The sequence below is a fragment of the Lepus europaeus genome, chromosome 6 (assembly GCF_033115175.1).
Source record: "Lepus europaeus isolate LE1 chromosome 6, mLepTim1.pri, whole genome shotgun sequence".
Lineage (NCBI taxonomy): Eukaryota > Metazoa > Chordata > Mammalia > Lagomorpha > Leporidae > Lepus > Lepus europaeus.
The window spans coordinates 112052-182253 of record NC_084832.1 but is presented as its reverse complement, the minus strand read 5'-3'; the positions used below and the strand labels follow the sequence as shown (position 1 = coordinate 182253).

The following is a 70202-nucleotide window of genomic DNA, read 5'->3' as shown; positions in this document are numbered from 1 at the left end:
GGCTACAGGCCTTGCTCTGCACAGGCCAGCAGGGTGCATAGAAGACTCACTGTGCCCCCCTGCCGGGCGAGGTCCTCAGCTGCCCAGCACTTTCTCCCTTTCTGAAAAGGCAGAAATAGAAACCATCAAGAACCAAGGGACAGCTGCCAACTTGCTGTCCCTGCACTGCAGTTGGGGCCACGTCTGAGTCTCAAAACCTGGAGACAGCCTTGTCATAGCCTGTGGTGTTGTGCTTTAGGTTCTTTGGCTCTTCCCGTCTGTGAGGGAGCAGGAGGGGGCAGGCCCAGGCCCTGGGACTCCTACGTGACAAATCCTCTTTGCTGGGAGCCAGGCTGGGGTGGATGCCTTGCCTGAAGTGCCTCCCAGCGTCCACACAGAGGTAGCAGATAGCAGTACACATTTCAGGGTAGGTTTCTTCCCTTTAGAAAGAAAACCAGAGCCAGGTGATTTCAGATATGTGGGCTTAGGAAAGGAAATAACTCAGCTTTCTAGGACCCAAATCCTCTGAGAATCCTGAGAAACCCTCAGTGCCACGCTTGCTCCACCCGCAGATCGGATGCCCACCGCCCATTCCTGGGACCTCTGAGGTCCTGCACAGCTGCAGTTCCATGGACCTGGCAGAAAAACTCACCCTGTCTAGAATAGCCCAGGTCCCTTTACCCTATCCTCAGCAGCTTTTGTCTGCTGAGGGTAGTGGCACTCTAGTTTAACTAACTTGAAAGTATCCCAACATTTTTTTAAGGTTTTAAAAGTTTTAGTTCTTTATCAGAAAGGTAGAGATAAAGAAAGAGGTAGCAGAGCTATCCCATTCAACAGTTCACTCCCCAAATGTCCCCAGCAGCCAGAGCTGGGCCAGGCCAAAGTCAGGAGTTAGGAACTCAACTCAGGTCTCCCACGTGGGTGGCAGGGACCCATCTATGCAAAGCATCAGCTGCTACCTGTCAGGGTGCATTTAGCAAAAAGTAGGAGTAGGAGTGGAGCTGGGACTCCATCCTGGGGACTCCGTTATGGGACATTGCTGTCTTAACCAGTGACTTAAGTGCTAGGCCAAACGCCCACTCCCAAAGTGAGAAAACTATTTTCACTGAATTAGGAAAGGATCTTATTAAAATCACTGCTGTCCTGAGCTCCTATGGAGCCCTCAGTAGCCTGGAATTATGCATCATTCTTGACAAGAGCCCAACCCGGTAACCCACCACATCCGTGAGAAAGAAAACAAAAATGAGACAGAGGAGCTACAGTAAATCCTTAAGTGAGCAGCTTCTGCTGGATTGTGCAATAGTGGGAGCACACGGTAGGCCTGCTCCAGGTCTCCCAGGCTTCTCCACTGCTTGGAACTAAACCCAGGGCCTTGTTTTCTAGTTGTAGATGGAGTGGGACCACCTCCTAGGACTCATGTTGGGACCAAATGAGTTAACTTGGAACTAAACCCAGGGCCTTGTTTTCTAGTTGTAGATGGAGTGGGACCACCTCCTAGGACTCATGTTGGGACCAAATGAGTTAACTTGGAACTAAACCCAGGGCCTTGTTTTCTAGTTGTAGATGGAGTGGGACCACCTCCTAGGACTCATGTTGGGACCAAATGAGTTAACTTGGAACTAAACCCAGGGCCTTGTTTTCTAGTTGTAGATGGAGTGGGACCACCTCCTAGGACTCATGTTGGGACCAAATGAGTTAACTTGGAACTAAACCCAGGGCCTTGTTTTCTAGTTGTAGATGGAGTGGGACCATCTCCTAGGACTCATGTTGGGACCAAATGAGTTAACCATGACAAGAGACTGTGTTGGCCCTGACTTGGCAAACAATAAATTTGAGTTTTTCCTTCACCTTATGCCTCTGCCACATGGAATCAGAGTCTTGGAGTTTGAGTGACATCCCGATCCACCATCTCAAGAATCAAGTGTGGATACAGTCATTCTCTTGGCCTTTTGGCTAAAATCAAATGTGAAGTGTGGATACGGGCTGCACCATGTGGTGGGAACCAGGTCCAAAGGCCACTTGATATGATTCCTTTCTTGTGAAATGCCCAGAACAGGCAAATCCATGCAGACAGAAAAAAGTAGGTTAGTGGTTGTCAGGGGCCTGGGAAAGGGAACTGGGAAGTGACTGCTAATGAGTGTGGGTTTTTAGGGGAGGTTAAAGAAAATGTTCTAAAATTAGACTGTGATAACTATTTCCCAACTCCCCATATGCCTAAACCACTGAAATACAAACTTTAAATGGGTGAAGTTTGCGGTGCAGAGTTATATCTCTGTAAAACTGTTTTTGAAAGGATTAATTCTAAACACTATGTCCCCGTGTGTTCTACTAAATTGATATTTTACTCTTCTTGCATGAGGAAAATGTTTCAAATATGTATTTTTGATCCAGCAGGAACAGAAACTGAAACTCAGAAAGAGCACATTCAAGCATGGATCCTAAACAACAAGTGAGAAAGCACAGGATTCGGGACAGATTGGAACAAGGCAGCCTGGTGAAGGTGGTGACAGAAACCAGGAACGACCACTCCGGGGCTCCCACTGTACTCCCATGGCACAGCCTCAGGCCATCAGCTTTGCCACCAGAACTGGGCTCCATGGGAACCAGGCTCTAGGCCGAGGTAGGGCAGCCCCTCCTCTTCCTCTCTTTGCTGTTGTGCAGCCAGGAGATGCTTGCAAGGCAGCTCTGAGACAGTGTGGACACTATGCTGGACTGCACAATGCTGCAAAACTTGTTTTCTCTGCTCCTTTGGCTGATAATTGAAAACAAACACACTGAGTGATGATGGGAATTAAATGATTTTTCAACACTTACTCTGTTACCATATTTTGAGCTATGGTGGATTTGCTTACAATTCCTAGGGATATTTGTGTAATTACCTTAAAAACTCTGTGACTGTTATTTTTTAAAAAGGATTTATGTAAAGGACAATAAATGGGAGGCAGGGAGAGAGTGAGTGAGAGTGCAATGGATCTTCCCTCTAGTGGTTCACTCCCCAAATGGCTTCAGCAGGCTAGGCCTGGGCCAGGCAAAAGCCAGGAGCCAAGAACTGCTTCCTGGTCTCCCATGTGGGTGGCAGAGGCACAAGTGCATCCTCTGATGCCTTCCCAGGCACATTAGCAGGAAGCTGGATGGGAAGCAGGGCAGCTGGGACTCAAACCAGCACTTTGATGTATGTTGGTGTTGTAAGCAGCAGCTTAACCTGCTGTGCCATGTTGGCCCCATATGATTGAATGCAGCTTTGACCCTAGTGCTCTCCCATTTCTGCTAGAAACCCCAATGTGGACACAACACTTTCATTAACAGTTTAGATTTGTGCCCAATTTGATAGAGAAGTGATCTCTCACCAACGACTGTGTCCTTGGTTTATAAGCCTTGAATCTGTACCTCCTTTCTAATGGTGGCAGCATCATGTCCAATTGTGCCGGTCTGTTCCCTGACTTGCTTCCTCACCCCTGGTCTTGGCCTGTGAGCTCTAAAGGAAGATTGGTTGTTATTTGGTTTCAGCACATTGTATTCTTTTTCTGTCTACCATTTTCCAGAGTCAACAGTTCATGAAGACTATCAAATGGCTCCACATGGTCAAAAAGGGACAAAATTTTCCCATACGGGGCAACTTCCACTCTTTTACCCTTGAACTCCCTTGTGGGTCAATTCTGTTATTTTGTCCTCTGTTGCTGCCAAATCAGTCAAGGGTGCCTCAAAAGGACACAAGTGGGTATGTACAGGTCCCTGTATGCCAAGGGGATGGAGTCCTAAGCTTGAGGAGATGTTCTAGAACTGCAGGCATCATTGGCTGGATGAAAGATCCAAGCTCTTCCAGGTTGAAATTCCACAATTCCTGACTCCCAAAGTCTTGAAGCCCAGAAGTTAGGCTCGCCAGCAGGGCAAGTAAGCACCAGTAAGGCAAAGTTGGAGCTGAGTCTGATAGAACGCTAAGGCACACACTGCAGCGTTACCGAAGTTTGTAACTAAGGACTCAGGTTTGAAACAGCAGGAGCGGGGGCTGCTGGTCTTAAATATGAGACGCGTGCTCACCCCTTGGCATCACACTGCTCAGATGCACTTGTCCTGTATCACATGATTCGAGCCACTCAGTGAGAACTCACTTTGCTGATTTCACCGCCAGAGCATCTTGGTGTTTAGCAAATAGGACATTCCAGTATAGGTATTTGTCTTCGCTCTTCACCTATAATGTCGGGAAACACTGTATATATAACAGATAATTCTTTAAGGGTGAAGGTAATTCCCACATAACACAAGTAGACTACAGGAAACCACAAAGAGAGGGGCACTCAAAACAGTGGCAAACGGAACAGCCTGGGCAGTTACTACCCAGTGGTCTGTAGGGTGCCCATCTGTAAGCCATCTGCAAGGACTGTATGGGTGCTCTTATCTTCATGATCTGGGCCTCCTGTCAACTTCCAGCTGTTTTCAGCCTGACCAAGCACATCCAGAGGGTAACTTCCACAAAGGTGAAATGCGCAGGGGGCCAGTCACCCCAGGGGCCTTAGAGAAAAGCCTAGTGACTGGGAGGAAACCGGGCCCCCTAGTGATGCTCTGCAGAACTGCAGCCCCTAACTAAGGGCCCTGCACTAGAGGATTTTCTCTAAGCTTGATGAGAAATTTAAGCAGCCCTCAACCTCAAGTCCCCTAATTAGCACTTTTTGCTAATTTTGCTAACGTATTTCTCCAAATACGTTCATCAAAATAATCATTTTTACATTTTTCTAAATGATAGGAAAGTAATCATTTGCAATACATAGTAAGTAACCCAGAATGCTGAGAATTATCAATAATTTATCCAGTCACCACTGCTACATGCACTAAATCAGCAATTCGTCATAGCTCTTACAAGCTGTTGTCCAGTAAGGTTCTCCAAATCATGAAATTCCATTTGGGAAAATGTGAGCTGTCCTGAGAATCTCAATGGGAATCATGTGTAGCAGCGAGGTAAGGTTGTTCCCCAAAACGCACACAGCGTTAACAAACCCCACGTCACTTCAGCTCGGCTCTCACGAGGGTGCGGCAAGCGAGCGGGCTGAGCCAGCGGCGCAGGTGCACAGCCCGGGCCGGGCCTCCCCCTGGTGTTTGCTTCCCGGCGGTCTGCATTCCTTGTGTTCGAAGGGCGGGATTTGGTCACAAAAGGAACTTGCAGCCCCCGAACAATTGTGCGCCTCCTCCCTCCGCCCTGGAGCTGACTGAGCGGCCCCGCGACCCCACCCCCTCCTGTCACCGGGGCAGGACCCAGGCTGTGCCGCTAACTCCTGCGGGTCCTTCTCCCGAGGGCAGGGCTGTGCCGCGCACAGATCAGCTTCTCCCCAGTCGTGAGCCCCAGCGTCCAGCGCCCCGCACACCGAGGAGTCGCCCCCGGACCTGAGGCGGCCCCACGCCAGGGATCGACGGCAAAGCGTTCCTTCTGCGCATGCCCAGGTCCTGCGCGGCGCTGACAGGTGCCCCTCCCGCCCGGGCTCCGACAAGATCCGACGGTTGTCAAAGCCTAACAGGGGCTTCCAAGAAAGGAACAGGCGAGGCATAGGTTTTTGAGCTTGGGCCGTTAGGGAGAGCCCAGGCAAAAGAGGGAAGTCTGTCCAGCGTGTGTGTGTTTTGGGGGTGTGTGATATGTGTGCTGTGTGTATCTGTGAAGGGCAGGTTTGTTCTGTGAGTTGTTTGAGGTGTGAGGGATGTGTGTGTGTGTTTATTGTAGGAGTTGGAGTCCCTAGCTTGCTAAATGCCGGTTCTGCTTCTGTACTCCGGCTGCTTGCTTGCCTGCTATGCTCCCCTGGAATTTATGACCTCCTGCCCCCCACCAGCTCCCCTGGGATTTATGGCCCGATGCTTCCCGCCAGTTTCTCCCGGTGCCATCTCCTTTGTGTGGCCTTCCCGCTGTTGCCATTGATTTATCAACAATGTTGCAGTGGATTCGTTTCTGAGAGGAGCAGCGTGGTGGGGGCAAGAGGCGCTGAGTCAGATGAAAACAGGCCTGAGGCGAGCAGCCCGCAGACTCGTTTATTTCAGTTGGCACAACAGCTTATATAGCCAAGACCAGCCAATCCAGTCAAGGGCGGTCTATGCCCCAACCAATCACAGCCTGTTGCCAGGCAGGCTCCGTTGCCAGGTGGGATTCAAAGCCATTCCTGAGTAACTGATACTGGCTTGCCAGCAGCCACCTTGGCATGGCCTTCTCATTCCACCACATCCTGCCACATAATGTACATAGTCTTTACATTTAAATGAACCAATGAACATGTTAGGTCCCAATATCTTGCCATATAGAGAATAAGAAGGTAACCTGTGCACGAGATGACTGCACCCTTTTAAGTGTGAGGCTATAAAAACCTCTCTTATGGAAATGAGGGGGCCTTTTGCCTGTGCACTGCTAAATGGCTGTGTGGGTAGGGGGTCCCAGCTGGTTGGTAACAAATAAACCTCTGCTTTTGCATCCGGGACTGTGCCTTGTGCACTATGAGGTGTGTGGCATGTGGTTGTGAGGTTTGTGTGTCTGTGAGGTGGGTCAAGTGTATGAGATGTGTCGTGTGGTGTGTGAGGTGTTTGTGAGACTGTGATACATGATGTGTCTGTGAATTGTGTTTTTGAAGTGTATTGTGTTTTTGAGGTGTACATGTGAGGTGTGTGCCAATGGATGTATGTGTGACATGTGTCATGTGTGTGAGGTGTGTCTGAAGTATGCTGAGTGTTTTTGAGCTGTGTTGTGTATCTAAGGTGTGAGGTGTGTCACATGTTGTGTGTATGTCTGATGTGTGTGTGTTTGTGGTATGCGTCTGAGGTGTATGTATGTCTGTGAGATGTGTCATGTGTGAGGTGTCTGAGGTTGTGTGGTGTGTGATGTGTGTGAGGTGTGTTTGTATTTTTGAGGTGGGTGTATATGAGGTGTATCATGTGTAAGGTGTGCTATTTGTATCTGTGTGCACCTAGAGGTATGTCTCGTGTGTGTGTGTGTGTGTGTGTGTGAAGTGTGTAGTGTATCTTCTGAGATATGTCCCAAAGGCTTCCCACAGCGGCCAGGACTGGGCCAGGCTGCAGCCAGGGTTCAGGAACTCCATCTGAGTTTCTCATAAATGTGGTGGGTCCCAAGGACTTGGGCCATAACCTGCTGCTTCCCAGGGAGCACGTTAGCAGGGAGCTGGACCAGAAGTAGAGCAGGCAGGATTCAAACTAGCACTCTGTCCAGTATGGGATGCATGCGTCCCAAGTGGCAGCTTAACATGCTCTGTCACAATGCCTGCCGTGGCAAATCATTCATTTCTTAATTCTTGTTTGAAAAGATTTATACTTATTTGAAAGGCAGAGTTATAGACAGGCAGAGGCAGAGAGAGAGAGAGAGAGAGAGGTCTTCCATCCATTGGTTCACTCTCCTAATGGCCACAACAGCTGGAGCTGACTGAGCCCATCTGAAGCCAGGAGCCAGGAGCTTCTTCTGGGTCTCTCATATGGGCGCAGGTACCAAGTACCCCACAGCACCAACCCCTCTCAATCCTTTTTGTGTTTTTGGGACTACAGATGGCATAAGCACCTTTGCATGCTCCATTGGCCAGAACTCATTCACCTAGTCCTGTGACAGGAATGTGAAAGTTGTCAGAATCAAGATGGTCAGTTGTGTCAACCCTGACAACAAGTAAAATAAAAGTAGGAGGTTGTCAAGGTTAGGTTCCTTTTTTTGTTTAAAGATTTATTTATTTATTTGAAAGTCAGGGTTACACAGAGAGAGGAGAGGCAGAGAGAGAGAGAGAGAGAGAGAGAGAGGTCCTCTATCTGCTGGTTCACTCCCCAGATGGCTGCAAAGGCTGGAGCTGTGCCCATTCGAAGCCAGGAGCTTCCTCTGGGTCTTCTATGCGGGTGCAGGGGCCCAAGGACTTGGGCCATCCTCTACTGCTTTCCCAGGCCATAGCAGAGAGCTGGACTGGAAGTGGAGCAGCCGGGGCTAGCACCGGTGCCCACATGGGATGCCGGCACTTCAGGCCAGGGCGTTAACCCGCTGCGCCACAGCGCCGGCCCCAAGGTTAGGTTCTTATGCATGATTGCCTGATGGTGGCTGTCACAAGAGACCATGCCAGAGACACAGCTTATACAGAGGCCACTACAACCTTAGGGGAAAAGTGCTTCTTCAAGGCCATCCTCCCAGCAACGCCTGTTCAACCTTGGACCAATGTTACTGTTGTAGGTGGGAAGGACAGGTTCTTCGAGTCTCAGACAATGAATTGAACGAGCCTCACTTTGAATTGCTCACGGGACAGCAAGTGTAGGCAACAAAGATTTATTATCGCAAGCAAAGCACTCTTCACAACGAAGCTGAAAGCAGGCCTCTGAGAACTCTAACAAAGACCTGGCTCAGAGCCTCCTCCCAGGGCCGCAAAGCAAAAGTACACTCCGTAAGACTGTAGGAGTGGCAGGCGCCATGGCTCAACAGGCTAATCCTCCACCTTGCGGCGCCGGCACACTGGGTTCTAGTCCCGGTCGGGGCACCGGATTCTGTCCCAGTTGCCCCTCTTCCAGGCCAGCTCTCTGCTGTGGCCAGGGAGTGCAGTGGAGGATGGCCCAAGTCCTTGGGCCCTGCACCCCATGGGAGACCAGGAGAAGCACCTGGTTCCTGCCATCGGATCAGGCGGCCATTGGAGGGTGAACCAACGGCAAAAGGAAGACCTTCCTCTCTGTCTCTCTCTCACTGTCCACTCTGCCTGTCAAAAAACAAAACAAAACAAACAAAAAAACACTGTAGGAGCAGCCTCTGAGAAAATGCAGGGCCCCAAGTTTCAGATGGACTGTCAGTTCATAGCCTATTTTCAGATAGGTGAGGAGTTGCCAGGGAGGCTCTGGCCAGATGCTTTGGGCGGAGGGATGTCAGAGACTCCAGCCGGAGGTCTTGGGTGGAGGGATGTTGTTGTCCTGGGCTGAGATATCTTTGGGAATTTGGTCAGGGGTTTTCTGACACAGTGACACATGTTTCTCAAGATTAGCCTTAGCTGTTCTCTCCTTGGGTTTGGCCTGGGTTGGTTATGCATGTAGGTAGGCTGTCTTTGAGCTAGCTGCTTTCCAAACTGGCACTTTCAAGCAAGTAAAACAGTTCTAGCAGTTTTCTTCGGAGTTTCCCTCTTGGTGTTCACCCCAGACCCTATTTCCTGCCTCATCACCCTGGTTATTAATCATAGTAGCCAAGGATTGTCTTTTGTTTCAAAGTATCTGATGTACTCTGCTTCTTGCCTCTAAGCATTTCCCCTTGAATACACCCAATTTGTTATAGTCCAGGTACCCCACTGCATTGCTCTGCATGGCTGTAGTGTCATAAAGAAGTGATGGCCTGGGAACATATGCTTTGAGCAGTTTTCCAGCAAGAAGTTGGACTTTCTCTGATCTATCTACATTTCATATGGTTTTTAAATAAAGGCAAGCCTAGGGTGACTGACTCAATAATGTAGTGGGAAGAAGAAGCGAGATGTGGAGTGAGGCACGCCATGGTCTGCTGGCCTACGGCTGAGGGCACATAGCCCCCCAGAGGCCAAGTGTAGCAACTGGGCCTTGTAAGGCTCCTTATCACAGAAAGAACATTTTCCTTGACATTTAGGTGTTTTTTATTCATCTCGAAAACAATATTCTGAACTCAGGATTTCTCAAATATTTCTGTGTTGACTCCTAGAGTAGTGGTCCTGGTTCCTTTATCCAGTTACTTTCCTTGTTCTTGAAATGTGGATTTTTCTTCTCTGCACATTACCTTCATGATTTGGTATGGAAAAGACTGCTTTTCTCTTGTTCCACCTCTCAAATCAATGCAGAACCCTGTGGCATGCAGATGTCCTGCTGACTTCCCCAGAAATAAAGAAGCAACTGATACAACTCTTCTGCTGCAGCTTGCCTAATTACAAAGAAATCATTTTACACACTGAAGGCTGATTTTTCTAAAAATTTATTTATTTGTTTGAAAGTCAGAGTTACACAGAGAGGGGAGGCAGAGAGAGAGAGAGAGAGAGAGAGAGAGAGAGAGGTTTTCCATTTGCTGGTTCACTCCCCAGTTGGCCTCAATGGCCAGAGCTGCATCAATCTGAAGCCAGGAACCAGGAGCTTTTTCTGGGTCTCCCATGTGGGTGCAGAGGCCCAAAGCTTGGGCCATCTTTTTTTTTTTTTTGACAGGCAGAATTAGACAGTGAGAGGGAGAGAAAGAAAGGCCTTCCTTTATCCGTTGGTTCACCCTCCAAATGGCTGCTACGGCTGGCACGCTGTGCCAATCTGAAGCTGGGAGCCAGGTGTTTCCTCCTAGTCTCCCACGCAGGTGGCAGGGCCCAAGCACCTGGGCCATCCTCCACTGCACTCCCGGGCCATAGCAGAGAACTGGACTGGAAGAGGAGCAGCTGGGTCTCGAACCAGTGCCCATATGGGATGCTGGTGCTTCAGGCCAGGGCGTTAACCCACTGCAACACAGCACCAGCCTATGAAGGCTGATATTTAATTTGAAACAGGTGCTTGGGTGGTGATACTTGCTTAAGGATGTGCCACATGTAGAAACAGAGAAAAATGGCCAACATCGTGAAAGTATGTGAAGGCAAAAAAGATCTCGTAAAGCTTCAAAGGAAATCCAAAACAAACAATAGGAACCTTTATGGGGAAATGGTAGGACCAAAACTTACTTATCAATAATAATGTTGAATGTAAATTATTGGGGCTGGTGCTGTGGCATAGCAGGTAAAGCCATTGCCTGTAGTGCTGGCATCCCATATAGGCGCCAGTTCAAGACCTGGCTGCTGCTCAACTTTCAATCCAGCTCTCTGCTCTGGCCTGGGAAAGCAGTAGAAGATGGCCCAAGTCCTTGGGCCTCTGCATCCACGTGGGAGACCCAGAAAAAGCTCCTGGCTCTTGGCTTCGAATCAATGCAGCTCCAGCTGTTGCGGCCATCTGGGGAGTGAACCATCGGATGGAAGACCCTCTCTCTCTCTCTGCCTCTCCTCTCTCTGTGTAACCCTGACTTTCAAATAAATAAAATAAATATTTAAAAAAATAGTAATGGGGGACTGCAAACCCCACTTTCATCAATGGACAGATCAACTAGATAGAAAATCAACAAAGAAACAAGAGAGCTAATCTATACTATTGGCCTTATATCTACAGAATATTTCATCCCACGGCTACAGAATACACACTCTTCTCATTGGTGCATGGAACTATATCCAGGATAGACCATATGCTAGGCCATAAAGCAAGTCTCAGCTTTCTTTTTAAAAAAATGAAATTATACCATATATCTTTTCTGACCACAATGGAATGAAGCTGGAAATTAACAACTTTAGACACTCTAGAAAATATGTAAACACATGGAAACTGAATGATATGCTCGTGAGTTAACAGTGAGTCATAGAAAAATAGGACAATAGACCAATATCCCTGATGAACATAGATGCAAAATCCTTAACAAAATACCAGCCAATTTAATCCAACAACATAAGAAAGATAATTCACCAGGTCCAAGTGGGATTTACTCCTGGTATGCAGGGATGGTTTAATATTTGCAAATCAACCAATGTGGTACTTCACATTGACAAACTGGAGAACAAAAACCATATGATTATCTCAATAGATGCAGAGAAAGCATTTGGTAAAATACAACACCCTTTCATGATGAAAAGCTTAGGCAAATTGGGTATAGAAGGAACATTCCTCAACACAGTCAAGGCAATTTATGGCAAATCCACAGTCAGCATCTTATTGAATGGGGAAAAGCTAGAAGCATTCCCAATAAGATCTGGAACCAGACAAAGATGCCCACTCTCACCAGTATTATTCAATATAGTCCCGGATGTTTTAGCCAGAGCCATTAGGCAAGAAAAGGAAAAGAATCAAAGAGGTACAAAATGGGAAAGAAGGAAATGAAATTATCCATATTTGCAGATGACATGATTCTATATACAGGGGAACCAAAAGAATCCACTAAGAGACTATTGGAACTCATAAGCAGATTTGGTAAAGTGGTAGGAAATAAATTCAACCTGCAAAACTCAATAGTCTTTGTATACACAGATAATGCCATGGCTGACAAAGAATTTCTAAGATTAGTCACATTCACAATAGTTACAGTAATTTAAATACCTTGGGATAAATTTAAACAAGGATGTGAAAAATCTCTATAATGAATATTATAAAACATTAAGGAAAGAGATTTTAAAAAAAACACAAAAAAGGGAGAAAAAATTCAATGTTCATGAATTGGAAGAATTAATATAATCAAAATGTCCATACTATCCAAAACAATTTACATATTAAATGGGATCCCAATCAAAACACCTAAGACATTCTCAGACGTGGAAAAAATGGCCCTAAAATTCATAAGAAGCACAAGAGACCTGAATAGTTAAAGCAATCTTAAGCAGTAAAAATAAAGCTAGACAGATCACAATAACAGATTTTAAGCCATGTTTCAGGGCAGTTATAATAAAAACAGCTTGGTACTGGCAGAATAATAGACACATCAACTAATGGAACAAAACAGAATCCCCATATCAATCCACAATCTACAACCAACTTATCTGACAAAGAAGTTAAAATCAATTCCTGGAGAAAGGACTGTCTCTTCAACAAATGGTGCTAGGAAGACTGGATCTCCACATGCAGAAGTTGAAATAAGACCCCAACTTTACAGCTTATACAAAAATCAACTCAAAATGGATCAGCGATCTAAATCTGCAACTTGATATCATCAAATCACTAGAAGAGAGCATTGGTGAAACACAACAAGACACTGGCTCTGGCAAAGACTTCTTGGATAAGACCCAGAAGCACGGGCAATAAAGGTAAAAATTGACAAACATCAAACAAAGAATCTTCTGCACAGCAAAGGAAACATGCAACCAAATGAAGAGGCAACTGACAGAATAGGATAAAATATTTGCAAATCCTATACCTGATAAAGCATTAATATCTGGGATATATAAGGAGTTCAAGAAACTCAACAACAACAAATCAACACTCCAAGTAAGAAATGGGATAAAGATATAAACAGGCGTATTTCAAAGGATGAAATGAAAGTGGCCAACAAACACGTGAAAAGAGGCTCAGGATCACCAGCTGTCAGGGAAACACACATGAAAACCACAATGAGATCCTGTAAGAATGGCTATCATTCAAAAATCAAAAAGTAACAAATGCTGGTGAGCATGTAGGGAAATTGGTGCCACAATGCACTGTTGGCAGGAAACCGTATAGAGATTTCTTAGAAATCTGAAAATAGATCATATGACCCCACCATTAAAATCCTGATTTGTGGTAACTAATACAGAGTCCAAAAATTATAACATATATCAGCAAAATTAACATTTTGGCATTTCATTATTGTTTATAGCCTTTGTCTATACTCTTGAGGAACACTCATTTTTTTTACTTACCTCCTGTTGAATTCTTTATTTATTGTAGGGATAAGCTTGTAATAATAGAGAACATTGAAAATATGTCCTTATAAAGATAAAAAGGAAAAGACAGGCCGGTGCTGCGGCTCACTAGGCTAATCCTCCACCTTGCGGCGCCGGCACACCGGGTTCTAGTCCCGGTCGGGGCACCGATCCTGTCCCGGTTGCCCCTCTTCCAGGCCAGCTCTCTGCTGTGGCCAGGGAGTGCAGTGGAGGATGGCCCAAGTCCTTGGGCCCTGCACCCCATGGGAGACCAGGAGAAGTACCTGGCTCCTGCCATCGGATCAGCGCAGTGCGCCGGCTGTAGCGCGCCAGCCGCGGCAGCCATTGGAGGGTGAACCAACGGCAAAAGGAAGACCTTTCTCTCTGTCTCTCTCTCACTGTCCACTCTGCCTGTCAAAAATAAAAAAAAATTAAAAAAAAAAAAGCAAAAGACAAGGAGGGAGGTTGGGAGTGAGGGAGGGATGGAGGGTATGGTAGGAAGTATTGAAGTAGGCAGGCATGCAGGTTAAAATTAATTAGGTTTGTGAGCTGGAAGACCATGCCTTCACCATGCCCCTGTGTGACTTCACCCCTACCTGATACCTTCGCCATGCCCCTGTGTGACTTCACCCCTAGCTGATACCTTCGCCATGCCTCTGTGTGACCTCATGCCCCTATCTGGTCACACCTGAGTGCCCACTGGCCAATCAGGTCTGGGACACAGTGTGTCCAGCCTCTTTTCCCTAGCCCTAGCCAGGAGGGGGCTGACTGTAGTGCTGTACCTCTAGGGTGTGTGGCCTTGGGGCCACCCGCCCTAGGCTTCCTGGCCTAGATGCTCCTCCATGTGGCTGATTCCTGGTACTCAGTATGAACCTAGATTTACCCCTCTCTCTTGCATAAAGCTCTCACTCTCCTATGCATCTTTCTCACTAAATAAAAGTTTAAAATGTATCATGCTGCCCTGTTTATTTATGCCAGTATTTAGAATTCTTCTCTAAATATTAGGCAAGAACCCTCTCGGGCTTATTAATATTGGAGATTTATTAATAAGTGTATGGTGATATCATATGGCACCCCAAGTTCCGGTAACATATGTGGCACCCCAGACTCGACCTCTGGGGAACTTTAAGGTGCCACATTTTCATACATATTTAGGGGGTCAATTCTGATATCACTATCACTATGCTCTTTTTTTTTTTTTTTTGACAGGCAGAGTTAGACAATGAAAGAGAGAGAGAGAAAAAGAAAGGTCTTCCTTCCATTGGTTCACCCCCCCAAATGGCCGCCATGGCTGGAGGAGCCAGGTACTTCCTCCTAGTCTCCCATGCGGGTGCAGGGGGGCCCAAGCACTTGGGCCCATCCTCCACTGCCTTCCTGGGCCACAGCAGAGAGCTGGATGGGAAACAGAGCAGCCAGAACTCCAACCATTGCCCTTATGGGATGCCGGCACTGCAGGCTGAGGATTAACCAAGTGAGAAACACTGCCGGCCCCCTAGGAATTTATATTTATAAAAGTTGCATTTACTTTAGAAAGTTAATATTTGGGGCCAGCACTGTGGCACAGTGGGCTAAGCCTCCGCCTGCAATGCCAGCATCCCATACGGGCACTGGTTCATGTCCTGGCTGCTCCTCTTCCAATCCAACTCTCTGAGGGATCCAGGTTGAGTTCTTGGCTCTTGGCAGGCATTTGGGGAGTGAACCAGGGGATGGAAGATCTCTCTGTTGTTACTGGAGAAATTAAGGTCTTGTCTTTGCACAAGAAAGAATTCAGGCATAAGACAGAGAGTAAGTGGAAAGCAAATAGCAAGGTTTGTTAGGGTAGTGACATCCGTAGGAACAGATGGGCACCTCTCCAGACAGAAACTGAGAGAGTGTCCAGTGGCTCAGACTGGGAGAGAGCGAGTTTACATGGTTGAATGGAGAGAATACACCTGGGCAGGCCAGGCGGGAGGCTCAGCAGAGAGGGAGAGGGCTGAGCGCTCAGTCTGGTTGAGGCCGGGGGTTTTTAAGGGGATCGGTCTTGCCTCCCCACCTCTGCTCCTGCTGGAACAAAGGACTTTTTGGATGTAAATATGAAAAATTCCTGAGTTATCCCCCTGAAGTTATCACACAGGAGGAAGCCTGGCTGGCTTTGCCCTGGTTAAAGGAAGGATGGACAGGACCCCCAGGAAGATGGGTAGGATGTTTGAAGTGCAGATACCAGGCTGCACCTGGAAGGTTACCAGGCAGAAGGGCGGGACCCCCACATGGAAGGTTATCGGGTAGAAGGGGCAAGGCAGGATGTTTCAAGTGCAGATACTGGGCTGCACCTGGAAGGTTATCGGGGTGACTTTGAGATGCACATATTTGACTTCCTATCTAACTGTCTCTCTGTTTTGCCTGAGGGCGGGCAGGGAAGCAGGAGCATTGAATCCCATTAGGATGGGGGTGGAGCCTGGCTCAGGTAGCTGGGCCATGCAGCCATCTGGCTAAGACTGCCCCCGTTTCCTAACACCTTCCATTGGTTCACTCCCCCTAATGGCCACTACGGCCGGCCGGCGCTGCACCAATCTGAAGCCAGGAGCCGGGTACTTCCTCCCGGTCTCCTATGTGGGTGCAGGGACCCAAGCACTTGGGCCATCCTCCGCTGCCCTCCCAGGCCACAGCAGAGAGCTGGCCTGGAAGAGGAGCAACCAGGACTAGTACCCGGTGCCCCAACTGGAACTAGAACTCGGGGTACCAGCGCCGCAGGCAGAGGATTAGCCAAGTGAGCCACGGCGCCGGCCAATAGCAAGGTTTATTAGGGAAGGGACATCCATAAGAACAGATGGGCACCTCCCCAGACAGAACCTGGGCGGGAGTGCCCAGTTGCTCAGACTGGGGGAGAGCGAGGTTACATGGTTGAGTGGAGAGTACACCTGGCCAGGTCTGGTGGGTGGCTCAGCAGAGAGGCAGAGGGCTGAGTGTGTAGTCTGGTTGAGGCCAGGTTTTTTTTTTTTTTTTTTTTTTTTTTTTTTTTTTGACAGGCAGAGTGGACAGTGAGAGAGAGAGAGAGACAGAGAGAAAGGTCTTCCTTTTTGCCGTTGGTTCACCCTCCAATGGCCGCCGCGGCCGGCGCGCTGCAGCCGGCGCACTGCGCTGATCCGATGGCAGGAGCCAGGTACTTCTCCTGGTCTCCCATGGGGTGCAGGGCCCAAGGACTTGGGCCATCCTCCACTGCACTCCCTGGCCACAGCAGAGAGCTGGCCTGGAAGAGGGGCAACTGGGACAGAATCTGGCGCCCCGACTGGGACTAGAACCCGGTGTGCCGGCGCCACAAGGCGGAGGATTAGGCACCGGCCAAGGCCAGGGGTTTTTAAGGGGATGGGTCTTTGTCTTCTCACATCTCCTCCTGAAACAAAAGACTTTATGGATGTAAATACTAAAAAACTCCTATCTGAGGAAGGATGGGCAGGACCCCCTGGAGGAGCAGGATATTCGAAATGCAGCTATCAGGCAGAAGGGGTGTGGACCCCCAACTGGCAGGTAGAGTAGGGCAGGATGGGCAGGATGCAGACACTGGGCTGCCCCTGAAACGTTTTTGGGATGACTTTGAGATGCATATGCTGGACCTAACTGTCTCCTTAGGCCTTTGTCACACACACATAAGCTCATATCTGACTTCCTACCTATCACTAGTAGGAATAGTTTAAGGATCTTTCTACCCGCTCCTTTTGTTATTTTTTATCTTACGCTGTGAGAGTCCTGAATCCACTCGATCCAAGACACCCCTCCATTATTCTTTCTTGGCGACAGGAAAACTAAAACACAGAGGTGCCGTGCACCTGGAGAGCCTCACCATTCCCACAAATTGTTCCAGCTACAAATTAGGGAGACATCCTGTGCTTCCCAGTCCCAATTAAAACCTTTATAGCTACAGCTATAAATCAGGCAGCCCCAGAGACTCCCCGTGTGAGGGACACCCTGTCTCATGTTATCTGGTGTCCTCTCTGCTGCTCCAGCCCGCATCCCACATCCCTCTGTTGGGCTTCTCCAACTCTTCTCCCTCCTCCCTTGACACAAGTTCTCTAGAAAGCCCCAGCATTACACGTGAGCCCGAGCTCCTCTCCCTCTGAGGCTGCTCCCCGCAGTGCTTCACCCTAATAAAACTCTTTCTTTGCTCAGCGTGGTCTTATTTTTGTTCGCAGCTCCCTCTACTAGAGCCTGAGATGAGCCTCTTGGGTTTTGCCAAAAGGCATCCGAAAGGGCCAACGCCCCTTCTGCGGATGGCAGCGAGCTCGCGCCGCCCCGGCGCCCCCTGCGCCCCTCGGCCGTGTCGATGACCCTCCCGTGGATTAGGCAAACCAGCCCGGCGCCCGGGCGCCTCGAGACGCCCACTGGCCGGGGAAGGAACTCGGGGCAACCGGAACGCCTCGGAACCAGAGGCGCCGCCGCCCGCACCGGAGGGAACGCTTTTGCGAGTGACTTCCGGGGCGGGCCTTCGGGAGCGGAAGTGCCGGGTGGCGGGGCGGGGGCCGCGCGGGATCCTGAGGGGCCCGGCTGGAGCCGGGTGAGCGGGCTCGCGAGCCTCGGAGCGGGCGCTTTCCGGGAGGCGGGGGCGGCGGCGGCGGCGGCGGGCGCCCGCTTGGCCTCACGCCCCGGCTCGCGGCCATGAACTTGGAGAGGCTGCGGAAGCGCGTCCGGCAGTACCTGGACCAGGTGGGTGGTGCGGCCGGGACCCGGGGCCTCGAGCGTGCCGGGCCTGGGGCCGCGGTGATGGCGGAGGGCAGAGGGAGGGGCCGGGCCGAGCGGGCTGCGTGGCCCCGGCCGGCGGGGGCCGGGCCCGGAGGGTGGTGTTAGGGCGGCTTTGCGGGGTGCTCCGTGAGCCTGGCCGGCCAGCAGAGCGTCGGCTGCAGTCGTGGTCGGGGTTCTTACTGAGCGAAGATGGCACACGCCTGCTGTCCCGAGTCAGCGCTTTTCAAACCTTGCTGCCCGCATCCGCGTCCCCCGCACGGCGGACGACAGCACGGCGTGCTGCGGCAGGAGGTGTCCAAGAATCTGCAGCCCCGGTTTTGTCCGCGATGCCGTGGAGATTGGCCAAAACGCTGGCGGGCAGTGCACTGGAAACGGAGCGAGGAGAAGGCGCGTTCCAGCGGAGTCCGGTCTGAGCGCTGCGTGATTCGGCCGGACGTTTGCAGTTGGAGAGCTGCCGTCTTGTTTACCATAAGTCCCTTGAATCAAACGGCAGATGTGTTCCAGCCGTTTTTTTCTTGGCCGTGGGATGTATCGAGGAGTAAGACAGGCCTGGTTCTGCCACCAGGGAGCCATCCCGTGGGTGTCCCTCTTCCGACCCCGGCAGCAGATGTCCGTGTTTCACGTGCAGGGAGCAGGCAGAGGTGGGAGAGGGACTGAGGAGTGAGGGCCAGGAGACTGCAGTGGCCATGTGACTCTGAGTGGCTCATTTCTGGCGGAGTTGCCGGAGGAGGGGACTTGCCCAGTGGTCAGTGAAGGTTTGTGTGTGTGTGAAATTTGAGTAGTACCCAGTTTACAGCTGTGTTGTATGAGGTGTTTGAGTGCAGGGTTTCATCTAGGAAATTTCATTTTGGGATTCACTAACCGCTTGTTGAAAGTGTTGCTATGTAGATATCAATACAAGAAGTACTAATGACTAGAGACTGAGCTGTTGCAACATAATCATTTAAACGATCTCCTGTTTTAGATACTTGCTGATACATTTTTGCAGTGTATGAGTATAAACACCCCGGGTGGGGGCTTGCTGCAGGGGTTTGAGAGGCACCTTGGGATGTCTGCATCCTATGTCAGAGCGCCTGGCCAGAGTCCCGGCTCTGCTTATGATCCAGTGTCCTGCTGATGTGCACCCTGGGAAGCAACAGGTGATGGCTGGAATGCGTGGTCCTTGCCACCCATGTGAGGGATCTGGGTTCAGTTCTTGGCTCATGGCAGGAATCTGGGGAGTTAACCAGGGGATGGAAGATCTCTCTCTGCCTTTTTTTTTTTTTTTTCTTTTAAGATGTATTTATTTATTTGAAAGTCACAGAGAGAGGGGATGAGAGATCAATCTTCCAGCCACAGGTTCACCACCCCCAGATGGCCATAATGGCCAGGGCTGGGCTAGGCCAAAGCCAGGAACTTGAGTTGGGTCTCCCACTTGGGTAGCAGAGGCCCAAACACTTGGGCCATCTTCTGCTGCTTTTCCCAGGCCATTAGCAGGGAGCTAATTGGAAGTGGAGCAATCAGGACTGTAACCAGCGCTCGTATGCGATGCTGGTGTCTCAGGAGTTGGCTTTACCAACTATACCACAACACCAGCCCCTCTCTGCTTTTCAAATGAAATAAAAATATAATTTAATACAAAGCCTTAATGAATTGTATATGCAAAAATTCTACAGTAATATTTTTATTGTGCCATTGAACTAAAACTCATGCTAGCTGAGCTGTAACACTGTGGTGTGACAGATGCCATGCTACATGTAACAGGCTGTTGTGTGGGTGTTGGTGTATGCTATAGGGTTCTACTAACTGTAGGTGTCTGTTTAAAGCTATTGAAGTGACAGCACACTCACCGCTTGCCTTTCCTTTTTTGTGCTCAGCAACAGTATCAGAGTGCTCTGTTTTGGGCAGATAAAGTAGCTTCCCTCTCTCATGGTAAGTGACAAACGCCAAGTTTTTTCTGTTTAACATTTTGAAATGTTTCTGTCTCGCCTTGCACCTCTGATGTCTTGTGTGACTTTCCCCGCAGAGGAGCCCCAGGACGTGTATTGGCTGGCTCAGTGCCTGTACCTGACCGCACAGTATCACAGAGCAGCCCATGCGCTCCGCTCTCGGAAACTGGACAAAGTGAGTGCAGAGTTATGTGAACTTAACACCTTGGATTAGTGTTTTAGGAGCATCTGCTATTTATGTCAAACTTGTTAAAAAGGGTTCAATATTTAGTTTCTCTTGAATGTGAAAAGATATTAGTTATATCTAACCATGGTCCCTCCATCTAGTCACTGAGTTCTGCAGATTCTGTGTTCTCTGCAGCTTTGTGTCTCTTTTCATCGCTTCACCACTGTTGCTAAACTCTCTCTGTCTTGTCTCTTTTCTCCACTAACATTTCCTCCCTTCCCACCTTCCCTGGGTCCAATTCACTTGTCAACTACAAGGATGGCCTGGGTCTGATTATGTCACCCATGGAGTCTTTCAGCAATTTCCTATTACCTACAGGATCAAGTCAGATGCCTTAGATGCCTGAGTCCTCCAGGATTTCTCTCTAGTCTGTGTTTAACTTGCTGCCGCCATCAGTGCAAGTGGCACAGACTCTGGTCTGTTCTGAGCTGCCTCCGGTTCCTTGGACCTGTAGCACCCAGTGCCTGGTTGCGCCCAGCTCGTCACCAACCCTTTCCCTGCCATGTCTCCTTGAGCTGCTTGGTGCTTTGTGTGTACTTCTGTTGTGGTGCTTATCCCGCTGTGCTGTTTTTGTCTCCCTGTTGTGTGTAACTGCTAAAGCAGACCCTCAGTCTGTTTTGAATCCTTGGTACTTAGTGAACAGAAGGCTAATGATCAGTATAGGTTTTAAAAGTACTGGGATATTTTTTTACACTGCAAGGAGAAATTATGAAACTAGCTCTCTATCCTTCCAGTTTTTTTTAAGTGAAGAGACATACTATTTTGACTACTTTTTGATGGTTTTCTTTCTTTCCTAGCTATATGAAGCATGTCGATACCTTGCAGCTAGATGCCATGTAAGTGTTCTCAGTTCCAGTTTTGTTCAATGAGACTTTGGTCATGCAGTGTTAGGCCTCCTGCATGTATATGGGAGAATTTTAATGGTAGTTTGTGGCAGGTTACTAAAGTATTTCATGAGCAAATAAATGTTCATTTCTTTTTCACTGTTTGCTGTAAAATACTGATTCTTCTTTTACTAAAAGCTGACATGCCTGAAGAAAATTCTATTTCAGACATTATAAAATCTGTGTATATAATACTTTGATTTCCCTTTAAAGCTGTAGAGTATGTGTGTGTGTTTGCTGTGAGAAGCCATGCTGATGAGTAGCGTTTCTGTTCTCTGTAGTATGCTGCAAAAGAGCACCAACAGGCTCTCGACATTCTTGATATGGAGGAGCCAATCAACAAAAGATTATTTGAAAAATACTTGAAGGATGAGAGTGGCTTGAAAGACTCCTCCAGTGACTGGGAGATGTCGCCATCCTCAGTAAGTGACAATATTTTCACTCTCATTGAAATCAGGAAGAACTCATCTTGCTGGCATCCTTGTGTAATGGTGCTTGCCAACTTACTTATGCACCTCAGAGCCCAGCAAGATGAGAACTTTCTGAGCTGTCATCTGGAAGCTGTAATTAGGTTCTCAGATGCACCTGAGGTGGTCTGGCCTGCTCGCTCCCTCTTCACGTCTGACAACGTACACCACTATCTGTAGGTGGGGCAGCCTTCCTCCTGGTTCTATGTTCTGTGTTTTGGACCCAAAGAAACCTTGATTGGCTCAGATTGTTTCTTTCCAGGAAATACTTTTTATTTCACGATTCTTTGTTCTGTTTTCCTCATATGTTCCAGTTTGCATACTTCCCAAGATCTCATACAGAGACTATAAAATATAACTTCATATCAGCCACAGTCAGATGACTAATACGAATTGTTACTTTTTTTCACAGTTTGCTGAGACATAATTCACACCCAGTGCAATTCATTCACTTAGAAATGTGCAGTTTGATGGTGTTTAGTATATTTAGCGTATTCACAGAAGTGGTCAGTTCTGGAACGTCTAGTATATTCGTAGAGTGGTACAGGCCTCGTGGTCAGTTCTGGACCGTCTAGTATGTTTACAGGGTGGTACGGGCCTTCCCTGCTCTGTTCTAGAACATTTAGTGTACTCACAGAGTGGTGCAGGCCTCATGGTCAGTTCTCAGAACATCTTTTATCCTGCAGGGACCCTGAATCCCTTGATTTTCACCCCAGTTCTTTGTATCAGACATGTGAGGAACTTGGTTCTCGTTTCCATCTTAGAGCATGAGGAATGTTACACATTCTAGGTTTTTTTCTCTACTGTCCCTCCCTCCCTCCCTTCCTTCCTTCTGTCTTTCTCTGATTACTCATCTACTCTATGTATTCAGAAGCAAGTTAATTTTTCTGCCAGGAAATGCTTTTATGAATGAGTTTGGTATTATTTTTGAACCTTTTAGCAATTATCTGCTAAGAAATGGGTAATTCATTTGTAACGTTGTTTATGTTGTAAAATTACTTTTTTTCAGTGTCTCAGAAGATACTGTCTAGGTCCAAGATTATCACAGTGTCAGTTGTTTTTAAAATGTCGATTGACAAATTCCTTTCAAATCCTTGGTGGTTCTCGCTGCCTCTCAGCTGCAGGTCTTGAGGTTCAGTTCTGGAAAGGGAGTCAGGTTCCCATGAATCTCTTGTAAGTGGTGGTGCTGAGTTGCTGTTGTGCATGTTCCTGTGTGTTGTTCCATGAGGGGTAGTAGCATCTGTAACCCCTAGAGGTCTGTAAGTTAGGTTGTGTTTCCCCCTCTTTACCAATGGGAACAGGAAACAGAAGCCATGAGAGGGTAGCTCACTTGTCAAAACTCATGAGTACGTGACATGGCTTTGATTTGAACTCATGTGTGTCCAGCTGCACCAAGCCACGCTCCTGGCTAGTGGGACCCCTGTGCTGTATTGCTGTCAGTTTTTCACAAACTAAGATCTTTTCACAGGGGAAAGAAAGTTTGCTGTCTTTCAATCCTTGATATATTTGGGGCAAAACAAGTGATGAACCCAGTAGCTGTGGCATGTGCAGGAAGACTTGTTGGGCTAAAGTGATTTGAACTCTAGGAAGAAAGACTAGAGAAGCTGTGTTTTGTGTTTTGTTTTCTCACATTCAAGTAATTCTTTTTTTTTTTTTGGACAGGTAGAGTTTTAGAGAGAGAGAGAAAGGTCTTCCTTCTGTTGGTTCACTCCCCAAATGGCCGCTACGGCCGGAGCTGCACCGATCCGAAGCCAGGAGCCAGGTGCTTCGTCCTGGTCTTCCATGAGGGTGCAGGGGCCCAACCACTTAGGCCATCCTCCACTGCCCTCCTGGGCCACAGCAGAGAGCTGGACTGGAAGAGGAGCAACCGGGACTAGAACCCGGCACCCATGTGGGATGCCGGCGCTGCAGGTGGAGAGCCATGGCGCCGGCCCTTCAAGTAATTCTTAACAGTGATTTAACAGTTGGGATGAACTAAATCTTGCAGATGAATTAAAGCTTCTTGCCATTCTAATAATAGATAATTTATAGTAAAAAATAAGTTTAGAAGCATTAATAACTTAGTATGTGACTTATATTTTCATCAGATAAAGAGTTCAATTTGTCTTTTACGAGGGAAGATCTATGATGCTCTGGATAACCGAACCTTAGCTACCTACAGCTACAAAGAAGCTTTGAAGCTCGACGTCTACTGTTTTGAGGCATTTGATCTTTTAACGTCACACCACATGTTAACAGCCCAAGAAGGTTCGGAAGCTCTGGTATTCTTATGTTTAGCACAGTTAATGCTGTTTTATTCTCTGAAATCTGGAGTCAAGAGCAGGTGTAAGCCGACCTGCTACATAATTTTCGCAGTGACTTCGTGTGAGAGCACATCGCCAGATGCAGTATTGCCTTTTGCTGTTGTAGGATTTATACGATGGAAGAGGCCATCTTTGTGGGAGTGATCTGGAGTAGTGCAGGTGGAGCTGAGGCTTCAGTATTGCATTCAGTGATCTCAGCCTGGCTGCATGGTCAGTCCCTGAGGAACAGAATACCAGGTCCCAACTCTAGACCAGCTCAGTCAGTCTCCAGAGGTGAGGCATCAGACGACCCTCATGTACCATAGCGGCTGAACACCACTGACCTGGTGTCAGTGCTGGTGCGAAGTGGGTGACAGAAGGAACAGAAAGTGGGGTTCAGACATCTCAGCCTAGTGCAGTGATTCTTGTCTAGTGCACTTTTTTTTTTTTTTTTGGACAGGCAGAGTGGACAGTGAGAGAGAGAGACAGAGAGAAAGGTCTTCCTTTGCCATTCGTTCACCCTCCAATGGCCGCCGTGGCCGGCGCACCGCGCTGATCTGAAGGCAGGAGCCAGGTACTTCTCCTGGTCTCCCATGGGGTGCAGGGCCCAAGCACTTGGGCCATCCTCCACTTCACTCCCTGGCCACAGCAGAGAGCTGGCCTGGAAGATGGACAACCGGGACAGAATCCGGCTCTCTGACTGGGACTAGAACCCGGTGTGCCAGCGCCTCAAGGTGGAGGATTAGCCTATTGAGCTGCAGTGCCGGCCTGCACTTTTTTTTTTTTTTTTTTTAAAGATTTATTCATTTAATTAAATTCAGAGTTAACACAGAGAAATAGAGAGGCAGAGACAGAGAGGTCTTCCATCCGCTGGTTCATTCCCCATTTGGCTGCAGTGGCTGGAGCTGTGCTGATCTGAAGCCAGCAGCCAGGAGCTTCCTCTAGTTCTCCCATGCAGCTGCAGGGGCCCAAGGACTTGGGCCATCTTCTACTGCTGTTCCAGGGCATAGCAGGGAGCTGGATCGGAATTGCAGCAGCTGGGTCTCGAATCGGTGCCCATATGGGATGCCGGCACTGCAGGTAGTGGCTTTATCTGCCATGCCACAGTGCCGGCCCTGTCCAGTACACTTTTGCCCTTGGGGACGTTGGCCTTGTCTGCAGATCTTGGTTGTCACCACAAGGGGGAAGGAATGAGAGGTGGGACGTTGCTGCTGGCATCTAGTGCCTGGAGGTCACAGGTTCTGCTGAATACTGTGCAGTGCAGGGATGTTCTCACAACAGACAGTGGAGCTAAGGTGGGGGAGGGGCCTCAGTCCGGCTGATGTCAGCAGCCACCTGCAGGCTTCCTGGCCCAGCTCTAGAAGAGGTGCCTCTGCCTTCGGGTGATTCACCTGGGTTTGGGAACATAGTGCCAGCTTTGTCTAGAACCTTCTAAGCTTATTTTCTTTGAAGGTTTATTTAGTAGGAACTATAGGAGAATATTTTTAACTGCTTTGTTTTTTTCTATGAATATTATGAGGACATTCTCTTTTTTTTCTTACCATTTATAAGAAAAAGAACTTCTTGACTCACTACCTCTTAACAAACTTTGTGCTGAAGAACAGGAATTGCTACGTTTTCTATTTGAGAACAAGTTAAAAAAGGTAAGGAAAAACACAAAATTAGTATTTACTTTATGTAAATGTCTTGTTTCTTCCACTAAATTTGGCCTCTTATTTTTAAAAATAAAAAATAATTAAGATACTTTGTAAGATTAGACCCAGATTATTTAAAATACATGATATGATTCCTAAAAAAAGCTCCCAAATAAAACTTTCTTCCTTCCAAGGACTCCTTGTACTAAAAGTTGAATTATCAAATCCGTGGGATGGTGTTGCATGTAAATAAGGATTTTTCTTGTGTTTCCTGAGCCCCTGCTTGGTGAGGTGCTTCTTGTCCTGGGACTGTGCAAGGACATTGAGAGGAGTCTTGATGACACTTGAAGTCTGTGAAGTTGTCAGAGACTCACGTTTGTCCTTGCTTGTGTAAATGTTTCAACCGCTTAGGCCAAACAGAGATTGAGTTTGTCTTTTGATTTGTTGTTGTTCATTGAGTTTATGTTTTGATTTCTCTGTTTCAGTATAATAAGCCGGGTGAAACTGTCATTCCCGAGTCTGTAGACGGCCTGCAGGAGAACCTGGATGTGGTGGTGTCTTTAGCCGAGAGACATTATTATAATTGTGACTTTAAGATGTGCTACAAGCTTACTTCTGTGTGCGTATATCCATCCGTTTTTGTATAGGGCCTTGGGGTTTAGCACATATTCAAGTAACTCACAGATGAGCTTTCTGTATACTCTGGGGCTAGGTGTGGGTCAAGGAGGTCACCTTTACTGTTTGCTGAGCACCAAATGGGGCACTGTCCTAAAAGAGCAACTGACAAGCACAGGACTGCCGATTGCAAGTGACTGTTCGCACTGGGAGGAGTGTCCGTCTTCCTCGCCCCAGTCTTAATAATTGTTGGCAAATGTGAAAGTACTATTTTGGCGCACAGCTTTTTATAAAATGTGCTCTTTATTCAAGTATAGGCTAATACAACCCTATAGGCACCGTGTGCTTGGTCTGGCACCTCACTTGCACAGCAATATTCCAGTCTGTGTAATTCACACTTATCCTTTAGCTAAATTACATATGCTAAATTTTGTGTACTTTTTGGGCTGTTTAAGATTTTTTTAAATCACAAAATGTATAATTGGCAAATACTTGTGATCCATTTAATACTTCATATTGTTTTTGATGCTTTTAAATAATTGGACTTTATTTTATGTAAGTGTGTTGATTTGTGGTAAACATATGTGATACTGTTTATTTTCATTCTTCCCAAATATACCAGAATTTTCTTTTCATTTACAAGCTAGCCATTGTCTTAGTCTGAAGATGGTGGAGTGAGGTGCAGTGCTGGGTGCTAGCACTGCTTCTGAGGTGCTGATGGGTTGCTTTAACTTTCAGAGTGATGGAGAAAGACCCTTTCCATGCAAACTGTTTGCCTGTACATATAGGGACACTGGTGGAACTGAATAAAGCGAATGGTAAGACTTCTTTCTTACTAAAACAGTTCTTCAGACAAAAAGTAATTTCTGTAACTCTTAAAATTTTGTGTTTCTGATCCTGGGTAGTTGAGATTGCAGGTAACAACACTACAGAGTTCTCCAGTAAAAGTAAGACGAGGGGAAAGAACTGTGTATCACAGTGACCTCTCACACAGTGGTTTAAATCTTTATCCCTATTTCCTTTTTTTTTTTTTTTTAAGATTTTATTAATTTATTCAAGAGGTAGTTAAAGACAGAGAGGGAGAGAGAGACAGAGAAAGGTCTTCCATCTGCTGGCTCATTCCCCAAATGGCCACAATGGCCAGAGCTGGGCCCCTCTTAAGCTAGGAGCCCGGAGCTTCTTCTGGGTCCCTCATGAGAGTGCAGATGCCCAAGCATTTGGGCCATCTTCCACTGCTTTCCCAGGCCATAGCAGAGAACTGGATCAGAAGAGGAGCAGCTGGGACATGAACCGTCGCCCATATGGGACGCCAGCATTGCATCGGAGGCTTAGCCTACTGTGCCACAGCACCAGCCCCCAATCCCTGCTTCCTTTTCTGAGATGTAACTTGTAGTTCCAGGTCTGTTAGGGTTAGAGTGTTTTTTTTCTTCTTTGTGTAAATTAAATAAGAAAACTGATGTGGCAAGAGGTAGTAAGTGTTAAAAATCAGAAGGGAACAGACGGTTGTGTTTTCTATATTTTTGCATTTCAGAAACAGTTGTGTTTGGACTGTATTTGACCTTCAGTGTTTCAAAACTGTATAGAGGGGGCCGGCTCTGTGGTATAGTAGGCTAAGCTTCCACCTGTGGCGCTGGAATCCCATATGGGTGCCAGTTCATGTCCCGGCTGCTCCACTTCTGATCCAGCTCTCTGCTATGACCTGGGAAAGTAGTAGAAGACAGCATAAGTACTTGGGCCCCCTCCCTCGTGGGAGACCCAGAGGAAGCTCCTGTCTCCTGGCTTTGGATTGGCTCAGCTCTGGCCATTGTGGCCACCTGGGGAGTAAACTGGTCACTTGGGGAGTGAACCGACAGATGGAAGACCTTTCTCTCTGTCTCTCCCTCTGTCTGTAACTCTCCCTCTCAAATAAGTAAGTAAGTAAATAAATAAATAAATAAATAAACCTTAAAAAAAAGAAAACAAAACTGAATAGAGAGCCTTGTCTGGAGAGGAAGCCCAGGCATCAAGCTTCCTGTGGTCTTTGGCTGCAGCACAGTGTGCCCCGAGTTGTGAGATGCTGAGGTTTACATATTTCTCAGAAGGAAGTAATCTGGCTGATCTGGTCAGCTGTGGAATTTGCTCAGGCACGTTGGTTGTGTGTGGTTGCAGTGGTGGCGTGGACAGTGTGGTGAAGTTCATTGTCAGGGCACCGTGGTGCCCATGCTGCCCACCCTGTGCCCCTCTGCACTCAGTCACTCATTAAGCGCTTGGTGGCTGCTGTGGGCCTGGCACCTGGTGAGGTGTTGGGGCTGTGTTTGCCTGGTGAGGTTTTTCTACTTCACTAGGTAAATGGATGAATCTGGCAGGAAAGAAGGTATGAAATTTTGCTGTGAGAACAGACTTTGTGTCATTGTGAACAGTTGGGACTAAGGGGAAAGTCCTATTTTAAATTGTATTTGATGTGAGTAATTATATTCTTTTTTTTTTCTTTTTCCCTAATACAGAGCTTTTCTATCTGTCTCATAAACTGGTGGATTTATATCCCAGTAATCCTGTAAGTAATGTAAATGTCTTTTCCAACAGTGTATTTTGTTACCTGAACTTTAATAAAATACTGAATTAGTATTTAGATAATAGCTAATTTTTAAATTTAAGCAAATAATGTTTTATTTAAAGTGTTGGACTAGAATCTCTTGGTGCTTAGGATACTTAGATATCAGCATTAACTTTTTTAGTTCATGAAGTTTTTTTTTTTATTTAACATTTTATTTATTTATTTGAGAGGTAGAGCTGCAGACAATGAGAGGGAGAGATAGAGAGAAAGGTATTCCAGCTGCTGGTTCACTCCCCGCTTGGCCGCAACTGCCATAGCAGAGCCGATTCAAAGCCAGGAGTCAGGAGCTTCTTCTGGGTCTCCCATGTGGGTATAGGGGCCCAAGGACTTGGGTCATCTGCTGCTTTCCCAGGCCATTACAGAGAGCTAGATTGGAAGAGGAGTAGCCAGGACTCAAACCAGTGCCCATGTGGGATGCTGGTGCTGCAGGCGGAGGATTAACCTGTGCCATAGTGCTGGCCCCGAAGGTGTTTTTTAATTAGACTGAAACAATAACTTTAAAACTAAAACCTTTGTGTTTTTCTTATTATAGAGATTATACATGCTTGTTATTTAAAAATACTTAGTATACAGAAACATAAAGTAGTGACTGTGCCAGTAATACTCCCACTCTTCAGAAGAAATGCTAATAATAATAAATAATATTATAACATAATATATATTATTATATTATCAATATAAATATATTATATTATTAATAAATAATACATAAATTAAATAAATAATAATAAATAAATAAAATGCTAATAATAGCTTTGGGGCAGCCATTCAGCCTGCATCTCATATTGGAGTACCTGGGTTGGATCCCTAGCTCTTGACCCCAGCTTCCTGCCAGTGTAGACCCTGGGAGACAGCAGGTGGTGGCTCAAGTGGTTGGGTTCCTGCCATTCACATTGGAGACCTGGATTAAGCTAGCCCCTGGCTTCAGCCTGACCCAGCCCTGACTGTTGCAGGAGTGAATCAGCAGATGGGAATGTGTGTGTGTACTTCACCTCTCAGATAATTTTTTAAAAATTGATGGCTTGTTCACATTGTATGTGTAAGATGATTCACTGAATTGCATGCTGTCTGAATCAGTGTCTTCCAAGCTGTCATGGGGAAATGTGGATGGGAATGGACTCAGAAGCTGTGTCCTTTACAACAGAGTTAGGAGTCAAGCTCTGAGTCAGATCTGCACCCTGTCACAGTGTGAAGTGTGCAGGAGAAGCCAGCTAGACACGAGCCATACTAGGGGGAGAGCCAGGAAGTGCTGAGGAGGGCCAGGGCTCCCGCTCGCTTTGAAATACCATGTCCCTTAGGAGCCCTGTCTTGGTGTTGAAGCCAGCGGGGGGATGGGGGCTAGTTGTGGAGTTCCTGTTGTGTTCTCATCTAGGACTGAATAGATAGACTGTCTGGGAATTTTCTGACCTGAACTGGAATAAAATAAATGACATCGGAACATCTAGTCTTTTGTGTGGTCTAAAGTGTTAGAAATACTTATTGAAAACTAAGTGTCTTTTGGTCACGGTAAATTTTGAACATTTTAGGTGTCTTGGTTTGCAGTGGGATGTTATTATCTCATGGTTGGTCATAAAAATGAACATGCCAGAAGATATCTCAGGTATGCAGTTATTGTCTTGCCCCCTGTCGTGAACCTGCAGGAAGCCATTTCTTGCTGCTGTGCTTTAAGTGCAGGGATTAGTGGTGAGGACTTGAGTGTGGGTGAGGAGTGAATATTTCTTCAGACTCAAGATGCCATGGCAGAAGATAAACTAAATCAGTTCTCCCGGAGCTCAGATGTTTTTAATACTATCAATGAGAACAAATATAAAATAGAGTAATATAGTTGCAGAGGTTGTTTTTCATTACAGAGATACTATTAGCCTTTTGTTTTTAAGACTTACCCTGTAAATAATTGTGAAATTACATGAAGCTTCACTTAACACCAGTGTCACTGGATGTGACTATAAAGCAGAATTCTCTACTACATGAACTCATTCCTATGTGGATCTGCTGAAGATGAAGCCGCACAGCCCAGTCAGGCTCTCCAAGCAGGGCCAGGTGATAGGGAAACTGTGTAATACGTGAAGAATTAGTTACAGACTGAATGTAGGGGATCCTGTGATTTCGTCTATGCAAAGTAGAAAGTGACCTCTAAGGGAGAATGGTCTTTGGGGTCAGACTTGAATTCTGATCCAAGTTTTGTGATCACCAACAATAATGCTTTGGCAAAGTTACTTTCTCTCTTCTCAAAAAGTAGGGGTGGAGGCCAACATCCCATATTGGAGCTCTGCTTCCAGTCCTGGCTGCTCCGCTTCTGATCCAGCTCCCTGGAAGGTAGCGGAGGATGCCCCAAATACTTTGGCCCTGCTATACACTTGGGAGACATGGATAGTGTTCTGGGCTCCTGGTTTCGACTTGGCCCAGCACTGGCTGTGGCAGCCATTTGGGGAGTGAACCAGTCTGTCTTGTCACTCTCCGTTTCAAATAAGTAAATATATATATTTTTTCATGGGAATATGTGTGTATATGTATATATAATTAACATACAAAATGTAACAGCTTTCATATAAACAATAATTCATTACAGGATACTATTATGGGAAAAAGCCATTTACAGTAACATCAATGAAGATAAAACATTTAGGAATAGCATTAACAAAATATATGCAAAACTTATATGAGTTGGGGCTGTTGTTGTGGCGTAGTGGGTAAGGCCACACCCTGCAATGCTGGCATGCTGTAAGGGCAGCGGTTTGAGACCGAGCTGCTCCACTGTTGATCCAGCTCTCTGCAGTGGCCTGGGAAAGCAGTAGAAGGTGGCCCAAGTCCTTGGGCCCCTGCAACCAAGTGGGAGACCCAAAAGAAGCTCCTGGCTCCTGGCTTTGAATCAGCGTGGCTCCAGCTGTTGCAACCATCTGGGTAATGAACCAGCGGATGGAAGACCTATCTCTCTCTGCCTCTCCTTTTCTCTCTGTGTAACTCTGACTTTCCAGTAACTAAATACATCTTTTAAAAAAAACTTATATGAGGAAAACTTTTTTAATAGAAAGCTTTGATTTAATAAGTATAAATTTCATAGGTACAACTTTTGGATTATAGTGTTTCTTCCCCCCATACCCACCTTCCCTCCCCGAAACCGCCTCACCTCTTACTCCCTCTCTCATCCCATTCTTCATTAAGTTTCATTTTTAATTATCTTTATATGCAGAAGATCAACTCTATGCTAAGTAAAGATTTCAACGGTTTATATATATATATATATATATATACATATATATATATTTTTTTTTTTTTTGACAGGCAGAGTGGACAGTGAGAGAGACAGGGAGAAAGGTCTTCCTTTACCGTTGGTTCACCCTCCAATGGCCGCTGTGGCCAGCGCACCGTGCTGATCCGAAGGCAGGAGCCAGGTGCTTCTCCTGGTCTCCCATGCGGGTGCAGGGCCCAAGGGCTTGGGCCATCCTCCACTGCACTCCTGGGCCAGAGCAGAGAGCTGGACTGGAAGAGGAGCAACCGGGACAGGACCGGCACCCTGACTGGGACTAGAACCCTGGGGTGCCGGCGCCGCAGGCGGAGGATTAGCCTATTGAGCCATGGCGCCGGCTGTTTTTATATATATTTTTAAAGATTTATTTGTTTATTTGAAAGAGTTACACAGAGAGGCAGAGAGATCTTCCATCCACTGGGTCACTTCCCAGTTGGCTGCAACGGCTGGAGCTGTGCCAATCTAGAGCCAGGAGCTTCCTCTGGGTCTCCCACCTGAGTGCAGGGGCCCAAGGTTTTGGGCCATCTTCTGCTGCTTTCCCAGGCCACAGCAGAGAACTGGATCAGAGTGGAGCAGCCAGGTCTTGAACTGGCGCCCATGTGGATTGCTAGCACTGCGGGTAGCAGTTTTACATGCTATGCCACAGCGCCAGCCCCGATAAATATATATATATATGTTTTATTTTTTATTTTATTTATTTATTTTTTGACAGGCAGAGTTAGACAATGAGAGAGAGAGAGAAAGGTCTTCCTTTTCCATTGGTTCACCCCCCAAATGGCCGCTATGGCCGGTGCGCTGCGCCGATCCAAAGCCAGGAGCCAGGTGCTTCCTCCTGGTCTCTCACGCGGGTACAGGGGCCCAAGCACTCAGGCCATCCTCCACTGCCTTCCCGGGCCACAGCAGAGAGCTGGACTGGAAGAGGAGAAACTGGAACAGAATCCAGCGCCCCAACTGGGACTAGAACCCGGGGTACCGGTGCCGCAGGTGGAGGATTAACCAAGTGAGCCGTGGCGCCGGCAAATATATATATGTATTTTTAAAAGAACTAAAAATGATGTGCTTCTGTCCCAGGATTTTTGGGAAATTGTTAAGATGGTTTGAAAGGCTTTTGCACTGGGAGGAAGATTGAGTTCTCTTTGTGTCCAGCATTTTAGGGAAGCTAAAGACTTTAGGAAGACTGTTGGTGCTGTGATCTCCCTGTATGTTTGCCTTGTTTTGTGATATGTTCTCTTTATTCCTTATTGTGAATTAGCCATTCCAGTGTGTCCCCTAATTGAAGACTGTACATAGTCCAGTGCATGTAACTAGGGCGAATCTCTCAGTACCATGTGTAGCCTATTATGCTCTTAGGCCTTGGTGTACTTATTTTAAAGTGAGTTATTAGCATGATGTCAGCATCTGAGGCATCTGATAATAGTGCCTGGTATAAAATAGGCCCTCAGTAAACGTTACCTCTACCACACTTGTTGAATAGTTCTTGTAACTTTTATATAGAATGCTGATGGGTTCAGCTATAGTACCTGGAAAGTTGTGGACTTCGCTTCTAAACGTTAGTCACTTTTTGCTTGTGCTATTAACCATTGTTTCAGTTCAAATGAGAGAGCACAGATGTTACATTAGAGTTTAATATGTGGACCGTTTTTATTTAATGTTACTAATAAACATCTTTGATGCCATCTACTTAGATAAAATTAATTGAAGAATAAATATGTTACTTAGATGAACTCTTGTTTCAGCAAAGCTACAACGCTTGAGAAGACCTACGGGCCGGCATGGATTGCCTATGGACATTCATTTGCTGTCGAGAGTGAACACGACCAGGCAATGGCTGCCTACTTCACAGCAGCACAGCTCATGAAAGGGTATGATTGCGCAGACTGGCTCAGTACTTTGGAGGGGTTTTCGTGTTAGCAAAATGAAATGGAATTTTTATTATTAATATTACTGCCACTTGGTTACTGAACTAAACAAAAACATTGTAGTCTCCTCTTACCAGTAGCTCGTGATTGTACAGTAGCTGTGAGACGGAGGGGGAAAGCAGCTGGTGTAGTGAATCTGCCTAGCATTTTATCTCATTGCAGCGAGGAAGTAAGAGATGAGGCCAAGAGAAGAGATGAGTGAAGAAGCTCCTCTTTACATTCTCCATCAGAGGAGAGTTATCAGCAGTCACTATGTCTTCTTTAATAGATGGGGCTTAGTGGTAGTGCAGGATTGTATTTGCCCATATTCTAGGTTTAAGTCAGTATTATAAAAACAGTACTGATGGTGATGTATGTTACTTTTGGGGGTTTAGCTATCATTCTCATTCATTCTTTTTGGATCTGCCATTGGTTACATCTTGCAGAGTTCTTTGTGTGGACCACTTGTGCTGACTGAGGGCTACCCCTGTATGGAGAGGTAGTGGTGTGCAGGTCCAGAGGGCTGACTTGGCGTCAGGCTGCCTGGACTCACTTCCTGATTCTTCGACACAGCACCATGTGATCTTGGGCAAATTGCTTACCCTCTTGAAAAATAGGAATAACAAAACAATGTATTATTGTGGAGTAATTGAGATAATGCTGGTGAAAGACTTTAAGCAATATCTTTTTTTTTAAATTTATTTGACAGGCAGAGTTAGACAGTGAGAGAGAGAGACAGAGAGAAAGGTCTTCCTTTTCCGTTGGTTCACCCCCAAAATGGCTGCTAAGGCCGGCACACTGCGCCAATCCAAAGCCAGAAACCAGGTGCCTCCTCCTGGTCTCCCATGCGGGTGCAGGGGCCCAAGCACTTGGGCCCATCCTCCACTGCCTTCCCGGGCCACAGCAGAGAGCTGGACTGGAAGAGGAGCAACCGGGACTAGAACCTGGCGCCCATATGGGATGCGTGCGCCGTGGGCGGATGATTAACCAAGTGAGCCACTGCGCTGGCCCTTTGAGCAATATCTTACACATAGAGAGTACTCAGTCAGAGTTAGCTGCCTGTGCTTGTAGTGTTCAGTGCTAGGATCATGTGTTAATATTGGCTTTCTTGATGTTAGATTTGATTTACCTTTTCAGACCATCAGACTTTTTGACAGTAAGTTCTGCATCCAAATAACCCAGATTTTAAGTATAAGGGGGTTGAGTTTGGTAAGCATGATTTCTTTTTCTTTTTTTTTTAATAAAGATTTATTTATTAATTTGAAAGTCAGAGTTACAGAGAGAGAGAAAAGGAGAGGCAGAGAGAGATAGATCTACCATCCGCTGGTTCACTCCCTAGATGACCGCAACGGCTGGAGCTGTGCCAATCTGAAGCCAGGAGTCAGGAGTTTCTCCTGGGTGTCCCACTTGGTTGCAGGGGCCCAAGGACTTTGGCTATCTTCTACTGCTTTCACAGGCCATAGCAGAGAGCTGGATTAGAAGTGGAGCAGCTGGGACTTGAACCAGCGCCTATAAGGGATGCCAGCACTGCAGCTGGAGGCTTTACCTGCTACGCCACAGCGTCAGCCCCAAGCATGATTTCATGTTCTCACTAGTCACCCATGAAAGCACCGTGAGGGATTCAGCTCTCTGATCATTGGCTTGAGCTGCCCTGGCCAACACCACAGCAGCAGTTTTCCCCATTCTCTGGAGGCTGGTACTCCGAGATGAAGGCGCTGGCCCGTCGGGTTCCTAGTGAGGGCTCTTTTCTGACTTGCAGATAGCAACTTTCTTGCTAATGTTAGTGTTGTTGAGACTTTCATTTCCTTGTTGGTCATCTGTCTAGTAATTCTATCCACTTTTGGAAGTGAGCTATGAAATCTTCAACTCATAATTATTGATTATTATTATTGTTGTTTATAAAAATTTTACTCATTTATTTGAAAGGCAGAGTTACAGAGAGAGCAAGATGGTCCATCTGCTGTTTTACCCCTAAATGGCTGCAGTGGCCAGAGTTGGATCAGTCTGAAGCCAGGAGCTTTTTTGGGTCTCCCACATGGGTGCAAGGGCCCAAACACTTGGGCCATCTTGTGCTGCTTTCCCAGGTGCATTAGCAGGGAGCTGGATCAGAAGTGGAATAGCCATGATGAGAACCAGCGCCCATATGGGATGCCACTACCAAATGCGGTGGCTTTACCCACTACATCCCAGTGCTGGCCCCTCCAACTCTTATTGAATTGTTATTTCTCCCTAAAATTCTCACAGTTTTTTTCTTATGTGTTCTGAGTCCCTGCTGTTAGGTACATATATGTTTATAATTGTAACTTCTTGATGGATTGAGCCTTTTTTTTTTAAATATTGTAATGTCCTTTATTGTATCTAGTAATAGTTTTTGTCCTGAAGTCTATTTTATCTCACATCAGTGTAGTTGTATCAGCTCTCCTTTGGTGCTGTTTGTATGGTGTTATTTTTTTCCATCCTTATATTTTTTTTTTTAAAGATTTCTTTATTTATTGGAGAGAGAGAGAGAGGTCTTCTATCCACTGGTTCACTCCTCAGATGGCCAGAACGGTCAGCTATTAGACCAGGCCAATGCCAGGAGCTTCAGTGGCTCTCCCACAGGAGTGGCAGGAGCCCAAACACTTGCACCATCTTCTGCTTTTTCCAGGGCATTAGCAGGAAGCTGGATTGGAGGTGGAGCATCCAGGACATGAATTGGTACACATATGGAATGTTGGTATCATAGGTGGTGGCTTAACCTGCTATACCACAACGCTGGCCACCGTCTTTATAATTTTAACTTCTTTGTGTCTTTGAATCTAAAGATGTCCCTTGGAGACTACATATAGTTAAGTCATGTTTCTTTATCCATTCTGCCAATCTCTGCCATTTGATTGGAGTCTTTATTTCTTTATGTTTAATATACAGTCGTAGGATGCATGTCTGCCATTTTGTTCTGTTTTCTATGTATCAGTTTGTGCCTCTGTTTCTGATTCCTACCTTTTTTTGTGTTAAATATCTTATAATGTACCATTTTAATTGTTTTTCCTTATGCTACATATTTTCATTTTTTGAGTTCCTTTTTTTTTTTTTTTTTAGATTTATTTATATATTTTGAAAGTCAGCTTAGAGAGAGCGAGAGAGATCTTCCATCTGCTTGTTCACTCCCCAGATGGTCATAACAGCCAGTGCTGGGCCAGGCTGAAGCCTGGAGCCAGGAGCTTCTTCCTGGTCTCCTACGTGGGTGGTAGGGGCCCAAGGAGTTGGACCATCATTTACTGCTGGAAAGGCCATTAACAGGGAGCTGGATTTTAATTGGAGCAGCTGGGACTCAAACTGGTGCCCATATTAGGGGATGCCTGTGTCAAAGACGGTGGCTTTACATGCTGTGCTACAGTGTTGGCCCCTTTTGAGTTACTTTCTTAGTGGTTATTCTGGGGATTATAATTAACTTTGTAAAATAATCTAGTTTGGATTAATACCAACTTATTTCCTTTCTTTCCCTTAATTTCAATAGTTATCAAAACCTTACTAAAATTTAGCTGTTTTCTCCCACCTCTCTGCTATTGTCATATGAGTTAATCTCTTGTATATTATAAACCCATCAACACAGTTTTGTAATTACTTTATTCAGTTGTGTGTTTGTTTGTTTGTTTTTCTTTTTGACAGGCAGAGTGGACAGTGAGAGAGAGAGACAGAGAGAAAGGTCTTCCTTTTTGCCGTTGGTTCACCCTCCAATGGCCGCTGCGGCCAGCGCGTCTCGCTGATCTGAAGCCAGGAGCCAGGTGCTTCTCCTGGTCTCCCATGCGGGTGCAGGGCTCAAGGACCTCGGCCATCCTCCACTGCCTTTCTGGGCCATAGCAGAGAGCTGGCCTGGAAAAGGGGCAACTGGGATAGAATCTGGTGCCCCAACCGGGACTAGAACCCGGTGTGCCGGCGCCACAAGGCAGAGGATTAGCCTGTTAAGCCACAGCGCCGGCCTTCAGTTGTGTTTTAAATCAGACACAAGAAAAGAGTTGTAAACAAAAATAGATTTATACTGTATTCTGCTCCTATTTACTGGTAACTTTTACTAGATTGTTTTTTCTCTTCACATAGATTCAAGCTATTCACTTGTATCTTTTCGTTCTAGCTAAAGGACTCCCTTCAGTATATCTTGTTGGGGAAGTCTTGGGGATGGATTCTCTCAGTTACGTGATTTTGTGACTGTCACTGATTTCTCTCTATCTTCAAATCTGCACTTCAGTCCTTTCAATGAATTTTTGTTTTCCGTTATTGTGCTTTTCAACATCTAAATTGCTGTTGGGTTCTTTTTTTATAATTTCTCTTTATTGCTATTCCCTGATTGGCAAGGAGACTGTTCTCATACTTTATTTTTGTATTCATAATTTCCTCTAGTTCACTGAATATTTAAATATTAAATATTTGGTATGTCCAACATCTGGCCTCTAGGACAGTTTCTGTTGGATGTTTCTTCTTTATTTGCATGTAGTAACATAGTGTGGCAGTTTTGGAGATCAGATTTCCTCATCCCGCCCCAGGACTTCTCATTGTGCTGCTTGTTTAGGTACTTCCCAGAGTGAAATCTGTAGTTTGTACCCTCTGTTCTGAAGCCAGTGAAGTCACTGTCACTTGGTTGTTTTGTTGTGTATCTTGAACCATAGAGCTTCCATTCTTGGCTGAAGGACACTGCCTGTGTTGGGGCACACCTTTAGCACTCTGAGAGTGACAACTCGGCCTTAGCCCTCACTTCCTTCTTGCGCAGAGCCTCAAGGTCAGGCAGGGATGAGAGATGGAGGCTTTCTCCATTCTCTCCTGTGCACATGTGTAGCTGTCTGTATCCTCAGGAGTGTCTTCCAGGTACCTGTGGAGATCTTATTCCCCAGATTCCCTTAAAGGTACTTGCCCAAATCTTAAATAATTGCTGCTGATTGTTTTCAGCAAGTGGCCCCAGGATGGAGCTTTTATCATCAAGTTCACTCAGAGTCAAATAAAGGCAAGCTGGGAATGGGCCTTTTGGGAAGGAGCTGTCAGGTCCTGTGGCACGTGAGGGGCGGCTCCAGTGGTTCATAGCTTCTGTGTTTGTGAGGCTGCTGGCTATCAAGGCTAGCGTGAGGCCGGTGTTGGGGAGATGGGAACAGGACAAGGAAAGCTCAATAAAGGCTACTGTGTTTACCAGAATCCATATTTTCCTCAATGTATGCCCCTGGCCAGCTTCTGAGTTTCTGAAGAAGTAGAATTGGCAGTTTCTGCCACTTTTTTTTTTTTTTTAAGATTTATTTTATTTACTTGAAAGGCAGAGTGACGGAGAGATATTCTCTCCACTGGTTCATTCCCCAAGTGGCCATCACAGCTGGGGCTGGACCAGGTGAAACCAGAAGCCAGGAATTCCACTGGGGTCTCCCATGTGAGTGGCAGCGGTCCAAGTACTTGGACCATCTGCTGCCTTCCCAGGTGTATTAGCAGGGAGCTGGATGGCAAGTGGAGCAGCCAGGACTTGAACTAGCTTTCAGATAGTGGGTGCTGGTGTTGGGGCTGTGACTTCAACCCACTGTGTCACAACATTGGTCTCAGGGCCAGCACTGTGGCATAGCAGGTAAAGTTGCCACCTGTCGCGCCGGCATCCCATCTGGGCGCCAGTTGGAGTCCCGGCTGCTCTACTTCCCATCCAGCTCTCTGCTATGGCCTTGGAAGGCAGTGGGGGATGGCCTAAGTCCTTGGGCCCCTGCACTCGCGTGGGAGACCTGGAGGAAGCTCCTGGCTTCGGATCAGTGCAGCTCCAGCTGTTGCGGCCAACTGGGGAGTAAATTAGCAGATGGAAGATGTCTCTCTCTGTGCCTCTCCCTCTCTCTGTGTAACTCTGACTTTCAAATAAATAAATAAACAAATATTTAAAACAAGACAAAACACTGGTTTCATTGCTGCTATTCTTGTTGCTTTTGTGGATGTAGATTTGTGACCATTTGAAAATACTGCCTGCAGGTGAATCTAAAGGACTCTTCCTGACCTTTCTGTAGCTAAGCTTAATGGGAGTCTTGACTCGGTTTATAACCAAAGCACATATAAACCAGTCAGTATCTTGGGTGTTTCGGGTCATCTTTAAAGAAAGGTCCTCATACTGCGTTTGCTTTAATGCAGTCACTGATCTGGTAGTGTGAACAGATGAAAATTGAATTAATAAATAGCACTGACCCTGTGTCTAGAATCTCTCAGATGGGAAAACGGCACTCATTCATACACCTGTGTCGTTCAGAACTCCAGTGTAGAGCTGTTCCTCCTGGAATTCACAGCGAGCAGAGCCGTTTAGGTCAGAAGTCGTAAGGACTTCATCAAGGGAAGTAGAACTGAACAGCGTATCAAAGGATGCTAAGTGTTCCTGAGGCTCGTGTGACTGGAGCCCGGAGGGAGTGGCCCCACAGGCTGCTCCTCTGCTTTAGAGACTGTTTTCTACTTCAGAAAAAAGAAAAAAGGCAAATAGTTTGCTGATCAAATCCAGGAAGTTAGTCTAAAAGCTCTATAGATTGGTTAGCTCATGTATTAAATGCCAGTACATTTTAGAAGGAAAGTAAATCTTGTTTAAGATTTATTTATTTATTTATTTGAAAGTCAGATAACAGAGAGAGAGGCAGAGAGAGAGAGAGAGGGGTGTTCCATCCACTGATTCATTCCCCAATTGGCCGCAACGGCTGGAGCTGCACTGATCCAAAACCAGGAGCCAGGAGCTTCCTCCAGGTCTCCCACGTGGGTGCAGGGGCCCAAGGATTTGGGCTGTCTTCCACTGCTTTCCCAGGCTATAGCAGAGAGCTGAATTGGAAGTGGAGAAGCTGGGACTCTGAACCGGTGCCTATATGGAATGCTGGCACTGCAGGTGGCGGCTTTATCTGCTATGCCACAGTTTTGGCCCCTGGAAGGAAAGTAAATCTGTATTTTGGGTTAATGTTTGAAATATTTTACAGATAGGATTTGAGGTTGACAAGTTAATTTCTGCTGAATTACACAGTTTTTGTTGTTGAATGTGTGACATTTTCCACTACTTTTAGGTGTCATTTGCCAATGCTGTATATTGGATTAGAATATGGTTTGACAAATAACTCAAAACTGGCTGAAAGGTTCTTTGGCCAAGCTCTGAGCATCGCACCAGAAGACCCCTTTGTTATGCATGAGGTTGGAGTGGTTGCATTTCAGAATGGAGAGTAAGTTCTTTACCCTTCTGCTTGTTCTGTGGTCCTAAAGCATCAGGCTAGGAGCTCGACTGACCAGAGCAACTCTACAGCAGGTGTTTATTTTTAAATGCACGAATATAGAAGACAGAGCTAGACACTTTACCAAAGAAAATTAAAATTGTTTTCTTGGATTTCCTTAAAAATTCTCGATCTGGGCTGGGGTTTCCCTGTGATGTGGGTGCTGCAGGTTCCATGGCCTGACTCAGTGGTTAGAGTCACTGCTGCCCCAGTGCATGGAAGAGCTGTCTGTCCACTGGGAGTTGGAAACTCACTTGAGAGTCCCCAGAGTGTTTTCTGTTTAGTCACCTGGAAATCAGAGTTCCCAGGTCAATGTGAACCTCGATATTTACAGAATAAGTGAATTTCATACTCTGAGAAAAACACCCTTTGTGTTAGATTATGCATTATTCAGTATTGTTTGTGAAGTTGAGTTTTCTAGGTACTTTGCAGCCTTTATGGTATCTTACAGCCAGTACTGTGTGTGCTGTCTATTTTTGAGAACTAGCCCTGCACTGACCCTTAATTTATAATCCACACAACTGGGACCTGAGGTGTTGTATAGTGGATGTGAACATTCTCTCTTCACTCAGAATGTAAACAGGTGCGATTTTTAATGCTCTGTTCAGTGCCACAGTGCCACACTTTTCACATTCTTGTGATTTTTATGGGCTACCTCGCTGTTTAAAATAACCACTGAGCCACGTGCTGCTTGCTGTTTGGTGTTCTCCAGCACAAGGAATTGTGTTATGCCTAATGTGTGTTAGGTAGGCCTCATTCAGGCATGTGTGATTGTACTATTGGCTGTGAATTCAGTATTAATGAATCAGTAGGTATCTTAAATCAAGGATCTGTAAACAGAAACACAAATAAGACAGGGTTGCTCCTGAATCACTTTATGAAAATTTTATAACCAGGACTGTGCAGGAACCTAAATGTGTTTCCCCTGGGAGCAGTGGTTCTGCATTGCTAGGTCAGCATTCACAGTGACCTCATAGACATAAATACCATAGATGTCTCCTATGTCTTGAATTCATGTTATGTTAATTCAAAGTTAATCATTTACATGTCTTTAATGTTAGTAATTCTCAACAGTTTTACCCCATTTCATTTTAGTACTACTAGAGATACTTGAATTTTTCTGAACTGTTTATACTTGCTAATTTTGAATAACTGGCAACCTTTTTTCCCCTCTGTTTTAGATGGAAAACAGCAGAAAAATGGTTTCTTGATGCTTTGGAAAAAATTAAAGCAATTGGGAATGAGGTATCTATCTGGTATTTGCGAGTGCACACCATGAGCGTGCACGCTGTTCAGTCTGTAGCCTAGGTCAGAACCCAGCAGTTGCGTGAGTTGTCAGGTATTATGCCGCAGAGGGGGGAGATGAGTGAATTTCTGCTCAGAGGAAGGTGCTCAGGCTTTGACACATGGAAGCGTCCGAATATCTAAGGGGCTTCAAAAAGATTGTGGGAAAATGGAATTAAAAGGTGCTTGTTTTGATGCAAAAAATTTTGAAATTCATTTGTAGTGGTTTCTTTTTCTTTTTCTTTTTTTTTTTTTTAGATTTATTTATTTGAGAGGTAGAGTTACAGACAGAGGGAGAGACAGAAAGGTTTTCCATCCACTGGGTCACTCCCAGAATGGCCGCAATGGCCAGAGCTAGGCCATCCAAAACCAGGAGCCAGGAGCTTCTTCCAGGTCTCTCATGTGGCTGCAGGGGCCCACACACGTGGGCCACCTTTTTGCTGCTTTCCCAGGCCATAGCTGAGGTAGATCAGAAGTGGAGCAACCAGGATACAAACTGGCACCCATATGGGGTGCTAGCGCCACAGCCAGAGGCTTAGCCTACTATGCATTGGCGCTGGCCACCATGCGAAGTATTTCCATAACATATAACATGCATTTTCCGTGAGCTTTTTGAAGACCCCTCTTAGGTGATTTTGAAATTGGAGGGCACTGTGGCGTCTAATGTGAGATTTCTGTAGAACCTCAGAGCCTTGGCTGTGCCCGAGGGCCGATTCAGTATGATTGCAGGTACTCCCTCTGCAGCCGTGGGAGTGGGGCAGGTGTTGTTGAGACTCGCACTCATGCACTGAGAGTATATTGCACTGACAGTGTAGGTAGGCCTTTTAATGTTTGAAGCACTTGACTAGGTTCTGTCTCATAAAAAATGTGCCCTGTGAATTAGTGTTCCAACTATCAGAGATGTAGATCCACTGGTACTATTTTTAGATAGTAACGATTTTAGAGAGCATGAATCCCTGTAGGTAAGTGTTTGCGGCTCTCCTGAGTGTCAGTTCCATTATTCTCTCGTCTCTGTCTGTCCTGTTTTTCCCTGTACTGTTTGTACACCTGTCCCCTGCACAACTCTGTGGGTTCCCTACAGGTGGCAATTCCCTGTCCCCATAGCTGCATTTATGTAGGAAACTTGTGTTTCTGTATGTTCACGCAAGAATGTATAGGAAGCAGGTGTTTCTTCAGCTGATCTTGGCTGGATCTGGATAACCCCATGGGGCTGCCACTCACTCGCTGGCCAGTGGTCTAATAGCATGGGCATCACCTGGAAGCTTTGGAGAGGTGCAGAATTGTAGTCTGTTCAATCAAAATGCCAGGTTTAGCAGTGCCCCAGGTGATGCTTGTGTGCAGGAAATATGAAAGCTGTGTTGATAAACCACACATAAATTTGGAAACTTTGACATCTTACAGAAGTTTAAAGTAATGGTTGATGAAGTGGTTAGTGGAGATAGTGTTTTTGACTTTATTTATAAAATACAGCACGCATCAGAGTAGCTGAAGAAGACAGTTCTGCCTGAGGGTCCTTTTTTTTTTTTTTTAAAGATTAATTTATTTATTTGAAAGTCAGAGTTATACACAGAGGGAGAGGCAGGGAGGGAGGCGGGTCTTCCATCTACTGGTTCACTCCCCAATTGGCCGCAACTGGCAGAGCTGAGCTGATCCAAAGCCAGGAGCCAGGAGCTTGCTCCCAGTCTCCCACACAGGTGTAGGGGACCAAGACTTGGAACATCTTCTGCTCTCTCAGGTCATAGCAGAGAGCTGGATCGTAAGTGAAGCAGCCAGGTCTCGAACCGGCACCCATTATGGGATGCCGGCACTGCAGGTGGCGGCTCTACCTGCCATGCCATGGTGCCAGCCCTGTCCGAGGATCTTTAAGGGTTTGTTTCTCATCTCCACAGGCTGCTGCTCTCTCAGGGCTAGCATCAGTATTAGAAGGTGTAGCTGAGTCTGCTCATTCATTTGGTAGATGCATAGTGAATGCGCGTCAGCCATGCTCGGGGTGGGCTGTGGCTTGGCTGCAGTTGGGAACCCGTGTGATACTTCCTGCCCTTGGACCCATTGGGGAATTCAAGTGAGTAACAGGCAGTCACAACTGAGTAAAGAGAGGTGCCTGCAGAGAAGTCCTTTTACCCAGGCATGAGGGCAGTCAGGAAGCCTTTACCATCCACCTCAGTCCTGAAGGTGTAGAGGTGGAGGCCAGGCAGAATTGAGAGAAAAAGTTATTTCAAGTATAGGAGCTGGCGTATGCAAAGAGTGGAGTTAGTGTAGTATGGCCTGAAATTTGAGTTTACAGAGTGCCAAATGCCAAAAAAAAAAGGGGGGGTCAGGAAGGTAAGTGGGGGTCATTAAGGGCTGTGAAATGATGTTAAAGGTTTGCACCATAACTCTGAGGAGAGTGGGGAACAGAACAGGCTTAAGAAAGGCAGTGTAGACCGGCACCACAGCTCAGTAGGCTAATCCTCTGCCTTGTGGTGCCGGCACACCGGGTTCTAGTTCTGGTTGGGGCACCGGATTCTATCCCGGTTGCCCCTCTTCCAGGCCAGCTCTCTGCTGTGGCCCAGGAGTGCAGTGAAGGATGGCCCAAGTGCTTGGGCCTTGCACCCCATGGGAGACCAGGAGAAGTACCTGGCTCCTGGCTTCAGATCAGCGTGGTACGCCGGCCGCAGCGGCCATTGGAGGGTGAACCAACGGCAAAAGGAAGACCTTTCTCTCTGTCTTTCTCTCTCACTGTCCACTCTGCCTGTCAAAAAAAAAAAAAAAAAAAAAAAGGCTCAGGTGCTCTGGCCAGCGCCGCAGCTCACTAGGCTAATCCTCCACCTGCGGCGCCGGCACTCCGGGTTCTAGTCCCGGTTGGGGCGCCGGATTCTGTCCCGGTTGCTCCTCTTCCAGGCCAGCTCTCTGCTGTGGCAGGAGTGCAGTGGAGGATGGCCCAAGTGCTTGGGCCCTGCACCCGCATGGGAGACCAGGATAAGCACCTGGCTCCTGGTTTCGGATCAGCACAGTGCACCGGCCTTAGTGGCCATTTGAGGGGTGAACCAACGAAAGGAAGACCTTTCTCTTCTCTCTCTCTCATTGTCTAACTCTGCCTGTCCAAAAAAAAAAAATAGGCAGTGTATTCAGACTTGTATGACAGGTCCAGATAAAACGCTCGTTAACGAGGAAGGTGACAGGTGGGTGTTGGTGCAGTAGGTAAGACACCTCTTGGGACATCCACCTCCCAGAACCAAGAGTCTAGGTTTGAGTCCTGGTTCCACTTCCCATCCATCCTCCTACTTATGTGCACCCTGGGAGACAGGGTGATGGCTAAAGTACGTGGGTCACTGCTGCTTATATGAGAGACCTGGCTTTAGTTCTGGACACCTGCATTGGCCTGGCCCAGCCTTGGCCATTGTGGGCATTTTGATAGGAGCTCTTTGTGTGTCTGTTTTATCTGTCTCTCCTTTTCAAATAGCAATGAAAAATAAATAAAAATTAATGGGGAAAGTGAGGGTCATGTGGGTTTGGAGTTTGCCCAGCAGGTGGAATGAATAAGTCTTGGTGTGGATGGAAAGGTCAGTGGTGGCCTGGTGGTCACTGACTGACTGCTGGGGTAAGGTCAGAGAGCAGGGAGCAGGAAAGACAGGTTGCTGGGGCACACTGAATCTAAAGTGATTGTCGCCTCTCTGGGTAACCCTGTTGCGTCAGCAGATGGCTTTCAGCCACTATAGACTGCAGGTGCATGATGGGAACTTGCTCAGCATGGATGTGTTCTTTAAGAAAATCGTGGAGTTCTCAGGAAGTCTCCTTTGGGAGGAAAGAAAGATGACAAAACAGCAAATACTCTTGCTTGTTGCTGTGGTTGAGGCACAGCCCAGGAGACAGCCAGCTTGCAGAGAGAGGAAGTGACTAGTACCAATGTCCGTAACACATGGCTTGATGTGTTTTAGGTGACTGTTGACAAATGGGAACCTTTGTTGAACAACTTGGGACATGTCTGCAGAAAACTGAAGTAAGTGAAGCAGACCATTTTCAGAAATAGACATGGTGACCAGAAGTTCACTTAATTTTGAGTAACCTTTTCACTGTTTCATGAGACCTCCAGCTGCACCAAAAACAATGTTTTCATTATTTACCTCTTGATATAATTTTATTTTAGGGATATATTAAGGATTATAGTAACTTTATATATTGAATTTTTAGTGTTGAAAATTGAGAAGAATTAGGACAGTGGGATCTAATTAAAACTGTTCATGCTTTTTTCCACTGGAGATCTTGTGTTGGGTTTCACAAATGAAAGTGGTAGAAAGTGGGTTCTTTTGTTAAGCAAGTCTGAGAAGCTCTAGGTTGCTGAAAGTCTAATGAGTTCTTTCATTACTGAGTCTTTATATTATGAGCTGTAGTATTTCCTGCACTTTAATTAAACATTAAACTCTTTTTTCACAAAAAATTTTGTAGGGCAAGTATTTCAAAGAACCTTGGGGAACATGTTCTAAGTAAATATTAGACCTAAGTTAAAATTCTTTGATGACTTTTAGCCACCCTGGTGTGGGGATTTTCCATCACATTGAAAGTGAGGGTGTAGTAAGGCACAGGCTCGAACTCGGGGATTTGGTTCTGATTGCAGCATCACCAGACATCCAAAGGATGCTGAGGTCCACCCAGGTATCCCTCAGCCACTGAGGGAGCATGCCAGGAAAGTGCATAGTGAGGGGTGCTGGTGCTGAGATACGTGGACGTGGGTGTGAGCCAGTGGCCAGTGCAGTCACTCATATAAGAGAGTGTCTTCTGGGTTTACATAGGGGAGTGCTCAGTTATGGGGATGCAGTCCTTTTGCTGTACAAGTAAATGTTCCCTGTCTTCACCCTCCTTGTCTTCTCTTGACAGGAAGTACGCAGAGGCTCTGGATTACCACCGGCAAGCCTTGGTGCTGATTCCTCAGAATGCGTCCACCTATTCTGCCATTGGATACATCCACAGTTTGATGGGCAACTTTGAAAATGCTGTGGACTATTTCCACACCGTATGTCTTGTTTGTGCTTAACTGTACTTCTAGTTAATATTGGTCACTTCTTTCTTTGAAAAGATCTTTCGTATTTACAAATTTTTTCAGATAGCCTTGCATCTTATTCTTTTCTCCATAGAAAAAGCACATGTGTGTTGTCCAGTGTGCATCAGATTAGCCACAAGCATGAGGCTCTTGCTCCGTGTGCAGTGATGCACACACCAGTCAGTGGATCTGTTCTCTGGTGTAGGCAGGGAAAGAAATCCTTGGTCACAGTGAGAGCCCTGAAAACTACCAGGCTTCCTGGATGATCCCTAAATTAATTCCCTTAGCTTACCTTACTAGGCGAACAAAACAGGATGGGGTTCATCACAAGGAAAGAATCCTTAACCTGCATACTTCATCAGACCTAAGGCACCATTAATAAGCAAAGTAAACACAAAGAAAAAAATGCTCTCAATTAAACCTTAAAATAAATTTTTCCTGTCACTTACCTTTTGTTCCTAGAGAAAGGACTCTTTTGGACATATCTAGTTAGAGATTTTCATCAGGGATCACTGTGGTATATACATAAGGAAGACAATGATGTAAATGATTACATCTTGCAACCCAAGTGTCCTTGGTTTCCAGAATAGTGGCCTGGTGCAGGTGTGCCCCTCTGCAGTCTGTATCCTCTGTCCCCTCACACCTGCTTTGCAAAGGTCTACAAACCTCTCATCCTGCTGGTGTCAACAGAAGACTTTAGAAAACACCCACAATTTGCGTGTTGTCTTGTTGGTTTTCTGGATACACAGGCAGGACACCACCGTAAAGAGAAACCAACAGTTGTGAGGCATCGCAGGTTCAGAGAAGATGTGGTCTTTGAATCGAGGAATCAGTGGTATTTGGAGAAAAAGATAAGATATGAAAAAATGCAATATTTCAGAAATAATTGATGAGTAGATAGATTTGTAACTGTTTTTCAAGGATAAGTTAGAGATTTTCAGGCCAAGTAAAGTCCCAGAGGTACTCTGGGATAATCAGAAATACAGGGCTTATCAGAAGTCTGGACTAAGTAAACTTTCTAGTCTTGTAGGATCTTGCAGGTACTTCTGTTGGAATGTTTTATAACTTATCTCTCTGCTGTGACTTAATCAGTACAGAAGTCTCAAGAGGGGACACTCTGGAGATGAGTTTTTTAACCTTTTACTGCAGCTAGATTTCAATCATAAGAAAATAGAATTGCATGAGGGACTTCATGACCCCATCACCCAACATCACCAGTCATCAGCCTTGCAGCTGTCTCCCTTATGACAACCCCATATACCTATCCCCTGCTCCTTGGATTATTATTATTTTTTGGTAAGATTTATTTATTTGAAAGGCAGAGAGAGGGAAGGAGGGAGGGAGGGAGGGAGGGGTTGGTCTTCCATCCACTGGTTCACTCCAAATGGCTGCAGTGGCAAGTGTTGGGCCAATCCAAAGCCAGTATTGAGGAATTTCTTTTGGGTCTCCTACATGGGTACAGGGGCCCAAGCACTTGAACCACCTTCCACTTCTTTCCTAGGCCTTAGGGTGCAAGGGCCTAAGCACATGGGCCATCTTCCACTGCTTTCCTAGGCCAGAAGCAGAGACTTAGATCAGAAGTGGAGTAGCTGGGACTCGAACCAGCATCCATATGAGGTGGCAGCTTTACCTACTATACCACAGCGCTGGCCCCTTGGATTATTTTTTAAAATTTTATTATTTATTTTTTTAAAGATTTATTTATTTATTTGAAAGAGTTACACGGAGAGAGAGAGAGAGGTCTTCCATCCGATGGCTCACTCCCCAACTGGCCGCAATGGCTGGAGCTGTGCTGATCCAAAGCCAGGAGCCAGGAGCTTCTTCCAGGTCTTCCATGTGGCTTCAGGGGCCCAAGGACTTGGGCCATCTTCTACTGCTTTCCCAGGCCACAGCAGAGAGCTGGATTGGAAGTGGAGCAGCCGGCCCTTGAACTGGCGCCCATATGGGATGCTGGCACTTCAGGCCAGGGCGTTAACCCACTGTGCCACAGCGCCGACTCCTTAAATTATTTATTTATTTTCATTTTATTTGAAAGGCCAGCACAGAGAGACAAACAGGAGCAATCAGCCTGCTGGTTTACTCCCTCAATGCCCACACAGCCAAAGCTGGGCCAGGCCAAAGCTGGGATCCAGGAACTCAGTCCAAGTGTTCCACATAGGTGACAGGACCCAAGTATGAGGCATCAGCTACTGCCTCGTGGGGTTTGTATCAACAGGAAGCTAGAATCAGAAGCAGAGCTGTTAACTCAAACCAGGCACTCGTTTATGGATGTGGGCAAGCAGTGTTTTAACCACTGTTCCAAATGCCTACTCTCTTGGAATATTTTTAAGTCAGTAAATAGAGAAACTTTTAAACTACAATAAGGAAGTTATCTTTTAGTAACCATACTGAATCTTTTTGGCAGGCCCTCGGTCTTAGGCGAGATGACACATTTTCTGTTACAATGCTTGGTCATTGCATTGAGATGTACATTGGTGACTCCGAAGCTTATATCGGTAAGATCCTGATCATTCTTACTGGCATTGTGTTCCATTTCTAGGTGGTTGTGTATCTCTGTTTAGGTTTCTCAGAGTCTCATTTAAGAGTCTTAAGTTTATCTTGAACTATTTTAGATACATTAATATAAAAAAAGACTACTTTATTGGAATAATGATGTAGGAATTAGTGACTGATGAAGGAGTACTTGCTATGTGCCAGATACTGTCACAATATATGTAAAGCACTGTGTTATAGTAGTGTCAGTCAGATTGCATAATGGAAAAAGAGATCCTAGAGACATGAAAAGGCAGCTACTCTGACCTCACTGTTTCATGGTGAGGGACAGCAGAATATTTATTTTTAAGATTTTTTATTTATTATTTGAAAGGCAGAGTTATAGAGAGGCAGAGGCAGAGAAGACAGAGTAAAAGGTTTTCCATCCACTGGTTCACTCCCCAAATGGCTGCAGCAACTGGAGCTGGGCCGATCTGGAGCCAGGAGCCAGGAGCCTCCTCCAGGTCTCAAACACAGTTGCAGGGGCCCAAGCGCTTGGGCTGTCTTCCGCTGTTTTCCCAGGCCATAACAGAGAGCTGGATCAGAAGAGGAGCAGCCGGGACTAGAACTGCCATCCATATGGGGTGCTGGCGCTGTTGGCAGAGGATTAACCTACTGTGGTACAGCACTGGCCGTGGGACAATAGAACATTAATCTTCACATTTCAGTGGTGGGTTAAGATGACTTTTGATTCACACAGCAGTGATAGATCCTTCTTTGCATTATGCGTCTACGGATAAACAAGTGACAGGTAAATGTGGGCAGATTTGCCATCTCCTGGCACTCATTTGGCTACAGTCATCACGAGGTTAGGCACTTGGAGTTTAAATCTTGACAGCTGGATTTTGGGATAGCCCAAGATTTCATTAGCAGGACATAAAAACCTAAGAGGAACAACAGTTGATAAATTTGGCTTCAGTAAAATTAAAAAGTTTGATTTTTTAAAAAAGATTTTATTTATTTATTTGAAAGAGTTACACAGAGAGAGGAGAGGTGAGAGAGAGAGGTCTTCCATCCGATGGTTCACTCCCCAACTGGCCACAACGGCCAGAGCTGTGCTGATCCAAAGCCAGGAGCCATGAGCTTCCTCCGAGTCTCCCATGCGGGTGCAAGGGCCCAAGGAGTTGGGCCATCTTCTGTTGCTTTCCCAGGCCATAGCAGAGAGCTGGATTGGAAGTGGAGCTGCCAGGTCTCAGAGTGGCGCCCATTTGGGATGCCGGCACTTCAGGCCAAGGTGTTAACCCTCTGCACCACAGCGCCAGCCCCCCAAAAACTTTAATTTTTCAGAATCACCGTTAACCCATTATGTCCCATTGCCCAATCATAGGACACCTGTGGATTTTAAATGAAGTAATAAATATACCAAGTATGGTAACTTCAAAACAAATATTTTTTGAAGTAGTCACAGAATTGAAAACTTGGGACTCAGGGGGTTAAGAGAGCAAAAGATATGCCATAGTTGGGGATAAGCGACTTACAGTATATTGACTCATCAAAGAACTCTTGTCTGGCATGCATCCGGCAAGTCAGTAAGACAGAAATAGTCAAAAGGTGTATTAAAAATGGGCATCATAATTCCAGGTAGTCATTGTGCAGCTCAGCAGGCCCTGCATCATAACTTGTCAGGGGAATGGGATTAAAACTCTAGTGAGATACTATGTACCACCAGAAATACCACTGCACACCCCCCAGAGTGCCTGAAAGTTTGAAATACTGACAATGTCTAGTGTTGGTGATGATGTGGAACAACCAGCTGGAGCTGTCATGGGTTGGTGATTATTGGGGGTTAAGTTTACCATACGCACCAAAGCTGAGCCAGTTATATCGGTTGTCTGTTGCTGCCTTACAAATATTCATCCCCAGTGACACACCAGTTCTACAGCTTTGTGTGTGAGTCCATTGGCTGTTTTGTTTTCTGGTCTTGCCTAGGTTCACTCATGCCTAGGTTCATCTACTGTTCAGTAGATGGTTGTCTGGGTTGATGATCTAAGATAGCTTTGCTTACTGGTGGGGGACCTCAGCTTGCACAGCTGGGCCTCTCTGTGGCTTTGATTTCACATGGAGTTCAAGCTTCAGGACCTCTTGATGGTTGGAAGTTGAGCACCATCACTTCCATCCGATTCTGTTTGTCAGAACAAGTCTCATAACTAAGCTCAGAGTCAGCATGGGGAGGGGCTGTCCAAGGGCAAGGGTGCTGGGAGTGGGGTTCACTGGCAGTGTCAGGACAGTGACTGACTCCACAGAGCTTACACATCGTTTGAGGGTGTTGGGTAGGGTGTTGGGTTGGCCCTGTGGAACCTATGTACTGAACATCGGGGGTGCTGCGTAGTGACCGACATTGAGCTGGAATGTCAGGAATCAGCCCTGCAGAAGCAGGAGCCTCTGTTGGCCAGGTTATTCCTTGCCTTACTCATGACAGCACTAGCTGGAAGTGATACCTGTGTCCACCAGCACAACACAGAGACAGGTTGTGGCTTCATGCAAATGAGACATGACTGAATCATGTAGTAACATGAGTGAACTACAGATTTTGGCAAAAAAAGTATATACTGATTACTTCCATTTATGAGAATATTAGTAATAAGCAAAAGTAATTGGAGGTGACAGAAAATGCATAGTGATTATTGCTTCAAACAGGGGCATGAGGTTTGTAGCGCTGGGAGTGTTCATGTCCCTGCCTGAAGTGGTCAGCTGTGAGCTCTTTCACGCTGTCTGCTTGGGATTGCATAGTTCAGAGAGAAAAGCACCTGAGCTTCCTCACCCTGAACAGCCTGGGTTAAAACCTCAACTCGGCCATTCAGGGGCCCCTGTGACTCAGGAGCAGGTCTGAGGCTTAGTGTCCTCATTTGTTTGGGGAAGAGTTGTGAGACTTAAATGCGAAAGCTAGTTAAGGGTTGGAGATAACAATGATGAAGAAATAGACATTTTGCAGCCCTCGTAGGGGTGATGGCCTTGGAGAGATGTTCAAGGTGCTTTATCCTGACTGTTACTTTTAGTCTGCCTGTCACTGTCGGCTAAATACCTATTACTGAATGCTAGTAATTGGAACTGTGTGAAATTGTCATTTTGTGTACTCGGATCTGTTCAAAAATATATTATTCTTAAGGGTTTTTGAAATATGGAAAATGTATTTCCTTTCATTGTGGATTCTACCTGTATAACCTAGTACCTGCACCCAACACTTATGCCTGTTCCTGTGAAGCAGTTGAGAAAAAAAGTTGCCCACAGAGGCCGGCCATGTTGAAGGGGCCTTGGCGAGGGGGTACCTTGCAGCTACTTGTGCAAGTGTTCCGACATCTCCCTTAGACATGGGGGGACAATAAAAGAAGAAAAAGACTGGAACCTTTTTTCCTTCTGATCTGTCCTTGTGCTCTTGGAAGTGCACTTTGGCTTAAAGAACAGGTACAGGATTATGTAATGATGGCAATGACATATATGATAGAATTTCTAATTGTGTTTCTTTTTAGGAGCAGACATTAAAGACAAATTAAAATGTTATGACTTTGATGTGCATACAATGAAGACACTAAAAAACATTATTTCACCTCCGTGGGATTTCAGGGAATTTGAAGTAGAAAAACAGACTGCAGAAGACACGGGGCTTGCACCACTGGACACCTCCAGGAAGACTCCAGATTCCAGACCTTCCTTGGAAACCTTTGAAATTGAGATGAATGAGAGTGACATGATGTTAGAAACATCCATGTCAGACCACAGCGCGTGATCCCAGCAGTGGTCCTGGACCTGTTGTCCTGGTGTGTAGGTCAGTATTTCCTTCCACCCTTGCCGCGGTTAAGTGTTTCCCACTTCCTAACGTGAATCCAAACTGCATCTCTATATTCAGGGACAGAGACCCGCCCAGGAGAATGGAGAGCACGCCTTTGCAACAGATGTTTTCTGATTCTCTGAACCTACAAAATAGTTATACGTAGTGGAATAAAGAAGGTAAACCATCTGTTATGTCTTTTTCTTTTTCAATAAACTTTTGTACGGATTTTAGATTTATAGACAAGTTGTAAAGATAGTACAGGGAACTTGCGTGTGTGTCTCCCCTCAGTCTCTACGTTATTATCACCTTAGATTGCGACATGTTTTTGCATCAAAATAAACTTATCTTTTAATTCTGTTTTCCACAAGTTTTTTGAAGTATGCTTGTATTTATTTATTTTGTGACTTAAATTATTTCCACTTGAGCCACTGGGAGCTCTTTCAGCTTTGCTTCCTATCCCTGTGATACAACCCATCCATTGGTTTTTTTTCTTTCTTCTTTATTGTGGGAAAATACAGGTTGCATAAACTGTGGGCTTCAGTTAATGATAATGCGTCAGTTTTGGTTCAGGGGAGGTTGTTAATCACAGGATGCTGAGGGGAAGGAAAGGAGGAAATGAGAACACTGTTTTCTGTCCGGTGTCCCAGTAAATCCAAACTGCTCCAAGAACCGAGTCTATTAATGGAAGATGCATGAATACACAGATACATACCACATCACTTGCTGCTTTAAAGGATGCAACTTAAGCAACATTGATGATGTTCACGTGTACGCCAAAAGTTTCCGTCTGTCCAAACAGAAACAGGATCTGTTAAGCGGCCCTGGTAAATATCGAATCTACATTGTCTTCTAGTCTAGATGTTTTATTTTTTAAGATTTATGTATTTGAAAGGCAAGTTGAGACAGATAGGGAGAGAGATCTTTTCATCCACTGGTTCATTCTTCAAATGACTGCAACAGCCAGGACTGGGCCAGGTCCAAAGCCAGGAGCCGAGAACTTGACGTGGATCTCTTTTATGGGTGGAGGGCCCTAAGTACTTGAGCAACCATCCACTGCCTCCTTAGATGTATTCTCAGGAAATTGGGTCAGAAGCAGAGTAGTTGGGACTCAAAACTGGCACTCTGATGTGGGATGCAGGTTTCATAAGCAGCACCTACTGTACCACAACACCTGCCCCTGCAGAATTTTCCACAAGTGGAAATCTTTTCTGAATGTCTTTTTTTCAAAAGCATTTTGGGGCCGGAGTTGTGGCATAGCAGGTAAAGCCTCCCTCTGCCTGCAATGCGAGTATCCTGTATGATAGCCAGTTCAAGTCCTGGCTGTTCTGCTTCTGATCCAACTTCTGCTAATGTGCCTGGGAAAGCAGCAGATGGCCTGAGTACTTGGGTCCCTGCACCAATGTGGGAGACCGAGAAGAAGCTCCTGGCTTGCGGCCATTTGGAGGAGTGAACCAGCAGATGGAAGGTCCCACTCCGACCCCTGTAAATCTGCCTTTCAAATAAAATGAGTCTTTTAAAAAAAAAGATGCTTTGTCCAAATGTTTCTCAGAACCTTCTGAAAACGAGGTTAGGATGAGAGCATAGCAGTCCAGAAACTCCTGAGCTGGAGTCTGTGCTGCCCAAGGCGAGGGAGGGCCAGAACATCTTCCCACAGACCTCCCAGGTGCTGCCCAGCAGGTGTTGTGTGCAGGGCCTGGCTCTAGTTTCCCTTGGCTTGCCTAGAGATTTAGGTGTCCACTCAGGGCCCAGGCCTTGAGAACTGCAAGAATGGACTAGAGGCCCAGGTGGCTGTGCAGCCAGGTCAGCTCTGCCAGCAGGTGTCAGTGGAATAAAAGGTGCTGGAAGGGGTCACGCCCTTGGCACTGGCTCAGGCTACCCATATAGAAAGTCTGGTATTGAGGCATCCTGTGGTTCTCCCTGCAACCTAGTGGCTGCTGGGGCATTCTGGGAGCGTCCCAGCAAGGATAGCACTAGCCTGGCATTCCTGCTCTGGCTCTCTGGAGAGCAGGTAGACGGGGGTTCTTGTCTAGTGGGGATGAAGTAGTGTTTGTTGGTGGTTTAGATTTGCATTCACTGGGCCAGGCAGGGTTAAGCTGCTGCCCATGACACTGGTGCCCTGTTATCTGAGTACCGCTTGGAGTCCCAGCTGTTCCACTTCCTATTCAGTTCCCCACTATGTAAAAGCAGCAGCAAATGTGCTTGGGCCCCTCACACCCACATGGGAGATTCAGATGGAGTTCCAAGCTCTTCAGCCCCTAGCTGTTGAAGCTGTTTGGGGAGTGAACCAGTGGGTAGAAGATCTCTGTCTCCTCCCTTTCTGTCACTCTGTCTTTCAAATAAATACTGAAATCTTTTAACAAAAATAGATTTGCATTCAACTAATGAACAGTGATGTAGAGCCTCTTATTGGCCATTTCTGTATAGTTTGGAAATATCTATTCATTTTAAATTGGGTTTCTCTGTTGTAGTTTTTTTTTTTTTTTAAAGATTTTTGCTAGTAACCCCTTTTTAAGTATATGATTTGTGCATAGTTCCCCCCATATCTGTGGAATGCTTTCTTTCCCCCCTGATTTGCAAGAGACAGACTCTGCTTCCCCAAATGGCTACAATAGCCTGAAGCTGGACCAGCCTGAATCCAGGAGCTGGAAAATATCCACATCTTATATGCAGCTATCAGGGTCACCTTCTGCCTTCCAGGGTATGCATTAGCAGGAAACGAGTCAGGAGTAGAGCCAGGGCTCAGTCCAGGCACTCTAGTGTAGGATATAGATGTTTGAGCATTGTGCCAGGTGCCCTCCTGTCCCCCTTCTTTCCTTTTTTTTTTTTTTTTTTTTAATATTTACTGACTGAAAAGCAGGGTGACAGGCACAGGGTAAAGGGGAGAGAGAGAGACACACACACAGCTTCCATTCACTGGTTTACTCCCTAAATACCTACAACACTTGGGTCTGGGTCAGGTCATAGTCCAAAGCCAGGAATTCCATCCAGGTCATGCACTGGGTGGCAGGGTCACAAGTGCCTGGGCCTTCATCCACTGTCTCCCAAATGATCAGGAGGCTGAGGCTCAACCCTGTGCTCCAGTGTGGGATATGGGGATCCCAAGCTGCAGCTTACAAAGCCGCCCCCTTTTTTTCTTGACGTGCCTAAAAGTTTATCAATGTAGGTTTTTTAGAAAAGCCAGCTTTTGGTTTTCTGTGTTTTTCATTTTGATTCATTTATCTCTAATTTTATTTTCTTCCTTCTGCTAGTTTTGGGTTCAGTTTGCCATTCTTTTTCTAGTTTCTTGTGGTTTACCGTTAGTTTATTAAATTGTGATGCTTTCATGACAGGCTTTTCCAACTGTTCATTTCCCTCTGAGTGCTCTTATCCCTACAGCCCATAAGTTTCTGTGTGTTGTGGTTTTATTTTAATTTTTATCAAGGTATTTTCTGATTTCCCTTGAGATTTCTTCTGAGACCCTTTGGGTATTTAATTTCCATGTAATTGGGAGTTTCCCATTTTTCCTTCTTGTGTTGATTTCTAGTTTTATTCCATTTTGGTCAGAAGGAATTCTTCATGTGATTTCAGTCTTTCCAGATGTATCCAGAGTTGAGGCATGGTTTGTGTTCAGCTTGAATGGTGTTCCTTGTCCACTTAGGGAGACTGTGTGTTCTTTCTCTGGGTTTAGTCTGTGACTCTTGGGTCAAATTAGTTTGTAGGAATGATGGGGTCCTCTTTTTCCTTGTTGGTCTTCCTAGTTACTCTGTTACTGAAAGTGAAATATTGAAGTCTTGGACTATTATTGTAGACGAGTTACTCTGTTATTAACAGTGGGATGTTGACGTCTTGGACTGTAGTGTAGAACTGTCTGTTTTTTGCTTCATTTCTGTCAGTGCTTACTTCAGATATTTTGGGGTTCTTTTGTTAGGGGTGTATATTTTTATAAATTGTTGTCTTCTTGATGTGTCAGTATCTTTATTGGCATATAATGTGTCGTGTCAGTCATCATTTGTGCTGTTTTTTTTTTTTGACAGGCAGAGTGGACAGGGGGAGAGAGAGAGACAGAGAGGAAGGTCTTCCTTTTTGCCATTGTTTCACCCTCCAATGGCCGCTGCAGCAGGCGCGTCTCGCTGATCTGAAGCTAGGAGCCAGGTGCTTCTCCTGGTCTCCCATGCGGGTGCAGGGCCCAAGTACTTGGGCCATCCTCCACTGCCTTCCCGGGCCATAGCAGAGAGCTGGCCTGGAAGAGGGGCAACTGGGACTAGAACCCGGTGTGCCGGCGCCACAAGGCGGAGGATTAACCTGTTAAGCCACGGCGCCGGCCCATTTGTGCTGTTTTAATATTTTTGGTAAATGTTGACTTAAAGCCTATCTGATATTAGTCCCCTCAGTTCTTTTTATTATGATATACATGTTTTTTTTCCTATCATTTTCTTTTTTCTTTCTTTTTTTTTTTTTTTTTTTTTTTTTTTTGACAGGCAGAGTGGACAGTGAGAGAGAGACAGAGAGAAAGGTCTTCCTTTTGCCGTTGGTTCACCCTCCAATGGCCTCCACGGTAGGCGCGCTACAGCCAGCGCACTGCGCTGATCCGATGGCAGGAGCCGGGTGCTTATCCTGGTCTCCCGTGGGGTGCAGGGCCCAAGGACTTGGGCCATCCTCCACTGCACTCCCTGGCCACAGCAGAGAGCTGGCCTGGAAGAGGGGCAACCGGGACAGAATCCGGCTCTCCGACCGGGACTAGAACCCGGAGTGCCGGCGCCGCAAGGTGGAGGATTAGCCTAGTGAGCCGCGGCGCCGGCCCTTTCCTATCATTTTCCTTTCACCTTCTTTATGTTCTATCGGAAGTCCATGTATCTAGACTGCATATGATGGGTCATATGTTTCTTATTGAATCTGCCTTTTAATTAGAGAGTTCAGCCCATTTGCATTTGAAGGAATCACTGATAAAGAAGAGCTTCTGCCGTTTAGCTCTTTGTTTTCTTGTGTCTTACATGGCTTTGATTCCTTAGTTCCTCTATTACGTTTTATTTGACTTGATTTTTTATTATTGTACCATTTTGATTTTTTTCTGCATATATTTTTTCTTAGTGGTTATCTTAAATTTCTAGTATTTCCAGCCTTGTTTTGGTGGCATAACCTGTGCTCCTATATACCTTCCTTGAATATGTTATTGTCTACATGTTATGTTCCTATTATGGGTTTGTAATTACTGCTTTATGCATTTATCTTATAAATCACATAGACAAAAGAGAAGGTAAGCTGAAAGTACAGTAATACTGGCTTTTCCAGCGCTCTTTGGGGGTCTGTGAGTTACTGTCCAGCACCATTTCCTTTCAGCCACAAGGACTTCCTATTTTTTTTTAAAGATAGATTTATTTATTTGAAAGTCAGAGTTACACAGAGAAGGAGAGGCAGAGAGAGAGAGAGAGAGAGAGGGAGGTAGGTAGGTAGGTAGGTCGGTCTTCCATCTGCTGGTTCACTCCCCAGTTGGCCACAATGAGTGGAGCTTTGCCGATCTGAAGTCAGGAGCCAGGAGCTTCTTCGGGTCTCCCACACGGGTGCAGGGGCCCAAAGACTTAGGCCATCTTCTGCTGCTTTCCCAGGCCATAGCAGAGAGCTGGATTGGAAGTGGAGCCACTGGGTCTTGAATTGGCACCCAAATGGGATGTGGCACAGCAGGTAGTGGCTTAACCCGCCATGGCACTGGCCACAAGGACTTCTTCTTGTAGTGAAGGTCCACCAGTAACAAACCCCCTTAACTTCTGTTAATGTGAGGATGTCTTAATTTTTCCTTGGGTCTTGCAGGTTCGTTTTATCAGAGAGCATTCTTGGTTGACCTTGTTTTCCTTTAACGGTTTAAATATGTCATCTCACTGTGAGAAATCAGCTTAACCAAACTCATCATTCCTTGTATGTGACAGTTACTTCCCTTGTTGCTTTCAAGGTTCTCACTTAGGCTTTGGCAGTGGCCTTGGCCCGTTTAACCACAACACATCTCAAAATTGATCTCTGAGTTTATCCTGCTTGGAAATTGTTGAGATTCTGACATTTGTGTCTTTCATCATGAATCAGAAGTGGAGCAGCCAGGACTTGAACCAGAACCCATATGGGATGCTGGCACTGCAGGTGATGGCTTTACCCGCTATGCCACAGCATTGGCCCCCAGAACTTTTTTATCATGAGCTATCTGAAATGTGTTCTACATATTTCTAACTCCCTAAGCAAAATAATCTTAGCTTTTCCTGAAGATCCCCACATTCTAACTCTGCTGTATCCCTTGGAAAGACACAAATGAGGAGTGCAAGCACCGATGTGTCCAGGGCCAGCATTCAGACCCCAGTCTCTCCCACTTGGTGAGTGTCAGTTACTGCAGCGGCACTTAAGCAAGAATGTACCTTGAGACCGTAATTTGCCCAGTGTTTTTCATATTCAGGCTAGTCTGTCTGAGTTTGTATCTCTTCTGTCAGCATCTCTATACCTCCTTTCTTTTTGGCTGAGATTAGAAAATCAAATGCCTGAACTTCAATTATTTATTTTTTTTTAAAGGTTTTATCTATTTATTTGAGAGTTACAGACGGTGAGAGAGAGACAGGGAGAGATAGAGAGAAAGGTCTTCCATCTGATGGTTCACTCCCCAAATGGTCGCAATGGCCGGAGCTGAGCCGATCCGAAGCAGGAGCCAGGTGCCTCATCCCAGGGGCCCAAGCACCTGGGCCATCCTCCACTGCTTTCCCAGGCCACAGCAGAGAGCTGGATGGGAGCAGCCGTGACCAGAACCAGCGCCCACATGGGACACCGGCGCCACAGGTGGAGGATTAACCTACTGCATCATGGCACTGGCCCCGTGAACTTCAATTATTTTAATTTTATTTTATTTAAGATTTATTTATTTATTTGAAAGTCAGAATTAGAGAGAGAGAGAGAGGTGTCTTCCATCTGTTGGTTCACTCCCCAGTTGGCCGCAATGGCCGGAGCTGTGCCGATCCGAAGCCAGGAGCCAGGCGCTTCCTCCTGGTCTCCCATGTGGGTGCAGGCACCCAAGGACTTGGGCCATCTTCCACTGCTTTCCCAGGCCATAGCAGAGAGCTGGATCGGAAGTGGAGCAGCCGGGTCTTGAACCGGTGCCCATATGGGATGCTGGTACTTCAGGCCAGGGCATTAACCCGCTGCGCCGCAGCACTGGGCCCAAACTTTAATTATTTTTAAGGTAACTAAAATCAAAGTAGTTATTCATGAAGTTCTGTGTTTTTTCACACTTTTTTTGCGTGCCAGAGCAAAAACATTTTTTCATTTAGTTTCCTCATTGATCATCTATTAGGATTCTTTAGTTTTCTGGATAAATGAATTCTGATAAGAGAGCCATTATTGTATTGATGGTTCTTTTTAAAAAATGTTATTTTTATTTGAAAGGCAGAGACACATAGACCTTTCATCTGTAGGTTTACCCGCTAAATAAGTAACAGCTAGGCTGGGCCGGGCCAAAGCCAGGCCGGAGCTCCAATACTTCACCATCACTTACTGCCTCTCAAAGTGCATGTTAGTGGGAAGTTGGAATCAGGAGTAGAGCCAGGACTCACACCCAGCCACTCTGAAATGTGATATGGGCATCCCTAATAGTGTTTTAGCCACTGAGCCAAACACCTGGCCCATGACATTGCTTTAAGACCCTTGATGAAACTGTGGCCCAGCTCAGCAGCAGTGTCAGCACTGTGTTTAGGCCTCAAAGAGTGAAGAAAAGGCCCTGTGTCTTTGTGCTGCCAAGTATTGTGTCTTTTACTGCCCAATTCTGCAGTGTCTCAAAGTGATACAGTTCTAACAGGTGCCCTTCTTGCCACCCGGCATCCCCTATGGGCATTGGTTCGAGTCCCGGCTGCTCCTCTTCTGATCCAGCTCCCTGCTACTGTGCCTGGGAAAGCAGTGGTGGATGATACAAGTGCTTGGGCACCTGCACCCACGTGGGATAACTGGAAGAAGCTCCTGGCTCCTGGCTTTGGCCTGGCCCAGCCTTAGCTGATGTGGCCATTTTGGGAGTGAACCAACAGTTGGAAGAGCCCTCTCTCTCTCTGTTCCTTTCTCTCTCTAACTGTGCCTTTCAAATAAACAAATATTAAAAACAAAAAGTTCTACTAAGCAAAGTTGACTACCATATCCACTGTGTGGCTTTTGGAGATACCACTGCTTTCTTTTCTTGGCTACAAGGTTCTGTGTACACATGAAACAGCATTTAAACTTGTTAGGTAATATGTACAAAGTTAGATTCTCTGTTGTCGCAAGCGCAGTAATGGCACTGAGGCAGTGTTGGTTTCAATAAGGATTTTATTATGCAGTGGGGAAGTCACACTTCTAACTCACACAACACACTGGGGAAACTGACCACCCAAGGTTCCCAAAGTACCTACAGTGCTCCTCACGACGTCTTAGCCGTGAGGGTGGGTTCTCACAGCATCTGCACAGGTGGTCTTGAAGGGCGAGTAGAGTCTTGGCTTCAGCCAAGCAAGCCCTGTTGTTGGGCGGTCAGGCGAGCTCAGGGCTGGCTGGGAGAACTCTGCAGGAAGGTCTGTGTGTGGTGGGTCATCCTGGAGCTTTGTGCTCTGCCCTCAGGACAGTCTGTTCTGGGTCTGGACCTCTTTGGTCTGCAGTCTGAGCACACTTGGCAGTCAGCGTGTGCTGAGGACGTCCCAAGGAGGCTGTGCGTGGTTCTTATCCAGTCCATGCAGATTCCTTGCAGTCAGCTTAGCTCTTGCGTATTTCTTAATATTATGGTGGAACCGGTTAATTTCTCTTCGAAGTATTTTTGTTTAATGTCAAATGTATTTTATTCACTATCTATTTGAAACCTGTAAGATTTAAATGATTTTATCAGACATAGTTGAGTTCTAAAATTCTATCAGAGCAGGTGTGGTGGCTCAGCAGGTTAAACTGTTGCTTAGGACACACCTGCATCCCCATCAGAGCCCAGCTCCATCCCTTATAGGTGTTTGGGAAATGAACCAGTTGATGGGAGTTCTTGGTCTTCCTCATGAATTAAACAAAAAACGACCACATTGGAGTATGTTCAAGGGAGTGGTGAGAGGATAAAGTACTGGGTTGAGTTAGGAAGCCTGGATTTCCTTTTTTTAAAAGAAAAAAATTATTTATTTATGTATTTATTTGAGAGGCAGAGTTACAGACAGTGAGGGGGAGAAAACAGAGAAAGATCTTCCGTCTGTTGGTTCACTCCCCAAATGGCCGCAATTGCTGGACCTGTGCCAATCTGAAGCCAGGAGCCAGGTGCTTCTTCCCAGTCTCCCATATGGGTGCAGGGGACCAAGGACTTGGGCCATCTTCTACTGCTTTCCCAGGCCATAGCGGAGAGCTGGATTATCAGAGGAGCAGCCAGGACTAGAACCGGCACCCATACGGCCTGCTGCGCTGCAGACGGAGGATTAACCTACTGTGCCACGGCGCCAGCCCCCTGGATTTCCTTTCAGTTGTCTGCCAATGACTTCTTAAATCTCTTATTAGTCTCCTAAAGCCTGTTGTTTCATTCTCTAGGTTTTGTTTGTGCTTGAAGTTCTTGGAAGAAAGGTGCTATAAAGTGAGAAATACAGCCAACCTGAACAAAGGAAAAAACAGGATAAAATGGGAAAAAACACGACATTTAAAAATAGGTTAAAGCCTCTGTGTGTGTGCTTGATCTTACCTGTTGTACCTGAGACCTCTGAGCCCCATTTCCACTCAAACAAAATGAAACGATCGTGAACTAGGAAAAACTTCCACTGCAGCACAAGAGTACACTGGTGTGAAGGGAACTGCTTGCAGACAGAAGATGTTTATAGAACAGTGAGGGCAGATGATCAAAAAAACTTTATCCTGAGAGAACTTAGAGAACTCAGCAATATCTAGTATAAAAGAGGTGCATATGTTTACAGAGCAAAGAACAGCGATCCTCTTCTAACAACCTTGAAGTTCTCTGGCGGCCCTTTGACCATCACAGGCAGTGCTGAGACAAAGCTGCTGGCGGAGATGCTTCCCAGAATCTTTTTTTTTTTTTTTGACAGGCAGAGTTAGAGAGACAGAGACAGAGAGAAAGGTCTTCCTTCCATTGGTTCACTCCCCAAATGACCGCTATGGCCAGCCCGCAGCAGCCAGTGCACTGCGCCGATCCAAAGCCAGGAGCCAGGTGCTTCCTCCTGGTCTCCCACTTGGGTGCAAGCCCAAGCACTTGGGCCATCCTCCACTGCCCTCTCGGGCCACAGCAGAGAGCTGGACTGGAAGAGGAGCAACCGAGACAGAACCGGCGCCCCAACCAGGACTAGAGTCCGGGTGCTGGCGCTGCCAAATGAGCCGTGGCATCGGCCTCCCAGTATCTTAAATCAGCAGTGGGCAGACAGGCGGAGAAGAGGAAGCTGGCCGAAGCTCTGCCCCATCTGTGGATGGAAAAGCACCAAGAGGTGCTCCCGAGGATGATGATGAAGTTCCACATTTTGTGGAGAATTTTGATGAGCCTTCTAAGAATGAGGCAAAATGAATGGTCAGTTTTTTTTAAGATTTATTTATTTGGTAGGCAGAGTTATAGAGAGGAGAGACAGAGATCTTCCATCTGCTGGTTCACTCCCCAAGTGGTCCCAGTGGCTGGAGCTGGGCCAAGGTGAAGTCAAAAGCCAAGAGCTCCTTTTGCATCTCCCACATGGGTGGCAGGGGCCCAAGGACTTGGGCCATCCTCCGCTGGGAGCTGGATCCGAAGCAGAGCAGCTGGGACTCCAACCTGCGCCCTCGTGGGATTGCAGGCACTGTAGACGGCAGCTTCACCTGCTGCACCACAGCGCCAGCCCCTGCAGTGAACTTTTGAAGAAAAGTTACTGGGAGCTGCTATTTTACATTATGGCTGCTTATAAAAATTGTTTTGTTTATGATCAGATAAAATCTAGATTTCTCATATTTGTAAGCTCAAGCCCCTTGGACAGGGCAGCTCTTTTCAGTTTTTGCTTATGGAGTTCATTCTTTGCTGCTAATTAAGCTGAAGAAGCCTGGGAATAAAGTTTGAAATAAAGATTAATAAAATTCCTTGCAGAGTACAAATACATAATTTACATGTGAATTAATCAAGTGCTGCCTGTAATTTATAAAGCAGAAATACACTAGTGTGAGTCTGGTTTTGGTGTTGTCCCAGTAGTCAAGAGCATGCGTGGATTATGACTTCTGCTGGTGAACTTTCAGGACTCGATATAGGTGCCTGGGGCTGGCTGCTGGCTGCTCTGCTGACTGGCCCAGAGGCGAGGGCACTGCAGCCAGTGAGTCCCCCCACAGGTAAATCGCGCGGCAGAACTAAGGTGCACTCTGGTGCTGCTGGACAAACACCAGCTTCCTCAACTGTGTGTGCGAGAACGGAGTGTTATGTGTGTACCGTCATACCAAGTATTGTACTAAGTATAGCATTGTAGTACCATACTGAGTATTCTGTACAACTACTTTATGTGGTATTGTAGTACTGAGTATTGCAGTCTTGTAACAAGGACTGACCGTTGCAAGTATTCTGTTTTGCACTCACTGTTGTTCCAAGTATTACAGTGGGTATTCCGCCCCAAGCATCGTATCAAAGTGCCCTGTACTAAACACGGCAGTGTGTGCTACCACGGTATTTTCCAAGAATTGGTATTCCATGCTCAGTGTCTGTACCAAGCACCACATGAAGTATATCCTGCAGTATTCCATACTAGGCGTTGTGGGTCGTGTTACCTAGCACTACCTCGGCATTCTGCAGGAAGTGTCGCACTGTGTTCTCTGAGTACCTGGTATGGTGGTCTTGCGGTAGGTAGGTGTAGGGTCACACCTGCGCGCGCACAGCGCCCACCGGGCTCTGCCCGGGCCTCCCATCGCCCCTCCCCGCAGCGGACCGCAGCAGCCGCAGGCGCGCGCCCGGGAGACCGCGGCGGCCGAGTTCTCGCGAGGTTTCGGCCGCGGGTGCGCGGCGGCGGCGGGTACGACCTGCGCTCCGAGGGGCCGAGGCCCGAGGGCGGCCGAGAGCCATGGAGGTCCCGCTCCGACGGGAGCTCGGGACGCCGCCAGCCCCGTCCTCCGGCTGCGGGGGCGGCGCGGGCAGAGCTCGCGAGGAGAAGAGGGCGGCGCTCAGCAAGGTGGGGCGGGGCGCGGAGAGGGGTGCGGGGCGGGAGTGCGGGGCGGGGGGCAGCGCTCAGCAAGGGGGGCGGGGGGGCGAGGGTGCGGGGCGGGGGGGGGCAGCGCTCAGCAGGGGGGGCGAGGGTGCGGGGCGGGGGGTGGGAGTGCGGGGCGGGGGGCAGCGCTCAGCAAGGTGGGGCGGGGGTGCGGGGCGGGGGGCAGCGCTCAGCAAGGGGGGGGCGGGGGGCGGGAGTGCGGGGCGGGGGGCAGCGCTCAGCAAGGGGGGCGGGGGGGCGAGGGTGCGGGGCGGGGGGCGGGAGTGCGGGGCGGGGGGCAGCGCTCAGCAAGGGGGGGCGGGGCTGTGGGGTGGGGGGCGGCGCGGGGCGGGGATGCGGAGCGGGGCGGGGCTGCGGGCGGCTGCGGGGCGGGAGGGCGGGCGGCGCGGGGGTGCGGGCGGCTGCGGGGCGGGAGGGAGGCGCGGCGCGGGGGTGCGGGGCGGGGCGCTGGGGCGCGGGGCGGGGGTGCGGGCGGCTGCGGCGCGGGGGTGCGGGCGGGAGTGCGGGGCGGTAGTGCGGGCAGCTGCGGGGCGGGGGTGCGGGGTGGGGGGCGGCGCGGGGCGCGGGGCGGGAGGGCGGGCACCCGCGGGGCCCCGGCCCTGACGGCCGCTCGGTCCGCAGGTGGTGGTGCGGCGGCTCCCGCCCGGCCTCACCAAGCGGCAGCTGGAGGAGCAGCTGCGCCCGCTGCCCGCGCACGACTACTTCGAGCTTTTCCCGGCGGACCTCAGGTGAGGGCGGGAGGCGGCCGGGCCTCCGCACCTGCTGCCGGCGCGCCCGTCTCTGCCGCGGGGCTGCTGGCCGTGCGTGTCCCCGGTGCTTCGTCTGTGCGGCCTGTGAAAGCGAACCGCGTTGAGGCTCTGCCGAGTGAGTGGCAGACGTGCGTGAGCTGGGTCGGACCCAGCAGGAGACAGGGTGCCCTGTGCTGCAGCCCCTGTCATTGTCGCGTATTGATAGGAATGTCAGCCCAAAGGAAAGCGTCGTTAGCAGGTGAATGACGTCTAGAACGACTGGCGGATATGAGAGGACAGGCGTTGGGCGCCGGATCTTGGGCTGGGGTCCCAGGCCGGTCTTGAGCTGACCGCTCCCGAAGGCCCTGATTCCCCCGAGCTGCAGAGCTCTGGAAGGGGCTGGAAGTCGCCGCCTGCGCAGAATGTTGGTGGCCGTGGCGTAGGGGAGGACGCTTAGTTCTCTCTGTGGACCCCATCCATGGGCCACCATAAATACTTTATTCTTAAAAATTTTATTTATTTTATGTGAATGGCAGAGTTAGCCCTTCCATCCCTCTGGTTCACTCCCCAGATGGCTGCAGCGGCTGGGGCTGGGCCAGGCCAAAGCCAGGAGATTTTTCTGGGTCTCCCACCTGGATGCAGGGTTCCAGGCACTTGGGCTATCTTTGACTGCTTCCCGAGGCCGTTAGCAGGGAGCCATAGGGGATGCTGGCATTGCAGGCAGCGGCTTAATTCACTATGCCTGAACACTGGCTCCCATAAGTACTTTAAAAAAAAAAAAAAAGCAAATCTCCAAATATTATCCAAATTAACGCGGAGTCCCTCTTACAGTATGCATTTTCTTGAATGAGTCATGAATAACACAACATCCTGGTGTTCGGAACACTTGCCTTTGTTTTTTCAACCTCTGAGAACCAGGATCTTAACTCTGACGTTGCAGAGAAGCGGGCCTAAGACATCTCTTTCTGGCTGATTGCAAGGATCTCAGCTAGTGGTTTTTGGTTTGTTTGTTGCTAAAGAATTTCCAAATTGTTGTAATGAAACAGGAGATGGTGTTTTGGCATAAGAAAATGAAGTAAAGGGGACCCTGTGTTTGCACTAAGCAGTTCTCCTGTTGTATCTTATTTCAGTCTGTATCCTCACCTCTACTCAAGAGCATACATCAATTTTAGGAATCCTGATGACATCCTTCTTTTCCGAGATCGTTTTGATGGATTTATCTTCATTGACAGCAAAGGTTTATCACTGTTTTTCAACTCTTACAGTCTCTAAGCCAATGGGCTTGGGTGTAATTTTTGTGAGTTTTAGTTCAGTTCTCAGAGACTAATCTAAAATAAGATATTGTGAGTATATTGTGATTGTGTGCTGCTCTTAAAATTGTAAATCAGAATTTATTCTATGTAATGGCGACGACTTGTGTATTATTGTTAGAGTGAAGTTTTTCCTATATTTTATCCTTCTTTCATATAAATTTTCTAAATCTGAGTGTGTGTCTTCCTAACAGCACTGTTCATCCTTCAGCCCTTCTCAGTAATGTCGCGGGGAGGGGTTGTGACCCTGAGCTCCAGTCAGGCCTGCATGGATGACAAGATTTGCCCTGCTCTGTGTGGGTTCAATCCCCTGTACCTTCTGGTTATGCCTTTGATGTCCACTCCTCCTTCCCCGTTGGACTGCAGGTGTGGCTTCTTTGCTGTCAAGTCTGAATCCGTCTTACAGCAATTTGTCTCGCTCTTCATGCACCCTCTCACTCTCCTCCCACCCTCCATGTTAATCTGCGTGTCCTTCTCCACTGAGGGTGATGGATAAACAAGATTGTCAGAGTGGCTGAGCTGGGGCCAGGGCAAAATCTGTTTGACATTTGTGTTGGCTTGTTTGTTTGTTCAACTGTCTTTTATTTACTTTTCAAAATATTGGAGTGGGGTAGGAATTGAGGTGCAGTGGGGTAAGCTGCTGCTTGTGACGCCGGCATGCTGTACGGAACACCGGTTCAGATTCAGGCTGCTGCTCTCTTTCTGCTCCAACTCCCTGCTACCCTCCGGGGAAAGCAGCAGGTGATGACCGGGTACTTGGGCCCCTGTCACCCACATGGAGACCAGGAAAGATTCCAGACTCTTAGCTTTGGCCTAGCTCAGCCCTGGCTGTCGTGGGCATTTGGGGAGTGAACTAGCAGATGCAGCATATCTCCCTCTCTCCCTGTTTCCCCTCCCTTTTTCTGTCATTCTGCCTTTCAAATAAATACCTTATTTAAGCATTGGCAGATAGATGTAACAAAGTCTGCTAGCTTGCCCTTTTTTTAAGGGTGCAGTTCCCTAGTGTTAAGTGTGATCTCCTTGAGCAGCATCTGGCAGCACTGAAGCTGCACATGTGCCAAGCCCTGGCAGCCACCATTCTGCTGTGTGCCTCTGAATTTGACTGCTCTGGGTACCTCGGGTTGGTGGAATCATGTGTTGTCATGTCGTGACTGCCTTATTTTACTTCGCTTAATGTTCTCAGGTTTGTCCATGTTGCAGCATATTGCAGAATTTCGCTCCTTTTTAAGGCTGAGTGATGTTCCACAGTGTGAGTATACCACGTCTTAGCTGTTGTGCATGGTGCCTCTGGAATGTGAGTGTACACACAGAGCTTTGACACCCTGCTCCCAAGTTCTTCTAGATACAGATGCACAAGTGGAGTCAGCTGGTCATTTCGTAATTCTACTTTTAATTTTATGAGGAGTTTTTGTTTTCCATAGCAGCGGTAACGATTGCAGTGACTCCCCATCCTCAGCAACACTGATTATCTTCTGGTTTTTCTTTTTGGGTTCTGCAGTAGCGACCTCCAGAGTTTGAAATGCTGTCTCCTTGGGACCGAGGTGTGCATTCTGTAATGACTGTTGATGTCAGGCATCTTTCCCTGTGCTCGTTGACCATTTGTATACCGTCTTTGGAGAAAGATCCGAGTCCTTTGCCCTTTTTTAAATTGTGTTTTTGAGTTGTTGCATTACAGGAGTTCTCTGTGCATTGAGTGTCAGCCCCTCATCACATGTGTGATTTGCACATGTTTCCTACTGTTCTTTAAGTTGCTGCCTTTTCTCTCTGCTGACTGTGAAGCAGAAGTGTGATACTTGGAGGTTTTTCTATTTTAATATAGTCCAGTTTGTCTGTTTCCACGTTAGTTGCATGTGTCTTGGTGTCATATTCAAGAGTGTTGTAGTTTTAGGGCTTATGTTAGGGTTTTTTTTGTTTTGTTTTGTTTTGTTTTTTGATAGAGTGGATAGTGAGAGAGAGAGAGACAGAGAGAAAGGTCTTCCTTTGCCGTTGGTTCACTCTCCAATGGCTGCCGCAGCCGGCGCACCACGCTGATTCAAAGGCAGGAGCCAGGTACTTATCCTGGTCTCCCATGGGGTGCAGGGCCCAAGGACTTGGGCCATCCTCCACTGCACTTCCGGGCCATAGCAGAGAGCTGGCCTGGAAGAGGGGCAACCGGGATAGAATCCGGCACCCCAACCAGGACTAGAACCCGGTGTGCCGGCGCAGCTAGGCAGAGGATTAGCCTGTTGAGCCACGGCGCCGGCCTATGTTTAGGTTTAATCCACCTTGAGCTAATTTTTAATTGCGATGCTAGGTTAGTATTCAACCTCTTTCTGCAGTAGAGACCCAGTTTCCACAGCCTTGTTGGTAAGCCTGTCCCT

The 70202-nt window shown here is 46.9% G+C and overlaps 3 protein-coding genes across 6 annotated transcripts in view; all 3 read left to right on the top strand.

The window, feature by feature from the left end:
• Positions 1-2907, top strand: part of CFAP97D2 (CFAP97 domain containing 2) — an 18178-nt gene extending 15271 nt beyond the window's left edge. For 2 of the 3 annotated variants that reach the window (XM_062195247.1, XM_062195245.1), the window contains one exon: positions 2371-2907. In XM_062195247.1, coding sequence (XP_062051231.1) covers positions 2371-2386 — 16 coding nt within the window. In that variant the 3' untranslated portion in view covers positions 2387-2907. The remainder of the gene's footprint in view (positions 1-2370) is intronic. The other variant, XM_062195246.1, reaches the window with a different exon arrangement.
• A 15025-nt stretch (positions 2908-17932) lies between these two features.
• On the top strand, positions 17933-53859 carry CDC16 (cell division cycle 16). 2 transcript variants are annotated; one of them, XM_062193893.1, is made up of 19 exons: positions 17933-18041; positions 19934-19988; positions 20083-20180; positions 21029-21067; positions 21397-21537; positions 23670-23829; positions 25416-25507; positions 25984-26117; positions 26852-26931; positions 28597-28646; positions 30233-30306; positions 33690-33815; positions 40871-41023; positions 42253-42316; positions 46273-46334; positions 47210-47345; positions 49777-49867; positions 53372-53659; positions 53749-53859. In XM_062193893.1, exons 1-18 carry the CDS (start codon positions 17994-17996, stop codon positions 53626-53628), a joined length of 1860 nt encoding a protein of 619 aa, XP_062049877.1. In that variant the 5' UTR covers positions 17933-17993; the 3' UTR covers positions 53629-53659; positions 53749-53859. The 2 variants fall into 2 exon arrangements, with proteins under 2 accessions (XP_062049877.1, XP_062049876.1); XM_062193892.1 differs by having other exon boundaries at positions 53372-53667.
• Positions 53860-65596: 11737 nt separating this feature from the next.
• The window catches only part of UPF3A (UPF3A regulator of nonsense mediated mRNA decay), a 17732-nt gene continuing 13126 nt past the window's right edge, over positions 65597-70202 (top strand). Inside the window, exons 1-3 of the mRNA XM_062193891.1 lie at positions 65597-65768; positions 66426-66532; positions 67663-67769. Coding sequence (XP_062049875.1) covers positions 65661-65768; positions 66426-66532; positions 67663-67769 — 322 coding nt within the window. The 5' untranslated portion in view covers positions 65597-65660. The remainder of the gene's footprint in view (positions 65769-66425; positions 66533-67662; positions 67770-70202) is intronic.

Coding starts and splice junctions, on each gene's coding strand:
- CDC16 (XM_062193893.1), top strand. CDS start 17,994: ATGAACTTGGAGAGGCTGCGGAAGCGCGTCCGGCAGTACCTGGACCAG. Junction 21,068..21,396: donor ACCTTGCAGCTAGATGCCAT/GTAAGTGTTCTC, acceptor TGTTCTCTGTAG/TATGCTGCAAAAGAGCACCA. Junction 49,868..53,371: donor TGACTCCGAAGCTTATATCG/GTAAGATCCTGA, acceptor GTTTCTTTTTAG/GAGCAGACATTAAAGACAAA.